This window comes from Physcomitrium patens, chromosome 14 (genome assembly GCF_059467195.1).
Source record: "Physcomitrium patens ecotype Gransden chromosome 14, ASM5946719v1, whole genome shotgun sequence".
NCBI classification, from domain to species: domain Eukaryota; kingdom Viridiplantae; phylum Streptophyta; class Bryopsida; order Funariales; family Funariaceae; genus Physcomitrium; species Physcomitrium patens.
This window is the reverse complement of record NC_143423.1, coordinates 1,133,582-1,202,573: the sequence shown is the minus strand read 5'-3', so window position 1 is coordinate 1,202,573 and position 68,992 is coordinate 1,133,582. Positions and strand designations below refer to the sequence as shown.

At 37.8% G+C, this 68,992-nt stretch overlaps 8 protein-coding genes across 14 annotated transcripts in view; 6 read left to right on the top strand and 2 right to left on the bottom strand.

The window, feature by feature from the left end:
* LOC112291601 (mitochondrial Rho GTPase 1) overlaps positions 1-6,562 on the top strand; it is a 7,169-nt gene extending 607 nt beyond the window's left edge. Inside the window, exons 2-15 of one of the 2 annotated variants that reach the window (XM_024539246.3) lie at positions 635-1,069; positions 1,331-1,463; positions 1,715-1,861; positions 1,958-2,134; positions 2,460-2,714; positions 3,046-3,114; positions 3,306-3,361; positions 3,629-3,710; positions 4,038-4,249; positions 4,450-4,519; positions 5,001-5,113; positions 5,282-5,432; positions 5,766-5,952; positions 6,273-6,562. In XM_024539246.3, coding sequence (XP_024395014.1) covers positions 864-1,069; positions 1,331-1,463; positions 1,715-1,861; positions 1,958-2,134; positions 2,460-2,714; positions 3,046-3,114; positions 3,306-3,361; positions 3,629-3,710; positions 4,038-4,249; positions 4,450-4,519; positions 5,001-5,113; positions 5,282-5,432; positions 5,766-5,952; positions 6,273-6,349 — 1,935 coding nt within the window. In that variant the 5' untranslated portion in view covers positions 635-863 and the 3' untranslated portion in view covers positions 6,350-6,562. Of the gene's footprint in view, positions 1-606; positions 1,070-1,330; positions 1,464-1,714; positions 1,862-1,957; positions 2,135-2,459; positions 2,715-3,045; positions 3,115-3,305; positions 3,362-3,628; positions 3,711-4,037; positions 4,250-4,449; positions 4,520-5,000; positions 5,114-5,281; positions 5,433-5,765; positions 5,953-6,272 lie in introns of both variants that reach the window. The other variant, XM_024539247.3, reaches the window with a different exon arrangement.
* Positions 6,563-26,744: 20,182 nt separating this feature from the next.
* Positions 26,745-33,108, top strand: LOC112291425 (receptor-like serine/threonine-protein kinase ALE2). 4 transcript variants are annotated; one of them, XM_024538785.3, is made up of 9 exons: positions 26,745-27,659; positions 28,328-28,990; positions 29,212-29,505; positions 29,781-29,849; positions 30,029-30,400; positions 30,554-30,874; positions 31,310-31,690; positions 31,806-32,049; positions 32,293-33,108. In XM_024538785.3, exons 2-9 carry the CDS (start codon positions 28,912-28,914, stop codon positions 33,011-33,013), a joined length of 2,481 nt encoding a protein of 826 aa, XP_024394553.1. In that variant the 5' UTR covers positions 26,745-27,659; positions 28,328-28,911; the 3' UTR covers positions 33,014-33,108. The 4 variants fall into 4 exon arrangements, with proteins under 4 accessions (XP_024394553.1, XP_090111674.1, XP_024394555.1 ...); XM_090255548.1 differs by lacking the exon at positions 26,745-27,659 and having other exon boundaries at positions 28,340-28,990; positions 29,407-29,505; positions 30,554-30,820; XM_024538787.3 differs by lacking the exon at positions 26,745-27,659 and having other exon boundaries at positions 28,737-28,990; positions 29,407-29,505.
* Positions 33,109-33,923: 815 nt separating this feature from the next.
* Positions 33,924-35,681, top strand: LOC112291426 (uncharacterized). Its single transcript, XM_024538788.3, has 3 exons — positions 33,924-34,253; positions 34,380-34,578; positions 34,715-35,681. Exons 1-3 carry the CDS (start codon positions 34,023-34,025, stop codon positions 34,852-34,854), a joined length of 570 nt encoding a protein of 189 aa, XP_024394556.1. The 5' UTR covers positions 33,924-34,022; the 3' UTR covers positions 34,855-35,681.
* A 743-nt stretch (positions 35,682-36,424) lies between these two features.
* Positions 36,425-38,631, top strand: LOC112291424 (uncharacterized). The gene is made up of 5 exons (XM_024538784.3): positions 36,425-36,862; positions 37,271-37,367; positions 37,596-37,648; positions 37,792-37,836; positions 38,034-38,631. Exons 1-5 carry the CDS (start codon positions 36,773-36,775, stop codon positions 38,121-38,123), a joined length of 375 nt encoding a protein of 124 aa, XP_024394552.1. The 5' UTR covers positions 36,425-36,772; the 3' UTR covers positions 38,124-38,631.
* A 2,824-nt stretch (positions 38,632-41,455) lies between these two features.
* Positions 41,456-48,196, top strand: LOC112291565 (kinesin-like protein NACK1). Its single transcript, XM_024539154.3, has 15 exons — positions 41,456-42,082; positions 42,582-42,671; positions 42,823-42,923; positions 43,284-43,397; positions 43,558-43,639; positions 43,790-43,857; positions 44,004-44,069; positions 44,266-44,390; positions 44,489-44,690; positions 44,894-45,034; positions 45,126-45,278; positions 45,438-46,046; positions 46,385-46,840; positions 47,032-47,396; positions 47,612-48,196. Exons 1-15 carry the CDS (start codon positions 41,869-41,871, stop codon positions 47,943-47,945), a joined length of 3,120 nt encoding a protein of 1,039 aa, XP_024394922.1. The 5' UTR covers positions 41,456-41,868; the 3' UTR covers positions 47,946-48,196.
* A 1,072-nt stretch (positions 48,197-49,268) lies between these two features.
* On the bottom strand, positions 49,269-53,266 carry LOC112291566 (uncharacterized). Its single transcript, XM_024539155.2, has 8 exons — positions 52,579-53,266; positions 51,860-51,958; positions 51,429-51,656; positions 50,989-51,062; positions 50,616-50,775; positions 50,136-50,255; positions 49,678-49,786; positions 49,269-49,560 (listed from the first exon to the last, which is right to left on the bottom strand). Exons 1-8 carry the CDS (start codon positions 52,690-52,692, stop codon positions 49,376-49,378), a joined length of 1,089 nt encoding a protein of 362 aa, XP_024394923.1. The 5' UTR covers positions 52,693-53,266; the 3' UTR covers positions 49,269-49,375.
* Positions 53,267-60,394: 7,128 nt separating this feature from the next.
* On the bottom strand, positions 60,395-63,427 carry LOC112291749 (calcium sensing receptor, chloroplastic). Of its 2 annotated transcripts, none has more exons than XM_024539609.3 (7): positions 63,243-63,427; positions 62,640-62,982; positions 62,171-62,416; positions 61,734-61,926; positions 61,438-61,579; positions 61,107-61,238; positions 60,395-60,949 (listed from the first exon to the last, which is right to left on the bottom strand). In XM_024539609.3, the coding sequence occupies exons 2-7, from the start codon at positions 62,910-62,912 to the stop codon at positions 60,739-60,741; spliced, it is 1,197 nt and encodes a 398-aa protein (XP_024395377.1). In that variant the 5' UTR covers positions 62,913-62,982; positions 63,243-63,427; the 3' UTR covers positions 60,395-60,738. The 2 variants fall into 2 exon arrangements, with proteins under 2 accessions (XP_024395377.1, XP_024395376.1); XM_024539608.3 differs by having other exon boundaries at positions 63,369-63,427.
* A 1,187-nt stretch (positions 63,428-64,614) lies between these two features.
* LOC112291769 (blue-light photoreceptor PHR2) overlaps positions 64,615-68,992 on the top strand; it is a 4,540-nt gene continuing 162 nt past the window's right edge. The window contains exons 1-7 of one of the 2 annotated variants that reach the window (XM_090255547.1): positions 64,615-64,755; positions 65,791-65,996; positions 66,114-66,581; positions 66,746-66,853; positions 67,377-67,655; positions 67,987-68,219; positions 68,550-68,654. In XM_090255547.1, the coding sequence (XP_090111673.1) occupies positions 65,973-65,996; positions 66,114-66,581; positions 66,746-66,853; positions 67,377-67,655; positions 67,987-68,219; positions 68,550-68,654 (1,217 nt within the window). In that variant the 5' untranslated portion in view covers positions 64,615-64,755; positions 65,791-65,972. The remainder of the gene's footprint in view (positions 64,756-65,790; positions 65,997-66,113; positions 66,582-66,745; positions 66,854-67,376; positions 67,656-67,986; positions 68,220-68,549; positions 68,655-68,992) is intronic. The other variant, XM_024539641.3, reaches the window with a different exon arrangement.

The window sequence follows — 68,992 nt, the reverse complement described above, 5'->3', positions numbered from 1 at the left end:
AAGAGTCTCTAGGAGAGCTGCAGAGGACAGAATACACGAGAGTAGCTTGTTTTTCCATCCTCACGATCAAGCTGAATGCGTGTTCACAGTAGGCCAAGATGACGAGTAGACCTGTTTTCAGTGCACTTTTGTGACACCTTGTTAGACATCGCCTCTCAGTAAGTTGCACTCGTGATGCTATTGCATTTCGTGCAGTTTTTATTTTATTTTATTTTATTTTAAATTGGAAGAAGCGTCTCACGTCTAGCCTAAATTGGTTTTGGGGAGTGAACCAAGGCATGTGTCCTGTCAAACTGAAGCATGTCACATGCTTAATTTTCCACCACATCAGTGAAGAATTCTTTTGCTTGTGTTTATGTACATGTTTGAAGAACAGTTGATCATAAGATGAGCATTTAGCTGGTCAAAAAGGTTAGGCAGTATGAACTTGGATCCAGAACTTTTCTCATTTGTCAGCTCCTCGGGGGCGGACATCTTGCATTTTAGGTCGTGTACGGTTATTCTTGCGATATTTTCTTGCTGGAATTTGGGTACTTGGTGTAGTGGCTTAAGGGTGGAGGATGTTTTTGGGGAATGATTACTATGTAGATATGTTCTTGTTTGCAGGTATTGACAATTTTGAAATTCATAACAGCCATTCATCAATATGAAGTTAGAGCGCGGTGGCTGAAACTCGAGGAACCATCGACTCGTCGGCGGTGAGCCTCTCAGGAAGCTAAACCTAGCTTTGGCTATGGTGCGTTAGGGTTTAAATACTTCGCAGCTTGTTTCTGCACTTCATTTCGTGTTTTTTTTGGCGGTCGTGAGGACTTCGATCTTCAAGAAGCTCTGTTGGAGTTTTTGCCACGAGAGATCTTCTAGCTATGACAGGGGACAGGAAGAAGGAGCCACGTACTCGCATTCAGGTAGTAGTAGTTGGGGATGCTGGAGTCGGAAAATCTAGCATGATTTTGGCAATTGCCACGGATTCGTTTGCGGAAGGCGTCCCGCATGTACTGCCGCCTACACGCCTGCCTACCGATTTCTATCCTGACTGCGTGCCCTTAAGTATCTATGATTCCTCTTCAAGGTGAGAGTTCTATGCTTGAATCAGTTCTCAGACATTACATAGTGGGGTGGATAGCGGGGTGGATAGGTGCGGCTTATTGTAAATATGGTCGGTAAGGTGCGATGCTAGCCATGCTTACAGTCCTTATTTGATGATAGTATTGAGTTAAAGCGCCTGCTCGAAAGGTAGTGGTGGACAAGGAAATGCGGAAGAAAAAGGTTTATTAAGGTTTAATTTGTGCTTACTCTTGCTATTTAAATGCACGTTAAAATTTGTGGATAGGCCGGAAGACAAGTCAAAGCTGGACATGGAGCTCAAAAAAGCTGACGTCGTAGTACTGACATATGCATGCGATCAACCAGAAACACTTACACGTTTGTCTAGCTATTGGCTTCCAGAACTTCGACGTCTAAAGGTGAGCACCACATTCTGGCCTCCTGCCAGTCTCTTTTGTTCATGATGAAATTTGTTGCAGACTTCTTAGGTTCAGCAGTTTTCAAGTCCTCCGCTTTGGCTGCGAGACTTTCCCACTATTTTTATGCGACGTTCGGATCAGCCTAGATGAATACTTTCGTGGTGATTCATGTTCTTATTAGGAATCATTTTTATTTTATTTGCTTCCATTGCCTCAATTGATCCTCATTGATAAGAGTATTGAACTTGCAGCTTAATTTGCCAGTTATAGTAGTTGGATGTAAGCTAGATCTCCGTGATGTTTGCCAACCAAGCTTAGAAGAAATGATGGCGCCTTTGATGCAAAAGTTCCGGGAGATTGAAACTTGTATAGAGTGCTCAGCCGCAAAACAAATACAGGTTAGTAACGAATTGTTTATACGCATCCCACTTATGATCTTCGTAACGGTATATCTTCAGTCCTTACGGCAAGTTGACTTTTGTGGTCCTGAGCAGGTAGCCGAAGTGTTTTATTACGCTCAGAAAGCTGTATTATATCCAACAGCTCCACTCCTCGACCAAGAAACCCAAACCTTGAAACCACGATGTGCGCGAGCTCTCAAGAGAATTTTCATCTTGTGTGATCGTGATCGGGATGGATCCTTGAGTGATGCGGAGTTGAATGATTTTCAGGTGAGTACTTCATCTCCACTGATAACCTTTTTTTTTTTTTTTTTTGTTTTTTGTGTGTGTGTGTGTGTGTAAGATCCTGAGTTTCTGCCCTTCAATTTGGGTCATTCCCACGCTCACATGTAAGCGTCTTTTTTACATGTCCCTTTTTTGGTGCTTTCCTTCCTCAGGTTATTTTTGTTCAGATTCTGTTTCATTTTTTTTTCCTTCTTACATCCACTTCGAATGTAAGGGACATCAAAGACCTGATAGACTGTGACGTTTTTATGAAAACACTTAATCGCAATGAGTTCTCATGTTTTACTTACACAAGTCAACCTTTTGTCAGGTCAAGTGCTTCAATGCGCCTCTACAGCCTCCCGAAATAGTAGGAGTGAAGAAAGTGGTCTCGGAGAAGTTAGCAGAGGGTGTGAATGAGAATGGGTTGACTTTGACTGGGTTTCTATATCTCCATGCTTTATTCATCGAAAGGGGTCGGCTAGAGACAACTTGGACAGTGCTCAAAAAGTTTGGCTACAATGAGGAAATTTGCTTACGAGACGATGTGCTTTCAAGTCCTTCATACAAGCGATCACCTGACCAGGTACACAACCTTAGCTTCTAGCGAGCATGTTTTCTGAACGATCTTGTGATTCTGATTTAAGTACCCACAAGGGCTCGAAACGTAATCTGAACTGCCTTAAGTGCACAATCGTAGAACCTAATAACTGAACTCGGGCTTATGAAGAACTCCAATGATAATTGACACCAATATTATTACATTCGGGTTTGAACTTTACCTGCAAATTTTGCACTATGTTGCGCGTTTTTATTGTGTTCTCAATATTATACCCTTATGAAACTTACGTTATCTTTGCGCTTCAGTGTATTGAATTTATCTTACCTTTTTTGTTGTCGGTTGTAAACTTGTGCAGAGTATCGAATTAACAGAAAAGGCATTAGACTACTTGAAAGGAGTATTCACGGCTTTTGACAAGGATGGGGTACGAGAATATTGCTTTCGATTGTTGAAAAATAAAATGGCAATACTGACAACGGTGGTTTTCACTATTAGAGTTGGTAGCCTAGTGCATACTTTTACGACATGAGCTCATTCTTTCAGTTAGTGCAAAGTTGCAGTCTAAATGTAACACATATATAATTTAGCTGAACACATGCCGCTCTTGTCTTTCAGGATGGAGCATTGCGACCAGCCGAATTAGAAGATATTTTTTCAACAGCTCCATCGAAGTAAGTTACGAGCACATTTGATCTCTCGATCCTGGTAATACTATCTGGTTTAGCCTCTAGTCATGCACTTCATTCTTTTTTACGCGCACATCCTCCTAATCTCGGATTTCATTTCAGATGAGTTGGCCTTGGAGATGGTGGCTTTTCACCATCAAGTCTTTACATTATTTTCCTCCATCAACTATTCCTTACAGTGTCTGACGTGTTGAATGAGAAGCGCTTTAGTACATTTCCTGGAATTGATAAATTGAATCATGGTGATTGCAGCCCCTGGGACAGCCCTATGTATAAGGATACTATGGAAACTAATTCAGTTGGAGGCATTACTTTGAATGGTTTTATTTCACAGGTTTGACAGTTGTTTTATTTATAGCATTGATACAATTGTGATGCTGCCATTGTTTATCTCTCTTGTGCGTCGCGTTCAGATTTAGTGTTGTATCCATTCTATAGGAGCAGTATTTTTTTAATTTAATTTTCAAATTTTATTATTAGGTCGATAATTAGGTCGAGAATCACAAATATAGAATGTTGCCAATTTCTAATGGTACTAATTTGATTATGAAGATTCTGCTGTCCTGATAATACAGCTTGGTAGTTTGAACTGGTGCTGATGAAGTGGGAGAACCTTTTTCAAGAAAGTCAATTTGTATTGATTCTTTTTTGATGTTTGCAGTGGGAATTGATGACCTTGCTGGAACCTCAGAAAAGCTCAGCTTCTCTTGTCTATTTGGGGTATCCCGGGGACACATTAACAGCATTTCAACTCACTCGACGCAGGAAATACGATCAGAAAAAGCAACGATTACAACGAGGGGTCATTCAGTGCTTTGTTTTTGGTCCTAGGAAATCTGGAAAATCTGCTATTTTGGATGCCTTGATTGGCAGGTGTGTCTTCTTGTGTTGTATTTTGCGATTGTCGTAGCTTCAGTTAATAGTTAACTTGAGTTTTCGCATTATTTTCTCGCATGAGAGAGAAATGGTCACCTTTGTCCAGGAGGTCATTATTTGTATTGTGTTCGTTCGATTTTTGGCCTGACATGCTGAATTGGGGACTGCGTCTTCCTGTATTTTCTACAATTCTCCAGACCATATATTGACTCGTATGAGCCGACCAAAGGTGATCGCTGTGCTGTCAACAAAATTGGAATAGCTGGGGTATGTTCTCTGTCGAAATTACGGCTCATCCGTTTTTATGTAGCATGATTCTGGAAACTTAATTGACTTGGATGTTATACTCAGTTATACTCTCACATGCTGATTTATAACCACGCGCCGCATATATCTTAATGTTTCAAATTTTAGCTTCTATGCTGTAAGTAGCCCGTGTGTTTCATTTCCGACCTCCGTTTCTTCGAGGTCTTTGTTGAATGTTGGCGAATATTTCGTAACAGAAATATGCGTAGGTAACGTTTCCCTTTAACTTGTCGAGGGACCCTTGGTTCGTCATATGAAAGACTAACAAATGGGATAATTTACTCGTGTTACTATATCTATGCTCCTCTAGAGCACAGCAGGTGTTTAGAATTGGCAGTTGATATTTGTGGATCGAGGGTGTCTGTCAAGCAGGTTTCTATTTTGGTACCTTGGGTATAGCTGTGACTTCTAATCTTGGTGTCGTCTAATGTTATTTTGACAGGGTACGACCAAGACTTTAGTAATGAGAGAGATAAGCGAAGACTCAGTTTCTGCATTCTTGGAGAATAAGGAAGCATTGGCCCCTTGTAATGTTGCAGCTTTTGTATACGACAGGTGTGTGTGTGTGTGTATGTGTGTTTGTAAGTGTGTTTGTGTTTGTATGTGTGTGCGTTTGTGTTTGTATGTGCGCGCGCGTTTCATGTTACTCGTACTTAGTCGTTTTAAATGTTTCTATAATTATATGTGATAGTTCTAATATTGATCTTGGTTGATATACTTCAGCTCTAGTGAGGAGTCATTGAAGCGAGCTGCTGAATTACTAGAGCAGGTAGCAGTTCATGGAGAATGCTTTGGTTACGAAGTTCCATGCGTACTCATTGCAGCTAAGGATGATGAGGAATCCAACCCTTCTTGCATAACGAACTCTGCTCGGGTATGGTTTCTGCCTACAACCCCTGAAACAGTGAAGGAAATCGATGCCTTAGGTGTGACTACACCAATTGAAGGAGGATATTTTAGCATAGTTTTCTCGGTGTCACTAACGCTTGGCTGCAATGTCGGTTGCACTGCAAGTAAAGATGTTATGCTCACGTTTTGCTGTAGACCGCATGTTTACCACATTGATGGTTTCTATTGTTTTTATAACGCGTTGGATACTCATGGTATATGTGGCCTTTTAAGCTATTTACTTTAGGAAACCATGTCCTGTTGCTAGTTGTTTAAGGTACTTAAGGTCTTTTAATCTCTCAAGTCTGCATTTATGCAGATCTGCACTACAATGGGGTTGGAAACACCTATTCCTGTAAGTTTAAAACTCGGAGACAATAACAACTTATTTCGAAGGATTGTTGAGGCCGCTCAGCGTCCCCATTTGAGCATTCCAGAAACAGAAGTAGGGAAGAGTACTAAACAACATCGACATCAGATCCAACGTTCAGTTGGTTTTGCTATTTGTAAGTTTCTCTTACGAGTTCTGAACTTGATATTGTGAATGCTTGTAACTCATGCTCTAATTTCTGACCAGTGGACATCAATCTCCTTGTGTATTTTGTTCAGTCCTTAGGTGCTTGTCATTTAGGTTGAGGCATTTTCAGTATTGTAGTCACGACACAACTATTTTCATAGTCGCTTTATTCTCTTATTTGGCATATGGTCGTAAGAACTAGCAACTGGTTGACGAGCGGTCAGTTTCCACTGCGACTGTTCCTTGTGTGTTGTAGCAACACATGTGAGAAAGGTTGAGTTGCTGACATTGGGCATCTGTTATTGACAGTGGGCGCAACATTAATTGTTGGGGGAATTACGTTGTATCGGTTTTACAACATGAGGAAGCTTCAGTCAAGCAGTTGAAGATCATTTTCTCCTCTTTTTTGCTCACTTTAGGTGATCGTATGAGCTTCAGCCAAGTAAAGAAATTGAATAATTTTTAGTTGGCCATATTTGTTCAAGGACTACACTCCCAAGCTGTTTATCACCTAATTGGTGTGTTCCAAAACTTGTTTGATGTATTCAGGAGCCTTATCATGGCGTATCTTTGTAACATGGTTTTGTGTTAAATTTGTATACCGGTGAGAGGTTGTAGTTGTTACATCGTATTATCACGTGAGGAACATGAGGCACTCTGTTCATTTAGTGTACCTCTTAAATATTGGCTGGTGATGCTTCCCTTAATGACCATGACTAATTCTTAAATTTAGATTCAAGGCTGAAAATGATACAAAAAAGTTTTTTTAAGCAATTCAAAATGCCACATTTTTAGTAACAAGTCACGCACATACGGAAATGAGGCTCAGGTACTAGTATAGTTGAATTATTGAACCAACATCGACATGTTGTTTGTTGCCTCTATTCTTCTTCAACGTGTTTTGTTCATTTGTGTATGTATGTATGCACATTTGTCATTTGCATTACATCTCCCATGTTTAAACATTGGGACCTTTGAATTAGCTATACTTTTATATTATTGAAAAACTGAGGTTGCAAACTAATCCACTAAACAATACCACCCTTAAAAATGTGCGTAGTAATGATTTTTTTTTTTTTTTTTTTTTTTTTTTCGATGCAAAATTGATTATAATCGTAATTGTTGAACATGTATAATTAGTGCCTCACTGAACTAACTACGTGTGCATGAAAGTTAAAAGATTTGGGAAGATACAAGCCTAGAAAAGTTTTGGGAACATATAACAATTTTACTTCTGGAAATACTGTATGACTTCAATTGGATGGATCCAAAATACAAAATTAGAATTTAGAGAATAGTTTAAACAACTTTTTATTGAATTTTTGCAAAATGATAGATATTTAAATCACTTGTATCTGATGGTTGCTTTGAGGTGATCTTCATGACAATCTGGAACTTCTTCAATTCTTTCTGTGAATCCAGCTTTTAGCAAAATAATGTGCTTCTTTACATATTTCATGTGATGCTATTTTGCTATGCCCCAAAAAGCATCTTTAGTAATTGTAAGTGCTTTGCAATGTTCTAATTGGTGACTTATTTTTTAAAAACATAGATTCATCCTTGTATAATTTTTTTTTTTTTAAAAAAAAGTTTTAATTTTTTCAAAATTTCCAATAACTAAATATTAAAATTTATCAACTTATAGTTTAAAATATCCAAGATCAACACCACATCAAGAATTAAGAACCAAACGAAAAGAATAGAATCATCCAATTTGCTGAAACTGTAAAAAGTACATTGTAATTTCAACATATTTTTTACTTCTGCCATTATCTTTCTATTCAAGGATTTAAGTGCTGTTAGAAATAGTTAAATTTAAAAATTAAGATAAATGGTTTTGATTTATGATATTAAAAAACACTTCAATCTCTATAGATGAAATAATCTGATTATTAATGTAAAGCTAGTCTTTATTAATTGAATTAAAAATTTAAAGTTTCTAACATATTTAATGCTAATATTTTACAATATTATTTCAATTAAGTAGGCATTATTATTCTAAAAAATCATTTATTTTCAATATAAAAGTAAAAGTAAAAATATAAATGTATTTAATTTTTTAATTATTATTAAATATTTAAATATATCATGAATTTGTTAAAAGAGCGTAGACATACATATGTAATTGTCAAGGACAAGAACATAATAAAGACAAATAAACAAGTGAGACTTCTTTCAAAGAAAGATGACAAAATAGAAATAACTTGATATGTATATTAAAAAAGAAACAGGAATGGCTATTGCCAAAAGCCAAGAAAACTAGAGACCCTTGAAACTAGACTGGAAGCAAGAGAAGAGTTGACAAGAGTGAAGACGGCTTCATTCTTGTCTCTATATATATTAACTAATTGAAGGCTACATGGTGACGTTCTATAGGACCTCCAATATGTGTTGACTTTGTAGGACACATGCCTTGACTTACAAGGTAAGTTTTTCTACGTGTGGGCCACAGAGTTAGTTTGATCTTCAAGCTAACAACATGTGTGGCACATGGCCAACTTGTTGACCACGTTTCTAATCCAAAAAGTAAATTAAAGACACCTATAAAGTCAAAGCAGCGTCTATGAAGCTTCTAGAAAGCTTCCATACCAAATACTACAGAATTAACTTACTTTTACCTACTTTTACTTGCTTCTACCTATTTATACATATAATTATTAGCTTACATGCGTATGTCTGTGATAATACCCCCCCTTCTAGGGACGAGTTCCACCAGGAGTGGTAATCATATGTTGAAGAAATCTATGATGCGACAAATTCTATTCACTACATACTCTGATCTTTGTTCTCTTCGAAGATGATTGATAGGGCCTCTCAACCATCGGTAGTGTCCCATCCCAAGATGGGAAGACCACCCAGTTATTTGATCATTGTTGAAGCCTTCATAACTTCTTTCGAATAAAACACTTAGAATACCATCAGGAGTTGTTCCTACCTCTAGTAAAATCACCAAACATCGAGAGTCCTTTCCAAGGTCGTGATACCAAACGCATTATATTTTGCCATCTATTCGAGGAAGAACATGTCGTTCTTGAAGATCTTCATCTTGATTGCTTCGTCTTCAAGGTTAAAAAAATCATAATATCTCATTAGGCAGGTCAACAAATAAAGACTCTTTGGTCAAATCCGCTAGTTGTTGGTTCTCCATCTCCTGTCACGGATATATTCATGTAAGCTGGTGATTATATATACAAATAAATGGAAGTAAGTAAAAGTAGGTAAAAATAAGTTAATTCTATAGTATTTGATATGGAAGCTTTCTAGAAGCTTCATAGACGCTGCTTTGACTTCATAGGTGTCTTTAATTGACTTTTTGGATTAAAAACGTGGTCAACAAGTTGGCCATGTGCCACACATGTTGTTAGCTTAAAGATCAAGCTAACTATGTGGCCCACACGTAGAAAAACTTGCCTTGTAAGTCAAGGCATGTGTCCTACAAAGTCAACACATATTGGAGGTCCTATAGAACGTCGCCACGTAGCCCCCAGTTAGATAGTATATATAGAGACAAGAGTGAAGCCTTCTTCACTCTTGTCAATTCCTTTCTTGCTTCCAGTCTAGTTTCAAGGGTCTCTAGTTTTCTTGTCTTTTGGCAATAGCCATTTTAGTTTCTCTTTCAATATACATACTTATTTATTTATATTTTGTTACCTTTCTTTGAGTGAAGGCTCACTTGTCTGAATTACTTTTTCATCGAGTTCTTGTCCTTGCCAGATTGACAAGAATACACCTACAATATCAGAGCTTTGTCTAAACTTGATTAAGAGTGGATTACTCCTTTTTCTTGATAAGCTATAAGCATATTAGAGGTTATGGATTACCTTCTTCTAAACTTATATTCTCCTTAGTATTTTCTTTGTTCTCAAGTCCTTTCTTTTATTTGACTTGAGCGATATTAGACATCTTATTTTTTCTAAGTATTATCACGGCAGAACTTGCTAAAATGGAGAATGCAATGGCACAAATGCAAGAGCAATTGAGGAAGTTAATGCTTGCAATGCATCAACTCAATTTACCACCACAAGGAGCAACAAGATTGGCAGGAAGTGAAGATATAGAAATGATTGGAGCTGCTTCAACATATGCACCAAATCATGTCTCTCATCCTATGGTGGAACGTCCTTCCAATGTTAGCGAACCAAGAATTGCCCTACTCAAGAAGTTTGATGGCACCAGATCAAAATTTAAAGGATTTATCAATCAAGTAGAACTTGTGATTGAACTTCAACCCCAAAGCTATCCAACTCCAAAATTGTAAGTTAGATTCATTGGTACGCTTCTATCAGGTTCAGCATTATCATGATTTTTATCTTTTCTTCAATGATGAGATCTAATATTGGATAATCTAGAGGCTTTTTTTGCAAAATTTTGATCCATGTATGGAGAACATGATGCAATTTGTGTTGCAACCAATAAGATCCATATTTTACGACAAGGCAATCGATCAATAATGTTGTACGCTTCACAATTTTGACAACTTGCAATTGATATCAAGTGGGTTGATGCTGCACTTATTAGCCAATTTCTTTATGGATTACAATATGAGATAAAAAAATTAATGCTCAACTTACCAGACCCTCAAACATTGAGTCAAATAATTGACTTTGTTGTGAAGTACGACAATCACCTTTTTGAATTCTGATCTGAGAACCGTACAAGTAGACCTCAATGTTACTATAATTCAATGGCAACACCAATATCTCTTCAACACATATAGTCGGAAGTAGAGGATATACAAATTGATGCAGTACATTTCAAACCTCTTATTAAGCAAGAAAAGACTCGTTGTCGTCAAGAAGGATTATGTTTATATTGTGGAGAACCAAAGCACACTATTCAACATTGTCCAAAGAAACAATGCAATCACAAAATGAGGAGTATGGCTATGAAAGAAGATAATATGTCAGAAAATGAGTTTGTCCAGCTACAACAGGGACCGTGCGGTTGGAACCTTGCACAACATCTAGTAAATGATCTATTCTCTCCTCAGAGCCCTCTCCTTGTTTTACATTAAATGTTATTTTGAACCTAAATATTACAAAGCCTCAGCCTTGTTAGATTCAGGAGCCTCAACGTATTTCTTAGATGAAGAATTTACTAAAAGACATAACATATCTTTAATAAAGAAAACTAAACCTATTCATGTAAAAGTCATAGATGGTCGTCTATTGTCTTCTGGAGATATAACTCACGAAACCCTTCCTATAGAAGTAATAATCAATGGTCATAATAGCTTTGTAGTATTTAATATCATTAGATCTCCCTCTAATCCAATCATTTTAGGTTTATCGTGGTTAAAAAAATACAACCCTCAAATAGATTGGATTTCCCAAACTCTTACTTTCTCTAAAAGTATAACTAACACTGTAGTTAATCAAGTAGAAAGTCATAAGTCCAATTCAATTAAACCCGTATTTATAGGTGCAAAAGCTTTCTTGCATGCTGCTATGAAAGAATCACCATATATTATTTATGCCACACCTGTTTCTACTGGTAGAAAGATTTCAAGTGGCATTTTAAGCCAATATCAAGAATTTTAAGATGTATTCGAAAAAAAGAATGCAGATATACTCTCGAAACATTGTCCCTATGATTGCTCAATTGACCTTCAAGAAGGAGCACAATTGCCATTCGGACCAATCTACAGTTTATCACAAAATGAGTTGATTGAACTCAAGAAGTATATTGAAGAAAATCTAGCCATGAATTTATCACGCCATTCTAGATCTCCGACAGGAGCTCCAATTCTATTTGTGAAGAAAAAAGATGGATCATTGCGGATGTGTGTTGATTATCGAGGACTCAACAAGATTACCATCAAGAACAGGTATCCACTACTTTTAAAATCTGGACTTCTTGATCAGCTGAATCAAGCTAAGATCTATATAAAAATAGATCTCCGGAGAGCATACAATCTAGTACGCATCAAAGAAGGAGATGAATGGAAGACTACGTTTCGAATTAGATATGGACATTTGAATACAACGTCATACCTTTTGGACTTATAAATGCACCATCAACTTTTCAACATCTAATGAATGATGTTTTTTGAGAGTTTTTGGACGATTCTATGGTCTGTTATCTAGATGACATCTTGATCTATTCTAAGAATCCAGAAGAACATGAACTTCATGTTCGTCATGTGTTACAAAAATTAAGAGATGCAAGACTCTATGCCAAGATAAAAAAGTGTGTATTCCACACTATTCAAGTCGATTTCTTAGATAACATCATTTCAAATGATAGAATTATGATGGATCCTAAGAAAGTTCAAACTATTATAGATTGAAAGATCCCAAAAATGGTAAGAGATGTTCAATGCTTTTTGGGATTTACCAACTACTATCAGATCTTTATTAAGGACTTTTCTCGTGTTGCAGCTCCACTTATACGTTTGACTTGTAAAGACAAACTCCAATAGAATCAAGAAGCAGAAGTTGCTTTTGAATCTTTGAAGACAACGTTTGTTTCTGCACCAATCTTGTATCATGTTGATTTTTCCAAAACATTATTTATGGAAACAGATGCATCAGACTTTGCTCTAGGTGAAGTTTTATCACAAATGGGAACAAATGACAAACTTCATGCAATAGCCTTTCATTCAAGAAAATTCTCAGCAACAGAAATCAATTATGAGATTCATGACAAAGAACTTCTTGTAATTGTGGATTCTTTTCAAGAATGGCATCATTATCTAGAAGGCGCTTCTAGTCCAGTCACCGTATATATGGATCACAAGAACCTCAAATATTTTATGTCAACACACATATTAAATCGTCGCCAAGCTCGTTGGAGCATGTCTTTATCAAGATTCGAATTCATCATCACTTATCGGCCAGAAAAACAACAAGATTCATCCAATGCCTTGTTTAGACATTCTTATCTTGTACCTAAAGAAAGAGATGCTACTTTTGAGCAACAATAGATAATTTTCTTGAAGCCGGAGCAATTTCATCTTTGAGCAATAAAATCAACATTGACTGTTGATTTAACTTTTCTTAAGCAAGTCCTGTTAAGTATGTCTTCAGATCCTCTTGTTCATGATATCAAGAATAATTCTTCTAAATCTCATGATCCCTCTAAATTTGAATTCAAAAACAACGTATTCTATTTTGATGGATGCTTATATATTCCAGAAGGAGAAGCACGTTTACGTATTCTTCAAGCTCGTCATGACTTCCTAGCAATAAGATATTTAAATATAATAAGACTTAGGAGCTGATATCTAGGGATTTTTGGTGGCCTCAAATGTGGAAGGCAGTCAAAGATTTTGTACAATCATGTGATGTTTGCTCAAGATCAAAAACTCCTCATCATCGACCTTTTGGACTTCTTCAGCCATTACCCATTCCAGAACAACCATGGTCTTCTGTTTCTATGGACTTCATCACGGATCTTCAAATCTCAAGTTCTTATGACTCTATATTCATGATAGTAGATCGTTTTACCAAGATGGTACATTTTGTACCATGTACAAAATATATCACAGGTGAAGAAATAGCTAAGCTCTTTCTTGACAATATCTATCACTATCATAGATTATCCAAGGATATTATATCAGATAGGAGAACTCAATTTATATCAAGATTTTGGCGGACTCTTTTCAAGATTCTAAAAGTGGATATAAAACTATCTTCGGCATTCCATCCTCAAACTGATGGACAAACGGAGCGTGTTTATCAAGTTTTGGAGCAATATTTAACATGTACCATTAACTACCAACAAGATGATTTGACAACTCTTTTGTCATTCACAGAGTTTGCTTACAATAATACGGTATATTCTTCTACAAAACAAACACCTTTCTTTGCTAATTATAATCTGTGAAAGATTTGGCAATTCATTTATCAGAGCTACATGCAACGATGAAGGCGCAGTTAAAAGAGGCTCAAGAACAACAAAAGGTCAATGCGGATGTCTGTCGAAAGAAACAACGACCATTCTTCTTTTGTGATAAGGTATGGCTACTTTGTCGTAATATCAAGACCACTCGTCCTTGTGATAAGTTGGACTATTGAAGGCTTGGACCATTTTCTATTTCTTTACAAATCAATCCAGTTGTATATTATTTACATCAACAAGAGTCAATGAAAATCCATCCAATATTCGATGTATCTCTTCTTGAACCATACAAGACAGTGGACATACTAAGAAGAAGACAAGCTCCACCTCCTCTTATAAAAGTCGACAATAATGAAGAGTTTGAAGTAGAAGAAGTCTTAGATTCAAGGCGACGCCAAAATAAATTGGAATATCTTGTCCATTGGCATGGATATGGTATTAGTGAACATACATGAGAGCTAATAAAATATCTTGTAAATGCAGCAAAGGTGGTAGAGGCTTTTCATCAACAATATCCATCAAAATCAATTGAAACCCTTCTTTATAAAAGAAACAACATCTAGGCAAGATAACATTCTACTTTCAATCCTTGTTTGTAGCTTCTTTGTATTTGTGACGCTCAGGAGATGGAGAACCAACAACCAACGGATTCGACTCAAGAGCCTTCATTTGCTCACCTGTTAGATAAGACATTACGATTGTCACAACCTTCAAGACGAAGCAATCGAGATGAAGATCTACAAGAATGACATGTTCTTCTTCGAATAGATGGCGAGATACAATGCGTTTGGTATCACGATTTGGAAAGGGATTCCCGATGTTTGTTGATTTTGCTAGAGGTAGGAACAACTCCTGATGGTGTTCCAAATATTCTATTCGAAGGAAGTTACGAAGGCCTCAACAATGATCAAATGACTGGGTGGTCTTCTTGCCCTGGTATGGGACACTACCGATGGTTGAGAGGCCCTATCAATCATCTTCGAAAAGAACAAAGATCAAAGTATGTGGCGAATACAATTCGCCGCATCATAGATTTCCTTAACATATGATGACCGCTCCTCGTGGAACTCCTTCCTAGAAGGGGGGATAATGTCATGGACATACTCATGTAAGCTACAAATTACATATACAAATAAATGGAAGTAAGTAAAAGTAGGTAAAAATAAATTAATTCTATAGTATTTGATATGGAAGCTTCCTAGAAGCTTCATAGATACTGCTTTGACTTCATAGGTATCTTTAATTGACTTTTTGGATTAGAAACGTGGTCAACAAGTTGGCCATGTGCCACACATGTTATTAGCTTGAAGATCAAGCTAATTATGTGGCCCACACGAAGAAAAACTTGCCTTGTAAGTTAAGGCATGTGTCTTACAAAGTCAATATATATTGGACGTCCTATAGAACGTCACCACGTAGCCCTAATTAGATAGTATATATAGAGACAAGAGTGAAGCTTTCTTCACTCTTGTCAATTCCTTTCTTGTTTCCAGTCTAGTTTCAAGGGTCTCTAGTTTTCTTGTCTTTTGGCAATAGCCATTTTAGTTTCTCTTTCAATATACATACTTATTTATTTATATTTTGTTATCTTTCTTTGAGTGAAGGCTCACTTGTCTGAATTACTTTTTCATCGAGTTCTTGTCCTTGACATCTCCTCAACGTCACAACTACAAAGAAGCTACAAACAAGGATTGAAAGTAGAATGTTTTCTTGCTAAGATCTTGTTTCATTTTTAGGAAAAATGTTATCTTGATTTTGATGGATGTCATTGATGAAAAGCCTCCACCACCTTTGCTGTATTTGCAAGATACTTTACTAGCTCTCATGTGCATTCACTAATATCATATGTGCACTAATAGACAAGATATTCCAATTTATTTTGGCGCCGCCTTGAATCTAAGACTTCTTCCACTTCAAAATCTTTATTATTGTCCACTTCTATAGGAGGAGGTGGAGCTTGTCTTCTTCTTGGTATGTCTAGTGTCTTGTATGGTTCAAGAAGAGACACGTGGAATACTAATTGATTTTTCATTGACTCCCGTAGATGTAAATGATATGCAACTAGATTGATTTTTGTAAAAATAAAAAATGGTCCAAGCCTTTGATAGTCCAACTTGTCACAATGACAAGTGGTCTTGATATTGTGACGAAGTAACCATATCTTATCACCTATGTTGAATGGTGGTTGTTCCTTTCGATAGACATCCGCATTGACCTTTTGTTATTCTTGAGCTTTTTTTAACTATGCCTACATCGTTGCATGTAGCTCTGAAAAGTAAATTGTCAAATCTTTTGCTGTAGGATTATCAACTTTTAAAAAGTCAAACGTATCAAGTCATGGATGGTAACCATAATTAGCAAAGAAAGATGTTTATTTTATAGAAGAATATACCATATTATTATAAGCCAACTCTGCCAATGATAAAAGAGTTGTTCAATCATCTTGTAGGTAGTTAATAATACATCTTAAATACTGTTCCAAAACTTAATTAACACACTCTGTTTATCCATCAGTTTGAAGATGGAATGCCGAAGATAGTTTTATATCTACTTTTAGAATCTTCAAAAGAGTCTACCAAAATCTTAATACAAATTGAGTTCCCCTATCTGATATAATATCCTTGGATAATCCATGATAGTGATAGATATTGTCAAGAAAAAGCTTAGTTGTTTCTTCACATGTGATAGATTTTGTACATAGTACAAAATATCCCATCTTGATAAAACAATCTACTATCATGAATACAGAGTCATAAGAACCTGAGATTGGAAGATTCGTGATGAAATCCATAGAAATAAAAGACCATGGTTGTTCTAGAATGGATAATGGTTGAAGAAGTCCATAAGGTCAATGACAAGGAGTTTTTAATCTCGAGCAAATATCATTAGATTGAACAAAATCTATAATTGCTTTCTACATTTGAGGCTAACTAAAGTCCCTAGATATTAATTCCAAAGTTTTATTGTACCCAAAATGTCTTACTACTAGAAAGTCATGAAGAGCTTGAAGAACATGTAATCGAGCTTCACCTTCTAGAACATATATGTATCTTTTAAAATATAGTAGATTCTTCTTGAATTCAAACTTGGAAGTATCATGAGACTTTGAAGGATTTCTCTTAATATCACGAATAAAAGGATCAGAAGATATACTTGACTGAACTTGCTTAATGAAAGTTGAATCAACAGTTAGTGTTGATTTCATTGCTCAAAGATGAAGATGCTTTGGCTTCAAGAGAATTGTCTATTGTTGATCAAAAGCAACATCTCTTTCTTTTGGTGCAAGGTAAGATCGTCTAAATAATGCATCTGAAAAACTTTCTTATTTTCTTTGTCGAGAAGTGATCTTGAATTTGAATCTTGACAAAGATATACTCCAACAAGCATGGGGATGATTCAAAACACGTATTGACATAAAATATTCAAGATTCTTGTGATCCGTATATACTATGATTGGACTAAAAGTACCTTCTAGATAATGGTGGCATTCTTAAATCGAATCCACAATTGCAAGAAGTACTTTGTCGTGGATCTCGTAGTTGATCTCGATTGCTGAAAATTTTCCGGAAATTAAAAGCTATTAGATGAAATTTATCATCTTTTTTCATTTGTCACAATACGGCACCAAAAGCAAAGTCTAATGCGTTTGTTTGCATAAAAAATGGCTTAGAAAAATCAACGCAATACAAGATTGATGCATAAATCAAGGCTATCTACAAAATTTTAAATGCTACTTCTATTTCTTGATTCTACTAAAGTTTGTTTTTGCAAGTCAAATGTGTAAGTGGAGCTCCAACTTGAGAGAAGTCTTTGATGAAGATGCAATAGTAGTTGGCAAATTCCAAAAAGCATTGGACATCTCTTACCATTTTTGGGATCTTCCAATCCATAATAGTTTGAACTTTCTTAGAATCCATCATAAGTCCATCATTTGAAATGATGTATTCTAAGAAGTCAACTTGAGTAGTATGAAATACACACTTTTCTATCTTAGTATAGAGTCTTGCATCTCTTAGTTTTTGTAATACATGGCGAATATGAAGTTCATATTCTTATAGGTTCTTAGAATAGATTAAGATGTCGTGTAGGTAACAGACAACAAAGTCATCTAAAAACTCCCAAAAGACATCATTCATTAGATGTTGGAATGTTGTTGGTATATTTGTAAGTCCAAAAGGCATGATGTTGTATTCGAAATGTCCATACTTTCTTCAAAATGTAGTCTTCTATTCATCTCCTTCTTTGATGCGTACCAAATTGTATGCTCTCCATAGATCTATTTTTGTATAGATCTTAGCTTGATTCACCTGATCATGAAGTCCAGATATCAAAAGTAGCAAGTACCTATTTTTTATAGTGATTTTGTTGAGTCCTCGATAATCAACACACATCCGCAATGATCCATCTTTTTTCTTCATAAATAAAATTGGAGCCCTTGCTGAAGATTTGAAATGGTGTATGATGTTCTTGGCAAAATTCTATTTAATATACTCCTTGAGTTCAGCCAACTCATTTTGAGAAAAATTATAGATTCGTCCAAATGGCAGTTGTATTCTTTCTTGAAGGTCAATTGAATAGTCATAAGAACAATGTTCTGTAAAAGTATCCACTTTCTTTTTTTCAAATACATCTTGACAATCTTGATATTGGCTTAGAATGCCACTTTAAGTCTTTCTACCCATAGAAAGAGGTATGGCATAAATGACACAAGGTGATCCTTCTTTTGCAGCATGCAAGAAAGTACTTGCACCTACAAATATAGGTTTAATTATACTAGACTTATGACTTTCTATTTAATTAACTACACTCTTAGATATACTTTCAGAAAAGTTAAGACTACGAGAAGTCTAATCTATTTTAGGGTTATATTTTTTTAGCTATGATAAATCTAAAATGATTAGATTAGAAGGAGATCTTATGATATTAAATATTATAAAGCTACTATGACCATTAGTTGTTATTTCTATAGGAAGGGTTTCATGAATAACATCTCCTAAAGACAACGGACGACCATCTATGACTTCTATATGAACAGATTTAGTTTTCTTTACTAAAAATATATTGTGTCTTTTAGCAAATTTTTCATCTAAGAAACATGTTGGGGGTCCTGAATCTAGCAAGATAGAGGCTTTGAGATATCTGGTCCTAGAATAATATTTATCGTAAAACATGGAGAGGATTCTGAGGAGAAGATATGACCTTTACTAGGCATTGTACAAAGATCCAGCCGCATGGTCCCTATTGTAATTGGACAAATTTGTTTTCCGACATGCTATCTCCTTTGATTGTCGTACTCCTCATTTTATGGTTGCATCGCTTTTTTGGGCAATGTTGAGGAGTGTGCTTAGGTTCTCCACAATATAAGTATAAACCTTTTTGATGACGAAGAGTCTTTTCTTACTTAGTAAGAGGTTTGAAATGTATTGCATTAATTTGCATATCTTCTACTTCCGAATGTATGTGTTGAAGAGATGTTGGTGTTGCTATTGAATTATAGTTATGTTGAGGTCCACTTGTATGGTTCTCAGATCAGAATTCAAAAAGGCAATTGTCGCACCTCACAGCAAAGTCAATTGCTTGACTCAATGTTTGAGGATCAAGTAAGTTGAGCAATAATTTTTTTACCTCATATTATAATCCATAGAGAAATTGACTAATGAGTGCATTATCATCCCACTTGATATCAATTACAAGTTATCGAATTTATGCAGCATACAACGTTATTGATTGATTGCCTTGTCGTAAAATATAGATCTTATTGGTTGCAACACGAATTGCATCATATTCTCCATACATGGATCAAAATTTTGCCAAAAAAGCCTCTAGATTATCCAATATTAGATCTCATCATTGAAGAAAAGATAAAAAAACATGATAATGCTGAACCTGATAGAAGCGTACCAATGAATCTAACTTACAATTTTGGAGTTGGATAGCTTTGGGGTTGAAGTTCAATCACAAGTTCTACTTGATTGATAAATCCTTTAAATTTTGATTTGATGCCATCAAACTTCTTGAGTAGGGCAATTCTTGGTTCGCTAACATTGGAAGGACGTTCCACCATAGGATGAGAGACATGATTTGGTGCATATGTTGAAGCAGCTCCAATCATTTCTATATCTTCACTTCCTGCCAATCTTGTTGCTCTTTATGGTGGTAAATTGTGTTGATGCATTGCAAGCATTAACTTCCTCAATTGCTCTTGCATTTGTGCCATTGCACTCTTCATTTTAGCAAGTTTTGCCATGATAACATTTAGAAAAGAGAAGATGTCTAATATCGCTCTAGTCAAATAGAAAAGAGGACTTAAGAATAAAGAAAATACTAAGGAAAAAATTGATAGAAATAATTGGCATCTTTGAAAGAAGATAATCAAGTTCATTCTTATTGACAAGAGTTTATAGAAGGTTGTTTGCAAAATCTATAAAATACCTACTGGGTCACTTATAGATCCAACAAAGTTAGAAAATGAGATGTTACAAACCAAAGAATATTATTTACAATATATCTATATTTGAAAGACATGCAATTTTTGACTACAAGCAAGGCATAAAGTGTAGAGGCTCCATAGAAGGATTTAAAAGAACCATATAAAGTGAAAAACACTTTGAGCCTATTATATTTGATTTATAGATTTTAGATCATGCAAATGAGTGAAGGTGAAAATATTTTTACTTATATTGGTAAATTATAAGAAATAGATGATGAACTTTCTTCTATTGGCAAAAGAAATTTTGACCCAAATCTTTTCATGACATTATTAAGAAGTCTTCTAAAATCATATTGTACATTAGTAAAAACATTGGAAATAAGACCTCCAACTAAATTGACATTGCAAATGGTCACAACTTAGCTATTGTAACAAGAGTCTTGCAACAAAGAAGACTTCACTTACTTGTGATACAAAATAAAGGTTGAATAAGACTAATCTATGGTATCATTGATTTGATAACCTTGGCATTTTTGACATAAAAAACCTCTGTAAGGATGATCTGATTATACATTTGAATTTCAGCAAGTACATAAAGTTAGAATTTTGTAAAAGACGTATTTATGGCAAAATATATTGTGATGATTTTTTAATGCGAGGTGGAACCTCTGCAACAAAAATTTTGGAATTAATAAATTTTAATGTAAATAGTCTTATGACAATTATATCACATAAAGGGACAAAATACTTTGTTACTTCAATTGAATTTTTTTCAAGAAAGAGTCGTATATACTTCATCAATCAAAGTCTAAAGTTTTGGATAAAGTCAAAATTTTCTAGGCTCTAATTAAAAAAGAAAATTAATATAGACATTTAAAAATTACACAATAATGATGGTGGTAAATATACATCTAAAGCTTTTTAAAAAAATCAATGAAAAAAATGGAATTTGATGGTAATTTTCTATACCTTTTACATCTTAGCAAAATGGAGTTGCAAAATGAAAAAAAATAAATATTATTTAAAAATGCAGGATACATGTTGCAACATTAGCAATTCTCTAATGCATTTTGGACAAAAGCCATCAATACAATGGATTATGTCCTTAAACAAGCTTCTACTATGGCTATAGAAAGAATAACACCCAAAAAATATAGTATGTTATGAAACCTTCAGTCCAACACCTTTGTGTATTTGGATGTGATATATAAGTACATGTTTTAGATGAAAAATGTACAAAAATTGACTTCAAAAGTATATAAAAAAAAAATGACTATGTTGAAATTACTAAGTGCTATAGTCTTTATGATGTTGAGAATTACTTAATTATTTAGATTTTTGATATTAATTTTATTGAATGTGAAAAAAGTAAGTAAATAGAAGAAACTTTAGAAGTTTCTAACAATAATTTTTTACAAGCACTAGTTAAAATTAAGTCTATAGATTCTACATTGAATTTTGAAAGAAAAAGTGAAGATAAGATGAGAGATTTAAATAATGGCAATAGTCAATAATTTCCTACTATTGAACCTTCATCTTCAATAAAAGAAATTCAATCATTGGCTTGCGTATTTAGTCATTAGCCAATTGGTAAAATTGCATGTCTATTTCTACTTCCAATTTTATCTTTACCTATGCTAATTTATTTTCATGAGCATGTAAATTGGTAAAAAAATAAGTTATTAATGAATCAATATTGGCTTAAATTCCTTCCAAGTCTTTTGTATCTTTAACTTATATGGCACATGCTTTTTGAACAAGTATTGAAAAACATGTTACTATCACTAAAGTTATGAAAAATGATGATATTTATAAGTAAAAAGAAATAATAAAGTTAGAATATAAAAGTCTTATAGATAAGAAGACTTAGACTTTAATAGCTTTACTAATAGATAAAAAATCTATTGAATGTAAGTAAATTTTTAAGTTTAAATACAATATTGATGGTTCAATAGATCTTTATAAGGTAAGACTTATTGCCAATGGTTATGTACAAAAAGAAGGTATTGATTACATTAAATTTTTTTCTTTGATTGCAAAAATGACCTCAATTTGTATACTTCTTAGATTTGTTGTAGTTGATAATTTGGAGGTTCATCAAAAGGATGTGAAGACGATATTTTTGAATAGAGATCTTAAAGAAGAGATATATATGGATTGACATAAAGGTTACATATTAGAAGATAAAGATTCTTTGATTTGTAAGCTTTGTAAAACTCCATATCGACTTAAATTTTTTTTAAAGGCATGGTACAAGAAAAAAGATGATTACTTTAATTCACAAAGTTTGAAGAAAAGCCATATAGTTCCTAAATTTATAAAAATTACTAATGGATTCATTATCATTATATTTTACGTAGATGATCTACAACAATAAGAAACTTCTTTTGAAGATAAGGGATTACTTAGTCAAAAGATTTGAGATGAAGGATTTGGAAGAAATCTATTATATTTTAGGCATGTAGGTTATAAGAAATATAAGGAATCACGTTATTTACTTCAGTCAATTGAAATATTTAGAGAGTATACTTGAAAGATTTGTTATGGAAGATTGTAAACCTTTGAGTACGTCTTTGGATTGTTATAAAAAATTTTCAAGAAATATGAGTCCACAAATTCCTAAGAAAATTAAAGCAATCAAAGATGTTCCATATTTAAGTATAATTAGTAACTTAGTCTATGCAATGATAGGTACTTTAGCCAATATTACATATGTAATACAAGTTATTAGCCAATATATAATAAATCCTTTTCTACAACATTAAATCATTAATAAGCAGATATTTTGATATTTAAAAGACAAGTAGGATCATATGCTACAATATTATGGAAGCTCTTAAAGTTTGTAAGAGGTTGGTTATTATGATGTACATTATGCTTGAGATATTGACATTCAATACTTTACTATTAGCTATGCAATTTTATTGGCTAGTAGTATTATTAATTGAAACAATATGAAGCAAACAACAATTGTCTTATCTATCATTGAAGAATAATACATGACAACTACGGATGCAATAAAAGAAGTAGTTTGATCTCATAAGTTATTTAAAGATATTGGATTTTTACAAGATGATTCTATATACTTTCAATGATAATCACAATTACATTTTTTTTCAAGAAATCCTATATTTTATGCTTGTACTAAAAATATTGAAATTCAACATCACTTCATTTATAAAAAGATTAAAAATAGCAAGATCAACTTACTTTTTTGTAATATTGAAGATATGGTTGTGGATATTTTAACTAAGAGACTAACTTATGAAAAGCATTGCAAATTCAAGGAGATGATAGAAATTATTATATTAAAATAGACTAGTATGATAGTCTAATAATCTAATAATCTAATATGATAGTCTAATAATCTAATAATCTAATATATCATTAAATAAAAGTATTAAAAAAATATAGATACACATGTGTGATTCTTATTAGACATTATATAATTAAATGTATAAATGGTTGAAATTGCATTATTGGTATCATGTGGTAACATGACTATATGATAAAAAATAAAAAATACGAATGTTATTATAGAAGAGTCTAATAAAAAGATATAATAGAAGGATAAGGATAAATAATAAAAAAGTAATAAAAAAATTAATCTTAATGTTTCTTATTTATAAAAGAGATTTCTATTTATTTTGTAGTAGCATAAATGAGCCAAATCAAAGTAAATGAGATAATTAATTAATTTAGGCATCTTTAAAAGAAAGTTAAATAATAGATTTAAGCAAAAATTACCTCAAATTACCAAGAATTGATACTCAAAGAGGACCGGTTGTCAACCAATGTCGAAATCAAATCCTAAGATAAAAAATATGCATATTCACAATAATTCTAAGTTTTTTTGGTTGATCAAAGAATGGGATTTAAGAGCAAATAGAAGAAAGGTTCTTTGGGCATTGATTTCAAGTGATTTGAGTGTATAAAAACTTTATAAAGATTTTTCAAAATTAAGATTATTTTTGAATGATTTTTGTAATTCAAATTTTTGTGATTCAAATTATCATTTTAAATGATAATTATACTTTGTAATTTGTATTGTAATTTTGAGCATGATATAATGATTTTTTCATAGTTTATTAAAGATCAAGCATATTGAAGTCTTGAGATTTGGAATTTAAAGGATTAATGAGGATTTTTAAGATATCTATTAATTCGCCAGTTGCATTCAAATAAAATTTTGCATACAAGTAGAAAATTTAGCTTCCAACAATTGTACAAAGTTTGAGACCTATTGAATGGTAAAATTAAGAGATTTTGACTCTAAAATATTAGCATTAAGGTTAAAGAAGAAAGTCAAGCAACACCCAAGCAAATTTTAGGAATTAACTTCTATTTGGCACGATCAATTTTCTTCAATTTTTTTGTGCTTATTTCCAACTTAGTTATTAAGAAGTGTATAAATATTTAATTAAATTTAATGATTAAATTATTAATTATTAAAATTTTAATTTATTATAGGATTTATTAAGTATTTTTTTAAGATTTAAATTTGATTAAGGCTTGATTAGGATTGATTTAGGATTTAGGATTTGATTAGGATTTGTTTAAAATTTGGCTTAGTATTTGATTAAAATTTAGTTATGATTTAGGATTTGATTAGAATTTGGTGTAGGATTTGGTTAGGATTTAATTAGGATTTGGTTAAGATTTGGTTAAGATTTGATTAGGATTTAATTAGGATTTGATCTAAGATTTGATTAAGATTCATTAAGATTTTATTAGGATTTTATTAAGATTTGATCTAAGATTTAGTTAGAATTTATTTAGAATTTATTAAGGACTTTTTGTTTTTAGTATTTATGATTCTTTATTATTTCTTTAAAATTCTCTATTTTTAATATTTCTTTAAGTCAATTTTTATTTTTATATATATTCTATTTTTATTATTTTTAGAATTTTAAAAAAATTCTTTAGAATTAATTATGACTTCTTTATGTTTCCTTTGTAACTTCTTTTAAATTTCTTTTGAATTGATTAAAGTTTGATTAGGATTATTAAAGATTGTTTAAGGTTTATTTAAAACTCTATTAGACTTGATAGGATTTTGTCATTGCATTTGTGCTTATCTTCCACAACTATGTGTCTAGTGCATTCTCAAGTAAGAATTCATATAATACAATATTAATTGACAACTTGTAGCTCCCATAATAGCCAAGAGTCAATATATTGTTATTACCACCTACCAAGTTGTCATGTGACTTAATAAGATAAGTGTCCATATGTCAATTTGACATTGGAAGCTAAGCTAATTATCAGTGTGTTCATACTAGAAAGTCCATATCAATAAATCACAAACTTGTGCTATAAGAATTAAAATTTGAGGCTCATTTTAAGGAGTTAGTTCTCTATAATCCTTGATAGTTGGATAGTGAGTTCATATGTATTTTACATCATCAAAGTCTTAATTTAGACCAAATTATTAAAATCGATTTAACAACACAATTTAGTTTTTTTGTTGTAGTAATCTATTAGATAAGATGAAAGACACTTTAATCATGTATCACACATGTTTTAAAATAATCCAAGTATTATTTCATTCTTATTCTTGTATATAGTTTTTGTTCCTATTCTATTTTTTTTAATCTCTTACTTTTTATATGTTTGTCCTTATGTCCCTTGCATAAAATGAAAATTTTCACCTATCGTATTTTGTATATATATATATATATATATATTCTGATTGATTGAGATAAAAATTCAACACTTTTCATACAAATAAATTTACAAGAGGAGACATGCAAGTAAACCAATACAACATGCAAGAGGCAAGAGGAGCAAACAATTTGCTACAAGTCATGCAACTTGACAACAAAGATTGAATTTGAAGTAACTAAAACATCAATAGAAGTGGGGAAAAAAAGGAAAAAAGAAAAATGAAATGAAGAAAAAAAGTCAGAACCTATTTTGAATATTTTGCCACTTCAATTCTAACCAAATCAGATTTTGAGCTTCGCAATGAATTGGCAGCACCTGCACAGAATTTGCTCACCGTTGAGAACGTCAATGGAACCGAAAGCGATCCCGACCACACCAGGCGTACCCAAGCGGGGAACAGAGGTTCGGGAACGAATCGGGAGCCTGGCTCCGACCGCAAGGGTCGCGACAGGACGGGTGGGGGGGGGTGAGTGTTGTTGCAATGGCGCCGATTCTACAGCAAAGAAGAAGAAGATAGGATCGTGACACACACACACACACACTGCTGCTATGCTAGACTAGGCTAGGCTATTACGACTACAACTACTCCCCCGGCCCCTCTCTCTCGGTCAATAATGTCCCTCCTCCTCCCGCCTTATTCTCCGCTGCTGCCAGTCCCTCAGACCCTTCAAATACCGTCTGCTTTTACTTTGTGGCCTTTTCTTCTCCCCCCCCCCCCCCTCTTACCACCATCCCGCGTCGTTACATGTGCTCGTTGCTACACGCGACTGTGTCTCCCGCCCCGTGCGAGAGGCTCATTGTGTTGGAGGGCTTGTGAGCGGGAGGATTTGAAAGAAGCAGGGGTTTCGGTTTAGATTTCAGAATGGTGATTTCATTACGGCGGTGGCATTTCTGAAAGCCATGCCAGTGGAGGATGATGCGTTGTTTTTGGTGTCGGTGTCGCCAGGCCGAGAGTGTTTCTGGCTAGTGCGTGGTGCAGTGGATTTGACGCCTACCTTTTTTTTTTTTTTTTTTTTTTTTTATATATATATCTTCTCTCAAGCACGCTTGTTGCATTTTCTCTAGGGTGCAAGATGAGAGTTGGAGAATGTCGCGTCTGAGTGCGGTAATTGAGAGCTGCGCGCCTATTTCTGGCACCATCAATGATCGCACCCTCGTAATGTGTGTGGGCTAGCACTGAGGGTAGTGTTGAACTTGTTTTGCTGCTTGCGAAGGTGTCAAATCGGAGGACCTTTTCGTGTTGGATTTCCTCTGCTATTGCTACTGGGCGACAGGGAACATACTGGTGTTAGGTTGCGTCCTTTTTCCTGATCCCTACCCAGCACTGTTTGTCGATTATGTACTACTACATGCAATGCTCGTTGGGGGCTAGAAGATCCCCTTTTGCATCACGCTCAACGAAGGTCGGGTGTGCGACCCCCATCTTTTCGTAGGCGGGTCTATGATCGCTGGCTCTTACCTCCCAACCCCCTACATTTGGTCACTTGGAGACAGGTACAGCAGCAGCGGGCATTTTCCGCGTGTTCTTTGGATTGCGCGGAGGCGAAGTTATGATTAAGTGGTCGTAGTGGCGGCATTAAAGTAATGCTACGCACCTCGAATATGTTCAAGTTTGAAGGGGATCAGTGCACTGTAACTCTAGTTACTCTCACAGCAAGATCAAGGTCAAGGAGGTCGCATGAGGCTTGCGGCACCTTGAGATAACTATCGTTGGATTTCGTCCGCTTTCTATTCTTGACTTGGATGCTCTTCACCAGGTAGCCATTCAGTGTTGTCTTGGGTTTTCTTTGTGATTTTGCTGAAGGTTATTCATGCTGTAAGATATTCCTGAAATTGCATTACTTAAGGCCCGAAGGATCCAGTATGCCACCTACCTTATGGTCGGCGTACATTAACGTCATGGGTGGGGAATCTAATGCATTATGACTGATGTTGCGGTATGAAGGGTTTCCGCTTCAGCTCAGTTCCCTAATGAAACTACAGTCGAAGAATGCCTACTATCATCCTTGTGACTTTCTGGTGCCCGCTTCTGAGCGTGCCCGCGTTTGCACACTTGATGATTTACATTCAGTTTAGGGATTTATTTTTGGTCAAGCTTTTGACTGCCCTCGAAGTTGGACTTAGATGTTATGACATTTTTGTATGCTCACCGAAATGTTGACTCTCATTTTTCAATGGCCTTATAAGTGTCTTTTAGATTTAGGTTTGAAACTGAATCTGAAGTGACTGTTGTCGGCATAAGGAACGTGAGCCTGGAAATTATGATTCATTTACTTGTCACCTTTGAGTTTCTAGATAAGTTTTTGTCGTAAACAGCCTTATTGAACGTCACCTTACCTCAAATTCACCGGCTTGAATTTGTCGTTTTGGATTTCATTGTACTTTTGGCGCCATATCTTTTTAATGGAACATATTGCCATTGCAGATGTCACAAAACGAGGAAATTCCTCATACAAGTCAGTTTATTCAGCACTTAAAAGGTCCGAACAATGGGAGTCTCCCAATACCAGTTTCTCATGCGGCAACGTGGACCTCTAGCTAATCGGAGTTGTGGGGCTTGGACTTGGCACCGCGATCAACTGTCCCATTTTACTGGACTTCAACGCCGAAGCAAAAAAACTGTAGGATTGTGGGGGATGCATTTCAGGACGCATGAACACAGGAGATAGTGGAATGGCATGCCCACACGCTAGAATTGTGAATGATGGAGGGAAGGTCATGGATGCATTGGATATGAACATTTGGAGGTCTGATTTTGACTGCACGCAGTGATTCCAAAAGCTTATCAAGCATTTTTTCTGCAATCGTGGTACTTATTATGGTTTTTTATTTCGAGGGTGGTTGGAGGACCTCGACAATCTTTCACAGTTCGTCTAGGTGGGGTTGTAACTTCGACCTCATTATACTTATTCAAACAATTCGAAGCTTCAGCTGAGACAAGCAGAGCGATTGTAGTAGCCTCTAGTGGGCTACATTCAACGGTATTCATGTGTTTAAGCGTTTGTCACAATGCGTGGCAATCACTGGTGGATTGCAGAGTTGCTGATCGTGTTACTACTGACGGCAACAACTGGGGGCTTCACTTACGGTTAGTACGATTTCACCCCGAAGTTCTGTATTTTATCTATCTTACTAACATTCCGAGTGGACATTTTCCGATCTGGCAACTGAAGCGTAATTTTGTAGGGGGGTGAATGGCTTGACGGATTTTATCCAGAGTGCCCAGATAAAGCTGGTTTATTTGTTTCTCCGTCTTCTTAATACTATTTTCCTCTAGCATCTTATTCCTTTTGTTGATACATGGTGTAGATAAGCCTGAGGACACTACAGCATGCCGCATTAATAAGAACCGAGACAGAATTGCAGTAGAAGTACCTTCTGGCAGAGGATCATTGTTCCCTGGAGACTCCTCTTTGTTTCATTTTGCAAAAAGACGACCATCTCTGTCTTCCCGTGAAGAAATGTATGGGAGAAATTCTACTGATGAATCCATATCTTTAACAGATTTACCTGGTCCATCTGCACCTCAGGCTGTGTCTGCAACATCTGTTCCACCTGAAGGAGACACCCCTTCAAGCACACCTTCAGAAGTCCCTGCAGCAGGTGATTTTGCTGCATACTGGGTTATTTCTTTGTTTGAATTGATCATGAAAGTCATCTTAAATCTCGAAACTGTTCTGCCTGATAATTGATTTTTCTTTGATTGGATAGTTCCTCTTTCAGGCTATCATAATATATTTCGTTGTTAGAGTGCTACTTGGGTGTTAACTTTCACGTTTTCGATGACCCCGCGGCCTTTGTATGGCATTAAACATATTGTTGTTATAGCATCCTTCTGATCCTGGCTATTCTACACTGCATCATGTGTCTATGTTCAGCTGAGTCTGCAGCGCCGTCTCCACTTGAACCTATTAGTCCTCCATCCTTTAATTTCACCTATCCAGAAGGTGAGACACCTGGGATGCAATTTTCTTTGGGTGCGACGTGCCTCTTATCTGCTGCTTCTCTTATTGTTGTACCATAATTTATATTCCAGCATTTCTTGGTAGTTACAGCTTCTGGATTCAGCGCTGTATTTATGACGAATCTCACCAAACGATTTTGAGAATTTATGTTGGTTCAACAGATTGCCACCAAGCTTGTCCAGATGGCTACACCTACACGCCGCCAGGCGCTCCATCATGTAGCTGTGTCATCCCCATGCGCGCTCAATTTCGGCTTGAAATCAAGCTGGAAAAGTTTTTTCCTCTAGTGGCTGAGCTGGCCAAGGAACTGGCCATTGGACTCTTCTTACAAACTAGTCAAGTCCGTATTGTAGGAGCCAATGCTGTTGAACCCAACCAGGACAAGACAAACGTGAGTGCAGATTTTGTGCCGCTAGATACCAAATTTGATCACACCACTGCCCATCTTCTTGCTACACGCTTGTGGAGTGGTGAAGTTCCATTGAACAAGACACTATTTGGAACCTACTATGTTATTTATATAATTTACCCAGGTAATCAGTCGCTGTGCCTCAATTTAATATAATGTTGAAAGCCCAGGTCCATCACGACTTACATATAAATGTCTAGTCATAATTTCTTGTTAGTGGCTTAACGAGCAATTATTTGCATGTCAGCCTAATTCATGGGGAGTTTTTGTTTTGCAGGTCTTCCTCCCTCTCCACCTCCCCAGTTCCCTGGGAATATTTCACCTTCAGGTCCTGTCAACCAGCTTCCATCTGGGGTGGATCCAAATAAAACAAATCATAAACTCAGTTCGGGAATGATTACCGTGATTGCTTTGGCTTCGGTTATGGGTGTATTGTTATTTATTGGGATTGTATGGCTCATTCTCCTACGCCGCAGCCTGGATGAGAAAACTTCGCCTTCGGTTGTCGGTCCTCTACATGCTTATTTCAACCCTAAACCTGAAGGTGTGCAACTGATCCAACTGAGAATGAATGCTTATTTCAACTCTAAACCTGAAGGTGTGCACCTGATCCATCGAGTTGTGTCGCATTTGATTTTCATAGGAAAATATCATGATGTTTCTTCTAGAAGATTGTGAAATGTCTTTCGTATTCGTTAGTTGGACTTTTGGCTAGTCTTGCTGGTTGCCAATATTTTTCTCTTTAGATTCGTACAGCTCCCAGTCCTTGTCCCGTACTTTCATCTCGACATGTTTTTAGACGCAATGATCTATGGTCATTGTTTATCATCTAGTTTGTATGGTTATTTTTTTGATCAATCCTCTGTCCTAATATGGCCTAGTGATAGCTGTTGGTTAAAAAGGTTATCAATAACGTCTACCCAGTGGCAGTACCTTCTACACAGAATACCATCTTCATGTATGATCCTGCTTATGTTCTTGATTTTCATCCTTGATAAACTGGACGTTCTAAGCTCTTTCTTTGCTATTGCAGGGTCATTATTATCAGGAAGTATGGCAAGCTCTACAACGATTTCTTATGGATCTAGCATGGCCAACTACACATGCACTGCTAAGACGTTCACTTTAGCAGAATTAGAAAGAGCAACAGATAATTTTAGACCTGATAATGTAGTCGGCGAAGGGGGCTTTGGTCGAGTTTACCAAGGGGTACTTGATAGTGGTATTGAAGTGGCTGTAAAGGTGCTGACAAGGGATGATCATGAGGGTGGTCGTGAGTTTGTTGCGGAGGTAGAAATGTTAAGCAGATTGCACCATCGCAACCTTGTGAAGCTAATTGGCATCTGTACTGAGGAAATACGATGTTTGGTTTATGAGCTCATCACGAACGGGAGCGTGGAATCTCACTTGCATGGTACGTACTCCTGGATACTGTAGACCACTTTGATGTTGTTGGTTTGCACGTCACTTACGGAGATATGACCACAAATTGTGTCTAATTTAGCTGAACTTTGTTGTGCAACCTCCAGGTCTAGATAAATACACTGCTCCTCTCAACTGGGATGCACGTGTTAAAATTGCATTAGGAGCTGCTCGTGGGCTGGCATACCTGCACGAAGATTCTCAGCCTAGGGTTATTCATAGAGATTTTAAAGGAAGCAACATTCTACTTGAGGACGATTACACTCCAAAAGTATCTGATTTTGGTCTAGCTAAATCGGCAACTGAGGGAGGCAAGGAGCATATTTCCACTCGAGTAATGGGCACGTTTGGGTAAGCTTGCCGTTCCGTCCATCTCCTTAAAGAACTGGGTTAGCGACATCTTCGTAAAAGAAGTTCCTCCTCATAAAATCCCATGCATGTAATTGGAAAGTATTTAGTATACTGGTTCCGAGTGAAACAAGTCCAGAATGAGTTGTTTCTTTGCACCGGATTACCTCCAAAATGGCCATATTTGTCACTATTAGGATCGTGCCTTGGTTTCTGCACTGACAAAATATTGGATCTAAACTGCAGATATGTGGCTCCTGAATACGCAATGACAGGACATTTGCTTGTGAAGAGTGACGTTTATAGTTATGGAGTGGTACTGCTCGAGCTCCTCTCGGGGCGTAAACCCGTGGATATGTCTCAACCACCTGGACAAGAGAATCTAGTTACTTGGGCACGCCCACTCCTTACAAGCAAGGATGGACTAGAGCAGCTTGTGGATCCTTACCTCAAAGACAACTTTCCATTTGACCACTTTGCGAAGGTAGCTGCAATAGCGTCCATGTGTGTACAACCTGAAGTCTCTCATCGACCATTCATGGGCGAGGTGGTGCAGGCCTTGAAACTTGTGTGCAATGAAACAGAAGCCAAAGACGTCGGACAGGCTAAAGGAACAGTTTCTCCCACTTCTGACTTGGCCGAAACACAGAACACAGGATTTCTGCGGGACGCCACCTTTATTAGTGTTGATTACGACTCGGGGCCCTTCGAAACCTTGGATCTTGAACAGCGAAAGCGGAAACCTCTTTCTGCTTCGGCTACTATGAGTGGCTCTGGAGGGTTCTTACGACAACTTTCGGATTCATTCAGACGCTACAGTGTTTCTGCCCCTCCAAAGGCTGCTTCACTGCCAAGAACTTCATGGTATGCACTGGGTAGTTCAAAACCTGTAGGAAGCATGAGTGAGGCTAGAGCAGCTAGATTCTTAGATCCTCAACGCAGGAGATTTTACGGGTTTTGGCCCTAATTCTTCCACGCCTGTTTTGACCTTTGCGGGCTTAGCTTGTATATTGAAGTTTCATTGTCCCATATATGAGATTTGACATGACTAGCGTTATTGTGTACCGTTTCCATTTTTTCAGTGTTTGCCGCACGCGTGAACAGGAGCACGTGTTCAATTGCAATTTGCTCCGACTCTTATATTCATTGACCTTAAATCGCAAGAATCTTGCACCTACTTGCGGATTGTGTGATTCTTTTAGTCTCAGAATGGCAGGACTCCAAAAATTTGAGCTGTTAGGAATGACAAAACCAACCGATTTGTCAACGTCTTACATGCGTCTTTGATGTAGAAAGACTTTCGCAAGAGCAGTGTGACCTACCCAAGAGCAATGGCGAAGCATGCAGAATACTATGTTCAGTGTTGATTTACCGTATTCAAGTATGTACCCACATCTGGTAGAATGGCTACTACATTCTGTAGCATGTGTCAGATGAGCCTTCCAGGTACTATTCACTACAGAGATTTTACAAATTATTTTCAAACCATTCATATTCACTCCTTTCACTATCAAAATTCTGCTTGTTATTCTTCAATTTCTTGATCACTAGTTTGAGGCGGTTTGCATGTTCTTCTATTGCCTTGAAATGTGCCACAAATATTCTCAACTTAAAATATCATTTATGTACACGAAAAAAAAAATAATAAAATTGTACACCAGTACTAAACTTCTGAAAGGAATGGTGCAACCCTGAGTGGCCAGATAAGATCACCTCCGAAAAACTTTGGCCAACTGGACGAGGAGCACTGTGCTCGAGTAACGTGTCCCGTAAGGAGCCTGCTTCCCCCAATCTGGGTTGCGAGGCAGCCTCAGCAACCAGCAGTGTTGTGAATCGGGTGTCTGTACAATGTCTGCAGTAGGATTACCATATTGTCGGAACAGACCACCAGAGTCCGTAAGTCGACGCGCGTGCGCGTCTTATCAGAAGTTGGGGCATCGGAATCAACGCGTACCTCCAAAAGGGGGTCGTGACGTATGCGTCACGCTGCGGGTTCGCAGTATTTAGCCACCAGAGTTGCTCTTTCTCCTCCATCGCTATATGGTTTCGTAGGGAGATTCGCATTGTCAGTTCCGTCAAGACGAATTGGTGCATCGTCTGTAAAACAGAATTCATCGTTCAAGCCTTCCAGCGCCATGGAGAACTTCCGTGACCCCCGACCGTATTATTTCATATCTGGGGACCAGAAACTCGTCTTCCTTGATGAAGTGAGCTCGATGATAAACTGATGGTTGCGAGTACTTGCAATTCAGGTTTTTCAACTTGTCAGGATGTTTTGTTTCCAAGCGGATGATTCGCGGTGCTGATGGTGTTGGTGTGCATATTGATTGCAGATGTTTATCCCAGGAGTCAAGAAGGACCCCAAGTTCATCGAGGGTGAAATTAAAGCCAAGCCATCCGGCTCAGCTCCGGCGAAGAAACCGGAGGAGCCTGGAGAAGTTAAATCGAAGATACAAACAATTGAGCTTAACGTAAAATTGTGCTGCGGCAACTGTGTGCGGAATGTGAAAAAGGCTCTCGACGATGTCGAAGGTCTGTCTTCTTCACTAATTTCCCTCCGGAACTTCACACGCTGGCCATTACGCTCGTCCTTCCTGCTTCGAGGACTAAGTTTTCTGCCAGGTCTGCACTTTTTGAGATATTGACAGTGTTGTGGTTGCTGATTCAGGGGTGGAGAAGGTGGATTGCGAACAGGATCTAAACAAGGTGTATGTGAAGTGCAGCACAAAGCCGGAGACCATTTTGAAGAAAGTGCAGAAGGTGGACAAGCGCGCTACTCTTGCGCAGAAGAAGACGCAGAAAAATTGAAACCACCACCATAGCCATCACCTTCCATAACACTCTACACGGTCCCACACAAGTTCTCAAAGGCTTTTGGTTACGTAGCCTTGGCAGCTATTTACCAACTTGTAACAGTTCCCAATTGCCGACCGAAAACGAGCTCCGCTCACCAAGCAGGGCTTCGTTTCGGGGGGGGGGGGGGGGGGGGGGGGGGGGGCAACAGAGAATCCGCCCGCTGTGAAATAGCCTCCCCACTTCGTAGCGATCTCCTGAACTCCAATGGCCGCATCTTCCTCCGAAAAATACACCGTGCGAAAACTAAAACAGCGTAGGCTCATGAGAAGCTCTCTGGTGACGGCAGTTAAAGTCTCACGAAGCCTCATTAATGCTATATCTGTAGATATGTTTTTATATATAAAAAAAATAAGGTGAGCGAGCGAGAGTTAGATATAGATTCGCCGACACGCATCAGCTGCGATGGATTCCTGTAGGGCGTGGAGACACTCGGGAGAATGTCGACTGCGGAGTATTGGGGCTGCTGCCGGGTGACAGAAGATCGTCCTCGATGACTCCACCGCCACATTCCGCGTCTAGAATTGCTATTTTCTGAAGGCATAAAACCCGCCATAACTCACCCTCACAACCGTTCCCCGCATGGTCGCCATACCCCCACAGTAGAAGAAGGGCCTGTGTGCTTCAGTTGGCTCCCCCCTGTCTGATCCCCACCTTACTTGTAGCTTTCCTCACTTGCCACCTACGCAACTCTTCTGCCTCTGTGTAGCCTAATCATCTGGATTTGTATAATCCACCTCTGTTGAAGAAATTTCAAGTAACTTTACATTAAATTTTCTCCACGTTGACCTCACCAAAAACCTCAAGTTCTATGCTCCCACAACCATGCAGCACCATTTTCATGTTAATCTGCCAAACTAACTACAAAGAAGTGTTCAAAAGCTCATACACCAACCTCTCAACTTCCAACCCTCCAACAATCGAGTATGTTATTCATTTATTTTATATTATTTCCTTCCACCTTGAATTGTATGCACAAGGAGCCTGAAATGTGAGCACTTCCCTGCTCTACCGTCTTCACACTGCCTGGCCACAGACGTCTCATACAATACTTTAAAGTTCTAACACGTCCCGTACAAATACTTTAAGTTCTAACAGACTACGTGGCTGAACATCTCCTCCTACAAGTGCAAACCTAGACCAGTGAGGAGAGTATATGTCATCACAAGTGTCTGTAAGCACATGTTGAATATAAGAAAAAGATTCAAGTTACATGCAAACCCCTAGTTGCTACATGCACATCCCAAATTGCTGTACATATACCTAAGAAAATAGAGACCTTCAAATTGGTTGATTTGCTAATTTGACTCGCAATTGACAAGGAACCAAGAAAGGAGGTCCAGTATTCACTTCAAGACTGGGACCAAGCTGAGACAAGTAAGAGAGGAAGGAAGTCATGTCCAAATCCATTTGTAGGAGAAAAGAAAAGCAGCCAATTAGAGACCTTGAATTTGTGCACAGACATAATGCATGAGCATATAGCAACATGAGCCTTAAAATAATTGGGTGCGTGGAAAACCCATTCACACAAAGCACTTTGAAGTTTATGAATGTATCTTGTTCAGAGCCCATCACAGTGGACGGTTGATCGAACGGACGAGGGAAGACAACGTCGTCTTAACCACCAAGTGAAATCGATGGCAGATGGAGTGAGGCGCGCATTATTCTCAATTATTTGATGCTGCGAGTTGGAGTCGGTGTGGGTGTGAAGTGGCTACACTGTTTGTTTGAATTGGTGTTCCCCGTTGCCGTCTTTGCCCATTGTCTTCATTGCTTGCCCTGAGTCTACATTGCTGTATTGTGTGTTGTTTCTGCTTTATGTTTGCTGACCTAACCGTGCTATGCACTGCGATTGTCGCTGTCGAGACCACTGATGTGTGAGAATTCCAGCAATTTCGAGTCAACCGATGCCTGGTTTGCTGCTGCGAAACTAGCCATGACTTCCCCGTATGACTCTCTTGGAGTAAGCATCCTAATTGTTCATGATTCTAATACCGTTAGATCATGCAGGTGTCGCATTTGGTACCACCTCTAGTGTTGCGGGGTCAAGAGTGCCTATGTTATAGAGTGTTTCGAGGGTGAGATGCAATTGCGATGCTGGATGTTGCTTTCGGGACATGGTTGAAGGGGATTTGTTTTTGCGTCTGACTTGACGCACATGAAGAGTGTCGTTGTTTTTGTGATATTGTCCATTGGCCGTATTGCATTTTATAAAGACGAGACGGTAAGCTTGAAGGGCGACATCAATGCCGTAGCCAGTTCGACCCACACATTTTGAGGGCATCAATTTGCTGAAACGACACATCTTTAAGCACCTCGAGCATCCCTGAGGCTTATTGATACGTTTCGAATTTCTGGGTTGTTTTTCCAGGGTGACGAGGATGCGGTCCGAGAGGAGCTTAGGGTTACAATACTCGAACTTCTAGGAAAGAGGGCACCAGCTGCCACCATATGCCCTTCGGAAGCTCGTGAGCTTGCTTCTCTCCGTTCTTATTTGCTAGGGCTTTGCGCTGGTCGTTCCTTGCTAACGCTCACATACGCGTTGAGATGTCATAGACCTATCTTCCTTGTGGTTACCTTTTTCTGTAGCGAAATTAGTGCCCTTTCCAGCAATGTCTGATTTGTAGGTTGGGTTGCTCCTCTCTCATGTAAAGAATTTGCTCATTTACAAATGCATCTGGAATGGGACTGTGCAGCCAGAGCGCTGCATCCTGAAAATTGGAGGGACCTTATGGACATCACCAGAGAGGTACCAGTGCAAGTCACTTTGGAATTATAATTCAGAATCTGGACAATTCAAACTCTAAAGCTGGTTTAATCTCATTGCTGGTACCAGCAAACTGTTGAATAACAGAAATGCAGTGCGCGGAATGTGGACTTTGTGTTTCGTAGGTAGCACGTCAACTAGCTTTGAGCGGTCGCATCGAGATCACACAGGTGAATCACATGACTTAACTAAGGAATGCTTAAAACATGTGACCTTGTTGAATTGTTGGTAACGACAGACAGCACTATTGAAATTGAGATGCTGTTCAAGAAAAAACCTCTCTAGTTCTGCATTCTAGGTCTGCATGTGTTGGAGTTGTCATGGGATTAAGCTTGTGGTGCAAATATGCTTGTGGTTATGACCTCAGAAAGGGAGAGTAATACATCCTGAAGACCCACTGCGAGGACCCATTAGATTGCGGTTGGCAAGCGGCAAGCCGCCGTCCGCATCCAAGTAGTTGTCTACAACAAAGTTGCATTTTGACGAAAAGAGACGAGGAATAAATTTTCACGCTGCCAATGTTAACCGTTACTGTCCAGCTTGGCCGTGTAAACTCGAAATGACCAGTGAACAAGTACATTGCAGTGAGGACATGGCTATCCTCATCTCCTTCACATTAGCAAAGCATGAATTGTTTTTTTTTTTTTTTTTTTTCTTCTAATGTAATATCAGCAAGAGCAGCATTAACTTGCATTCTTGCAGCCCTGCATATCAAACCAAATTCGGTAATGATATCTTACTTGCTAGCTTAACTTGGATATCTCCTCTGTAGGAATTCTCGAGGGTTCTTAGGTGGACAAATTGAAGAGTCACGTCTTCGTAGTCTTTGTGATGTGTAATCAAGCGTCCTGTGACTTTTCAGGTTTCAGTTTTTTCCCTTTCCTCAAATAGGTTAACAATCAATATGTTTTTTTGTCACCTCCTCAACTCACACGTGATTAACGAAATGATTTACTTGGACACTAGCCACGAGTTAGAATCGCACATTGTTACAGGAGTCGAAAATGGTGATTGAATTTTCTCAAAGGTGAGACCTGTTCATCTGACGCATCAATTTACGAAAGTTGCTGCCATAACTTGCCGAAACCAGGGTGCTTCGTCAAGTTGTTGGTTGTTGGTGCCCGGTGTCCTTTGCGGACTGAAATAGGGTGCAGACTGAGCACTGAAGAGGCCAATGCGATCTGCGTGTGTGCGTCTGTGTGTGTGTATATATATATATATATATATAGACATACACACACACTCATACTGAAGCTAACCAACTGTATCGTTCACTACACGAACCTCCTGTGTTTCAAGCAATCTGACAGCTCCCATTGTTGCTTTAACGACGCGTTTCGATGAGGGTGCATCAAAGAGTTTGTCATCTGCATGATTTAGATCGAAAATCGCCTTGGAATGCAGTGGCTTTGTTGGACTGCCGAGGTCCAACTGGAATCGTCTTAGCCCCTCCATTCGAAGCAAGCACAATCAGATGCATGCCGACGCTACGCAAGGATTTCATGCGTCAAAACGTAATCTGGTGATTGAACAGAGTAGCACCGCTTCAATCCGCAATCCTGAAGCCACCGTCTTCAAAACTTTAGCACCTTATAGTTGTTCAACGCTTGTATGCGGAGAGTAAATCATGTAACAAATAGGAGGAGAAACATTTGTAGCAACACATCGATTAGATCTTTTTAAAGGATAATAATATTAGGAGAATAGAAGTCTGAATATGGTGCAAAATTATTACGTCAAGCTCCCACAAAGTTCGTATTTGCATGTATCTTGAAGACTGCTGAGCATTGGTGATTTGATAATGACGTTGATGAGAGTTGATGAAGTTTTGGTTAAAATTAGAGGTTTCATTCACAGTTAGAGGTTTTGTTACTCTACACTGAGGCTTGTTCATTGGAGTAAACAATAATATTAGAATGACTTGCAAAGAGGCACTAAGCTTTATCAATCAAAAGCTGAATAAGATGTAAAACATTTGTTGATAATACTAAGAATAGATTTAAATTTTCTTTCTTTGCATCCTACAGTAGAAACCTATTTTTGTAGGTTTAAGGACTTATTTTTTCAAAGGTTCATAGAGTAAGTTTAATTTTTTGTAGAAGTCTTTTCTTTAATTAAAAAAATAAAAAATAATAAAAAACTAATTTAAAAATTTTAAATAGTATATATATATATATATATATAGAGAGAGAGAGAGAGAGAGAGAGAGAGAGAGAGGAAAGTGTTAAAATGACCCACCCATTTATTAAATTGACCCACTTTATTGTGGAGAACAAGGAGGAATAAGGGAGGTTGAGATAAAGAAGACTAGGAACAAAGGAAGTGGGGGTTGGGAACAAGGGCTATGGAGGTGAGGGCCATGATTGTAATGATGGTTTCTAGACATGATCCATTTTTCTAATGATGGATACACTAGGGTGGGTCAATTTAGAAAATGGGTGGGTCATTTTAACATTTTCCATATTCATATATGGTTTAGATATTATTTATAGAATTTAGATATTATAGAAATTTATAGAAAAAACTAATAGTGAATTTTTGTAATGTAAAAACATGCAAAGTAATATGTAAAAATCTTTTTTGAATTCTTTGTAGTCAAATGAAGATGTAAGTTTGAAAAAAAGTCAGATAGTATGAAGTGGTATTAATTATGATTTTATTATTTGGAATTTGAAATTAAAAATTTAGGAAAATATGGCCTCCTAGAGACTCTAAATAAACAAATGAAAATAAAAAATATCACACAATTCAAATTGTTAATTTAATATTAATAAAAATTTCAATTACGAATTCATTGCCTCAGATTTTATTTTATTTTATTTTATTTTTCATTTCTTATTGCACAATTAACACTTCTCTTTAATAATATACTATTAAAAAAACAGGATTTAAATTTTGTAAGGTTCAAATGCATGTGTACATGTGAAGTTAGTAATCTTGTTTTTATTTTAGAGAAAGCAGGTATTCTAGGTTTAAACACTTCTATTTAAATTAATATGACATATGTGCTTTATAGTCATTTTTTTCAAAATTAAAATTTTACACATGTCCAAAAAGTATAGTGTAATCTATTCATAATTAAAGTTTTGACCACTGTATACTTGCTCAAAGCCAATAATTTTGTCAAACAAAACGTTTTGAAGATTGTTATTTTAAAATTTTCTTTTCTAAATGTCTTTAAATGCCAGTAGATTGTCCTATTTTCAGTTGGTATTCTTTAAAATTAAAGCTACCATTCATCAAACACTAATTTTAAATTACAACCTCGAATACTTTACGTTTAAATAATTGACTCTCTGATCAAGTCCATCTTTCTTTATCCATCCGTTTTAACTAAACTTTTGGAAAACCCAGATCACAAAGACCTAAATACCACGTTCGAAAGTTCAAATAATTATAAGAAAAGTTTCAAAAAACAAAACATGTCAGTCACGGCACTGGTAGTAAGGGACGCTAAGAAGGCGACGGTTCTGCACAGAATGGGTGTGGAGAGGCGGCACATTCCGCGGTGTCATGACCGTTAGGGTCAGTCTCGTTGGCTCCGCTGCCCCCTCGCAACGCTCGCTCATCCCACGCACGCACGCACCGACAGACACAGCGAGACAGATCGAGGGAGCGAGCGAGGGGAGTGGGAGAGTGATCGAGAAGGCGTCGCCGTGTCGGACCTTGCAAATCCTTGTGACCGTTGTGTCAAATCGGTGCCTTCCTCCTCCAACGATCTCCCCTTCCAAGCCTCTTCCCGAAGCCTTCCCCCCCTCCTCCTCCTCCTCCACCCCCACTTTCTGTTCTGGGTGTCGTCTCTGATCCCGGCATTCTGTTTCGGGGACCCAATTCTGTGCTTGCTGGAGCGGTGCGGCCTCTGACTTCAATCTCCGTTTCAATTTTTCGCCCGGATCGTCTTGTGCCTGGAAATTGACGTTTGTGTCGTCGGACGATCGTATGGGTTTGATGTAGTGCGGCGTTGTTGAGTTTCTGCGTCGGGAATTTATGGTGCACGGCTGGTGACTTTGTTTCATCAACGTGACGTGGAGCTGCATTGCTCTCTGAGTTGGAGTGCGTGCTGGTGTGCGGCTTGTTGGATTGATGTGCTTGAAGAGGAAGAGGAAGCCGTTCTCCCCCCAGGCCTGGTTCGGAGGGAGAGGGGAAGTTTGAAGAGAAGGGCTGAAAGAGAGTCGTAGGCGGGTGGCTTAGCGTCCACAGCCATGACTGTGGCAATCGAAAGAGGTGGAGGAGCCCAATTGACACGGGTCAGAAGTGGGGAAGAGAAGATTTATGTCACCGTCCGAGTGAGGCCGCTTAGCGCCAAGGAGGTCGCGCGGTCTGACGCTTCTGATTGGGTGTGCACCAGTGAGCAGTCAATAGCGTTCAAGCACGCTCTTCAGGAGCGTTCCCCATTTCCTGCCGCATATACACTAGGTGAGTGCCAAGTCTCACTTTCCACACCGATAGAATTCGAGTAGTCTGCACAGAATCGCACGACCTCCCTTTTGAGAGGTGACAATAGTTTTGGAGGCAAAGAGGTTTTGTCGATTTTCTTATCTCCAATCTTAAGCCCGTCCGTCCTTAACGAGCACCCGTGGATTCATATTCTCTAGCCTCGATGGTTCTACGCCATGCAAATTCAGGGAAAATGTGTAATTCGATTGATAGTTCCCTTTGTATGCGGAAAAGATAATGTGTTCTTAGTAAAGATTGAAGATATCTATTGCCATGCCTCCTCCCAAGACCCAGTAGCTTCAGTGACCTAGCTTCATTTAATTGACGCTGTCGTGTAGATGGTTGTGAAATATAACAGATATGTACGTGACACTAGCGCGGGTCGATTAGAAGTGACTTCCCATCGTTGACAATGCCCCAAAACCCATCCGCACTTTCAGCTTGAGATTAAGAATCGACTTTTGACTGTAAAATGCAGATCGTGTCTTCGGACCCGACTGCCTCACTCGAAGGGTATATGAAGAAGGCGCTAAGGACGTGGCTCTCTCAGCACTCACGGGTCTAAATTGTGAGTCGAGCTCTCACCACTTGCTCAGAGTTGCGTGTCCACGAATACCACAAGCCGATCTGATCCTGTTGTTTCTCTTGGTTCCAATTCCCTCGTGTCTCCTCCGTATTCTTAATGGGTGATAATTCTGACCTGGTTTGGCTCTATTCAGCCACTATTTTTGCATATGGCCAAACCAGCAGTGGGAAAACGTATACAATGAGGGGAGTCACTGAAAGCGCCATTGCAGACATTTTTGAGTACATCGAACATGTAGGTCTTCCTTGTCCAGCATCTAATTTTTCATGCTTACATTTGTAGTCTAATTACAAGGTGTGAGGGAGGCACTGTCTTTGAAGTGTGATATGTATGTGCACATCACATTCGCTTCAAATTCCTTTCCGACGGGAGATTTACATGTATTTTTATGTGTTAACCAATCCAACTCCGCATACCTGAGAGTACTGTTCCTGTTGAATCTTAATTCGATGACCAGGTTGGTTGAACCTCGCAGTTGTTTTGCTGAACCATGCAAAAGAAAATTTTGATCTTAGCTTCATTTGATACTCCTCTAGTGGCGGATGACATCGAGTTCTTGGTGAAAATTAGCTAACTCCTTCTTTTTCTATTCAGAATACAGATAGAGAATTTTTATTGAAAGCTTCAGCACTCGAAATCTACAATGAGGTGGTCAAAGATTTATTGACCCCCGAAGGTGTTCCTCTGAGATTACTCGACGACAAAGAGGTACGGAATAGGTGCCCTGAAGAGAGACGGCTCGTGTTTCAGCACCTTCTCCAATTGCAATCTCTTGTAGTTTGTGCTCCGAAGCTCCGGGGTTGTTGTGTACGGTTTCATGCATCTGAAGCCTGGCGAAGTATCTTACAGTGAGTGGTGCTAATTGCAGAAGGGTACTGTTGTGGACAAGCTGAAAGAGGAAGTTATCCGTGACATCAGCCATCTGCGACAGCTAATCAAAATTTGCGAAGGTACAAAGACCTCAGCTTCTATGAGTATGCTTCCCGAGAGCGTAATATTTCTGTTCGGTTCCCTCCCTGGACAGCAAGGCAGCTTACTCAAATGTCACCTGTATCCTTACGCTAACTCCAATCAATCATGGATTGCTTTTATATTTGCAGCTCAACGACAAGTTGGCGAGACGAGCCTGAATGATACATCGTCTAGGTCGCATCAGATCATCCGATTGGTACATATCATCCCCACAAGTCATACTAGCCCCATGAATGATGCAGGGTTTAAGAAATTGGGTCTCCTTCGCAGGACAATATTTCTAAGTGAACTCCGACACTGTTAGTTGTACAGTTGGAGTAAACTGATGTCTGGCATGTGCAGACGGTGGAGAGCCACCCCTCTGGAGTTTCTCCAGGGATCCCATCTGCCTCATTAATAGCCAGCTTGGTAATTGACTTATCCATCATCTGTTCCAGAATCCTTCAAAATCAGTTGTCAAGTGCGCCAGTTCAGGACATTGTGAGAGACTGCTGTAATTGAAGGAAATGGCCACCTTTTTTATTTAAGGACATCATCACTTCTATTGATTTATATCCTACAGGTGAATCATCTAATTCGCCACTCGATCTTTTTTTTTATTCAGAATTTTGTGGATCTGGCTGGAAGTGAGAGAGCTTCTCAAACTCATGCTGATGGAACCAGGCTCAGGGAAGGCGCCCACATTAACCGCAGCCTGTTAACTCTTAGTACTTGTATTCGCAAACTCAGGTGAAGCCGGTCTCATATCTGTCAGCAGTTGAGGATTTGGTGGTTCTGTTTCTTATCTCCATATTATTGCTGTCTAACTTCGTATCTACTGGTTTCAGTGGAGGAAGTGCAAAGAAAGGACATATTCCATTCAGAGATTCCAAACTTACAAGGATTCTACAGCACTCGCTGGGAGGAAATGCCAGAACTGCTATCATCTGCACCATGAGTCCTGCCCACAGTCATGTTGAGCAATCACGGAACACTCTTGCCTTCGCTACCAGAGCGAAGGAAGTAACTAATACCACGCACATCAACATGGTGAGGTTCTGCTACAGTTATGGTCCGATTCGATATCGTAGAATTTACCTCGAATGCAAAATGATCCATTTGCAAAGAAATGCACCTCTAACTTCTGCATTCCCATGTTCAGGATATTTGTTGTTGTGTATTCGGAAGTGTCTGCAATTCACTTCTTCTTGTCCAATACATATCTGAAATGATTCTTTACTACTGCCGGTCAGGTCGTGTCGGACAAGGTTTTGGTAAAGCAACTACAGAAAGAAGTGGCCAGACTGGAGGCAGAGCTGAAAGTCCCAGATCCAACCACTGAAATCACATCATCTGAAGCACTGCTGCATGCCAAAGATCTACAAATTCAGAAGGTTTGTAGCGGTACCGGTACTGTCTGTGTTCGGTTTTTGTAGTCATGCAATCTGTTCTCCAAGCAGCGATACTGAGCCCGAAGTTTTTCAGATGGAGGAGGAACTTAGGGAGCTGGAATTAGAGCGTGATGCTGCGCAAGCTCGACTTGAAGAGGTAAGGAGGAAGCTGGAGGAAGAAGAGGTGGCGAAAAGACTAGCTGAAGAGGCAGCCATGAAACTTGCTGTGGAAGCGGCGAACAGACCTGTGAGACATCTTACCTACATTCCTTTGTCAGGATTGATTTCCAAGCAAGTGTTATAGTAATCATTATCAGTCACAAAGGATTATAATGTCCTGTTTCTATTCTTTTGGTACGGAAATCGTAGCTACTGACTAACTCTTTCCATTTGGCATACTTAACAGCCATCAACACCTGGTCCTCTATCCATCTCCCGTACTCCTCTGTCAATTAGTACGAACCGAAGAAGGTGGTCTGATTCGGGAGATTATCTCACACGAAAATACGAGGAAGGGAACCAGCACCCGCAAACTCCTCCTAGCCAGATGCGGCTGAAAGGCCCAGCCATGTCTGTTCGGCAATCTACTGCTGCTTCAGTTATGCTGGTTCAAGAGATTCGGAATCTAGAAACTCTACAGGATGAGTTGGGAGAGGATGCCAACCGAGCTCTTGAAGCTCTTCAAAAGGAAGTAGAGTGTCTGCGGTTAGCTCAAGCTGGTATGAACCATGACGCTGCTTCTACAGTTCAGAAACTTCAGGATGAGCTTCAAACTATGCACAGTCTTCGATCGTCAACTTCAAAATTCAGGAGCTTGGAGAGCAAGGAGGGCGTAGACACTCTACGCCAGTCTCTCAGTCTCAACCAAGTGACCTTGCGACAAGAGCTCTCTAGACTGGGAGGAAAGGACAAGTCTGACGCTGATGCTGCCATAGCGACTCTGGAGGAGCAGTTGGAGAGTGTGCAAAGGTCCTTGGACAAAATGGTTCGTGCTAATGAAGCACGCTCGCCCAAGGCAAGACTTACTCTCCAATGCAGTCGTTTCAGGTGTCCCAAGTAATAGCTTATGAAGCTTGGCAGTAGAGAACCTGACCAAAGAAGTGGATTGGAAGTTGGAATTTTCATACACTTGACACGCATTAGCCCTGTGTTTGATGCTACTCCAGACGAGCTGAGTCGTTGCATTCCGGCATCTAGTAATATCATCCGTTTTTAACGTAAGCAATGAAGTTGTCGCAGATAAACCTGCTAATGGACGCAGTAATGAAGGTAACGCATATCCATGTAGCAGGACAATCTGTATTCCGCCATAGGTGCTTGTCAATTGACCGTTATTATCTTTCCCACACGCAGGAGGCTGGAGGGGTATCTAAAACCCGTGGACGACGAAGGAATGCTCCCCCAACTCCCTCGGCCAGCATGACTAGGCAGCGCCTCACATCAGATACTCCTTCCTCCCCAGCTGCTCGGAGGACATTACGATACAGTAATAGCGAGAACAATGAAAATGCACCCCCAAGAGTATTACGTGACAACAACCCTCATAACGCTGAAGAGCCTGCAACACCTCGAGGTAAAGGACACCTAACGCAAGGCGTGTCGCCATCAAAGAGAAATCTGAACACAAGCCAATCCAAGGAGAGTCCTGGCGGTGCACACGAGAGGTCCAACTTAGTGGACCTCCGGAAAATGCAGAATTTGTTTAAAACTGCAGCTGAAGACAATATCAAAAGCATACGCACTTATGTTACAGATTTGAAGGAGCGTGTAGCAAAGCTTCAATATCAGAAGCAGCTTCTTGTGTGCCAGGTAAATGCTCCTTTGCTCTCTGTTTTGTTGTAAATGGTTCATTCCATCTCTGACTGAATAAACCATTTCATCTGTTTCTGTGCACAGTGCAATCAAAGAGGTATTAGAATCCTCAGGGACGGGTTCTTTTTTATTTTCAGCAATGCGACCCCGCATTCTTAACCACTCATGGTCATTGATAAATTCCACAGGTTCTTGAACTAGAAGCTGGAGGGCTCGATGACGAGGAAGTAGAGGGAGATGACCACCTCAATGATGATGAGCTTGATTTGCAGCCTGTGCAATCACTTGATAGCTGGAAGCTACAATTTGATCAGCAACGAGCTCTCATCTTGGAAATGTGGGACACCTGCAATGTGTCCATCGTCCACAGAACTCAATTCTATCTATTATTCAATGGAGATCCTGCTGATTCCATTTACATGGAAGTTGAGCTACGCCGTTTAACATGGCTGCAAGAGAACTTCAATGCCGAGTCCCAAGGGAATCAGTGCAATGCTAACACCCTAGAGGAGCAATTAATCCATCGCGCTCATAGCCCAAGCAGCTCGAACAGGTTAGTTTCTTGTTTAACATGCGAAAATCTGGTTTTTGCGGTCACATTTTGAATTCTTCCAAGAGATACTAAAACCGTGCCAAATCAGGAACTACAGGATTCGGAATGAGTGACGCCGTCTGCTATTGAACACCTTCTGACTCAGTGTACTATCCTCCCAAAATTTCGGATGTCGCTTCTGTTATTGTGCTAAGCATCAAGTTTGTACTGTGCAGCACTAAAAGCTTGAAAAGAGAAAGGGATCTTCTAGCAAAGCAGATGTCGCGAAGATTGCCCAATGAGGAAAGGGAAGACTTGTACATAAGGTGGGGTGTCCCTCTTGACACAAAGCAGCGAAAGCTGCAGCTGGTGTATAAGTTGTGGGCAGACCCTCATAACCTGCGTCATGTAGAAGCCAGTGCCGAAGTCGTATCAAGGATTGTGGGGATTATTAATCCAGGTTGTGCGCCCAAAGAGATGTTTGCTCTGAACTTCACTCTTCCCAACCATGCAGAAACCCCAGGAATGTTCGGGTGGAACGGTCTTTCAGCTCTACTGCAGCATTTTTAGACATGTAGAGGTTTTTCAGATGTCCTAAATTCTGGACAATTAGTGAAGGTGTTAGTTTAGTCACTGGCCACTTAGTTGTGAATAATTTTCCTCGTGAAGTTTAGGAATGCCTCTATTCATATTGACATGAATTGTATAGAAGTTATGTACCACAAGTCACTGTACATATATTCTAGCTTTGGAAAAGCCATGTTAATTAATTGGATGAGCTCAAATTCAGAGCTCTTTTTATAATTCCCAACTTAAAAGCACAGCAGCTACTGTAGAGTGCCCTGACTGACTTTTATTAGGGAGTGCTGGGCCTCTGCACTCACTGTGACAGGCAATGTATGGCATGTTCCACATCAGTTGGTGATGCAGCTCTTTTTCTGATGCCTATGTGGGCTAATTAGCCATCCTGTGTTATAGGGGAATAGTAAATTGACCCACTTGAAATCTAAATTGACTCATTTTTTCCATTTTTCTTTATTTCCGTTCTGCTTAGAGTGTTGTATTCCTTCACCAATCCCTCAAATTTGCAATTGGTGATGTCCTAATTCTGCAATGGGTACGAGGGGTAGAGAATGAAACTCTTGGGAAGGATTGGTAAGGGCTATGATAAAAAATGTTGGTCCTCTTTGCAAATACATTTCACCTTTGATTGTGCACTAAGGAAGTTGTCTCCCTTTGTGTAATCAAGTGTTGCAAATAAATTCCATTCAAGTGAAAGCTCATTTTGTTTTAAAGAAAATAAAAACTGAATGGATTTATCTTTAAAAAAAGCATTTATTCACTTATTTCTTTCGTCTCATTCGATTTTTTTTTTTTTTTTTTTTTTTTTTTTTAAAAAACTGGGATGATTATCACGTATAGGTAAAGTTCAATTAAAAAAATATTACAAACAATATATTGAGTTGTATTCTACTCCAAATAATTTGAATTTTATTTGAATGGATGCTACAAAATAAATATAAATATATAAGTGAAAGACATTCAGCCTACTACAGGATTGTCATTTTGTAAATGCAGCGTCTTCTTTTAGCGAAGAAGTTTTTGAATACATCATTAGATTGATGCATTGGTTTGTGTGAGGTTGGACTTTGGTTCTTTGAGTTGTTAAAAAGATAAAGCATGCTAAATTCACCAGAGAACCTCATTTTCGCACTGCTCGGGATGGATGAAAAAAGTAAAAAAAGATGCAATTTGTACATAAATGCAAGTCTCACCAACGGTCTGTCTACACCTGCCACATCTCAGATTATATATGACCACCTACGAAAGGTCGTGGGCTTTCCCCAGATCCTGAGTCTCAATAATACCATTTAAATCAAGAGAAGGCACTCATTAAAGTGATGGTTCCATTCTATTGCAGAATCACATATTGAAGGTTAACAAACTACATAGTCCTATAGATATGATGTCTGTATAGTACTTCAATACTGCACGTTCACCTAAACATCAACTTTTAGAACAACTTTACCACCAGCATTCTTGCTATCCCTTGCTCGATGCGCTTCTGCTGCCATCTCCAATGGAAAAGTCAGACCCACAGGAATTTTAAGTCGCCCATCTGATGCCAGTCTACATATCTCCTCCAGGCCCTCGGCATCTGTTCGCATAATGGGCCACCAGTAGTCTGTGCATGGTAAACCCATCCCCCATGATAAGTCTTAGAGTCGAAGCATTAATCACCGTTAGCAATACTTGCCCAATCAATTCTCTGATGCTCTTGAAAAGGGTGTAGCGAACTAACCAATTCCATGTGATTGTTTGTACTGCATCTGCTTCTGAAGCAATGCAACTGCTGCAGCAGCACCCCCTACTATGAGGCCATATTTATCTGTGAAGGTTACTGTTTGCCCCTGCAATGAATGGATGCCAAATTTCATTGTACTATTTTTCCAATGTCCAAATTAGACACAGACCTTGTCTTTTTGCTAGAACTACAAAGGACCAGTCAATATGGTCAAAGACCGAATCATAAATTCGGTCAATACCTGTCTGTTTTTGCGAGGCATTTTTCAGAATATCCTCGCAGTTAGTCTTTTAATGCAAACACATTAGCAGCAACATCACTTCTTGTAAGGTGTGAACTTCACAATTTGATTCAGCAGCTGATTCGAAAATTCTATTGTTGCAAAAAGAACAAAGGGTTGACTTTATGCTTAGCGTAAAGTTCTTCATTCCAAATACAGAATATCCAGGTTATACCTGCAGAGTCATGTACTGTCCACCCCGTAGCAGAAGGCTGATGCCAGTGGTCTCAGTCTCGGGCACACCAATTGTGTCCAGCACAACATCAAACCTGTCTTGAAATTCACCTTTCACATTCTAGAATCAGAAAAAACAGAACCCACGATTAGAAAATGATCGATGACATACAAGAGACACAAGAAGAAGAAGAAGAAGAAGAAGAAGAAGAAGAAGAAAAAAAACACCTTTTCTGAGCGCACCGTACACTCTGCATAATATGATACATTGAAAATCAAAATGCGACGCCGCAAGGTTGCACAAAAACTGTTTTTACAAGAAAGATGATGCAATTACAACGACTTCGGTCCAGAAGGATGATTCCGCAACTATTTACGCTATTCTCGCCTCTTACTCATCTCTCAAAACTATCGACCTCTATATTATCAACTGCATGAGAAAACTACGAAACTGTTAATCTATAAAATCATGATAACTTACAGGAGAAGTGTAATCAACAGCTTCCTCAGCCCCTGCCTCCTTTACTTTCTCCATACTCCTCTTGCCACATGTGCAGGCAACATAGCACCCTGCAGCTTTGGCCAAAGCAATCGCAGCAAGGCCAACAGCACCTCCACCTCCCATGATCAGGACTTTCTGCCTGTAGTAACATCGTCGAGAGATCAGTAACGTATGCTCTTGAGACATCAGTAACACAAGTAGACATTTTGCGATTCTAATCTGCCGAGTCGGAATAAAATACAAAACAATAAGTCCTAGAATGTTCCAAATTCTCCCAATTCTTTATCCTTAAGAAAATTCCATACATGGAGTTTCATGTCCATATTGATCGTTATAGGAAGAGAATTTATACCCCTTCTGAATCTTTGCAGTGCTTCTTAAAGCTCTCCAGGCGGTGAGTGAGGCGAATGGAATAGCAGCAGCGTCCTGTGTTAGCCAGAAATGAAAGATGTGACAAAACTTGAAATAACAATATTATCATCATCATCACCACCACCACCACCATACGATGTGATCTGTTTAAAAACCTCAATAACCCAGTGCAATATATGGCAATAATCAAAGCTTAAGTTCGTTATTTCAAATTCATCAAAGTTACAAGGTTAGTGGAATATTAGCAGAAAAAATTATAGTACTCTATCTGAAAATGGACTGCCACAGTAGAACCAGCAACATTATCGAACGGCAGTTGCAATGATTGACCAAAGTTACCAACAGTCACACTCCACACTATATAGTAACAATATCTTAGTAGAATACCACAAAGCGAAAAGACAGGATTGTTCGACGTACAGTGTGAGAAAGTGACTCAGGCTTCGGGGCCAGTTGTTCTTCCCCGAGAATTGCGTAATCACTGTAGGTTCCACGTGTTGCAGTTGGATGTAATGCTCCAAACACCTGATCCCCTACAAGAAGCTGTCTCACATTGCTCCCAACCGCCGTAACCTCTCCACTAACATCCCGGCCGAGAACTAGTGGCAAAAGTGGCTCAAACAATGACCGCCCGTACCCTTCCCTCATCTGGATGACGAAGGTAATTACGAATGATACAGCAACAGGTTACCCATACTGATGCTATCGAGAAAGTTAACAAATTCATACACAACAATTGTCATTGCTGATCATATAACGGGAGTTTATAAACTATCTTTGAACATGTAAAACACTGAAAGATCTAAAATCTGAAAAACTGGGATCAAGAAACAAAAGTGAACGAAAGATACCCGCATATCCAATGGATTGACGCCCACTGCATGTGTACGCACCAGCACATCAGATGCGCCCAGGTCTGGAAGTATGGAATCATCCCGCACTTGAAGAACCTGCCAAGTTCATCAGTGGGGTGTGAGTTCCTAACAACTCCCCTTGACAATTTAAATAAGTATGATGAATTTATAATTTCAACCAGTCATTGACACCACACACCGACGCATAAGACAAAACAAGGGCCACAGTCTGTTAGTGTGCTCCATGTTTTGAAACCTAGGTTCCCTAGAGTTCGCCTTTGAGCTTGTAGTGAGTAGGCCGCCACCCATGTCGCAACTCGGCACGCACAGAATTCTCCACCAGAAAGCATCACAATTAAATCATTTCGTCTCAATCACGATTCAGAAATTGCACTCAAATTTACTCGTATGAGTTTCCTCGGCACAACAAGATCGAGCTCCGAGTTTAGGAACATCGCCCATGTTCTGGGTTTTGTAGTTTCAGCAATAACAATATTCTCAAGTCATGTTCAGCCATTAAAGGAGGGAACAAGGCCAAGACTGCAGGCTACTTGACCTCAATCTCGCGCACCTAGTTATGATGTTTACACCTAAAATTCCAAACAAATATTACAAAGCGTCACAACGACGTTATAGCATTTCGAAATTGAACCATGGAGGGGGAGGGTGTCGGAAGTCCGATCCTTCAAATCAACTGATCAGGAGCAGAAAGCTACCTCGGGGCCTCCAAATCGAGGCAAGACTACCGCTCTGCATGTCGTCAGAGTACGAATGTCAGATTTCGCTGAAGCTCCCCAACGCCTAAGCGCGAGAAACAAGACCTCCGACATTCTGCTCCACTCCGCTTTCCAAACCAACCCCCCTCTGCATTCCCCTCTGTCTACCTCCTGCTCATCTTTCCCTACTCTCGAATTCACTCTCCAGCCTTCTTCACTGAATCTGTCACTCGTAGCTCTCCAGTACAATGTCTTTGAACGGTGGTACTGCTGTAATCAGGCGCAATCTCCACACAAATTCTAATAAATTTCCTCCGCATAGCACTGAAACCACGACAGCCGCTGTTGAACTCCACAACCCTAATACCCTTCGCTTCAAAAGAGACGAATCCCAGCAATCCAACAAAACCCCAACTCCAGAAATTAGACAAAACAACTACTGCTCCGGATCTTAGAAAGAAAAACTATCGACTCTTTCCAGCTGCCAGTGTCTTGCGATTTCGGTCCCTCTGGAATCAACTGATGAGTGCGAGCAGGGATAAGTACAGGGGTGGGGGAATTCACATGGTCCGAATGCATGCGACGAATGGGTGAGAGAGCAATGGCATGGGAGCGAGCAAGCAAGCAAAGGGGAGGGAGGCGAAGAAGCCAGTGTCGAAGAATGGAGCATCCATGTATCGACAAATGTGCGACGGTCGTGGAGGCCACCCCGACATGGGACGGAAAGCAATGACGACGAGGACGGGCCGGGCTTCCAGGGATGGGTCGGGAGTTGACATGCCCCCCCCTGGATTTACGTTTCCATCTAATAATTTCATCCATCCGTACACCAGTTGAGGCCACGTTGCTGCCCAACCCCCACTTCCTCCTCTCCCTCCTTGCAATACATGTAATGCATGCAATACAAAAACATTTATGTATTTTACTCTTAATTTATTCTTGATTTATGTAGACACTTAAAATACAGCATCTTTTTTCACATCAATCAAAATACACAAAAAAAAAAAAAGAAGGGAAGAGCAATTGTAAATACATCTCTACTTAGATAGGGATGATAAGGCCAACCTCCATCAATTGCCATTAGATGATTAATTTTGGTTATAATAATTTAAGAGAATTGTTAATGCTACATCCCCAATTGGTATTGCTACACCCTACATGACCTCTACACATATTAAATTAACTAAAATACATGCTTCTATGTTTAAGGTGTATTTGGCAACCCAATGCTAATGAAAAAATATAATAATTTTTAAAAATATATATATTTATTTTTGCATCCAAATAATAAAAATAAAAATAAAAATTTGAATAAATTTTTTTAGGGCAGATATTTCATATTCAAAAAATAAATAAAGATGCATATTATTAGCTTGTTGTATACAAGGAGGTCACGTGGGGTCTATTGATATCAACTAGAAATGGAGCGTTAACAATTCTGTAATTTTACCTATTAGCAAACTATTCTAATTTAGGTAATTCATATACATGAAACAACATCTACATAATGATTATTAGTTTCTTCTCTTTAATCTAATTGATATAATTTTTTTGATGTATTTTTTAGATTTAATTTTTTTTTTCACTTTATTATAATGCCTTATAATCTTAAAATCAAGGAGGCATAATAGACGAGAATTATTGATAGTGTTGTTGATTTTTTTATGTTCTAAACATCTAATATAATTCATTTATGTCAAATAAGATAGGTGCTCATTGTTTTGTTTTGTTTTGTTTTTTTTTTTTTTCTAGTTTTATTTCATTAAGTTTTCTAATTCAGGTCAAAGTTTGAAAGAAGCACTTCTTATCATTTAGATATTTGAATTTGTGGAACTTGTATTCTATCTCATGGTAGTTTTTTACCTTTTATGCAATGCATTTTCTTAGATTGTATTAGTGATTCTATAAAAAAAATCATTGAGATTATGATTATTAATAGATATGAATTGATACAAAAGTATAAGTATCACAATTTTTTTTGTAATGCACTGTAAAGCTTGTTGTTTCTTTCTGTCTTATAGTTCCTTGTGGCATGGCTATAATCTATCCAATGTCAACTTTTAGGTTTGACCCAGAGGTTGTCAAGAAGTAGGCATTGTTTTCTGATTGATTGCATCATGTTGCAGATTTAGAGAGAACTTTTTGATGGTGATAGAGGGTGTAGATGAAGGCTGTACATATTTTATTTTAAAATAAATTTGATTTCTTTGTATTGAGATAAGTATACCACTACTTCTACTAAGTGTTATTAGTTTATATTCTTTAATTGTAATATATAGATTAATATACATGTAAACAAACATGGCTTACTTTCTAACATTTAGGATTCTTTAAACATAGATTTAGGACATTGTTTTTGGGAAGAACGGGACCTTGAAGTAGAAACTAAGCAATTCTAAATCCTATCAATTTTAAATCTTAAACCCTATCAATCCAAAATTTTAACATCTAGTAACTTTAAAAAATCTAAAAAAAATTATATAGAAACTTTGATAAATTCTAAAAAAATATTAAAAATATTCTAAAACAGTTTTATTAAATAATATCAAATCTATAAAATAAATAAAATAAATAAAAATAAAAAAAATCTATAAAATCCTAAATAAATCTTATTAAATATTAAAGTACCCTTATAAAATCTATCAAACCTTAAAGAAGTTTTATAAGATCAGAAAGAATCTAATAAGAGCAAAAACAAATGCTAAACAAATTTATAAAAAAATCATAAAAAAATCCCAATCAAATTCTAAATTTCAAACAAGAAATTTCAATAAGGTACAATTTTTTTACTTTATTTTTGAATCAACTCTAAATTTTTCACAATTTTTGGACATGCTAATTCCAAATAAGCTTGTAATATTTAAAAAAGATCCAACTTACAGAGTAAAAGAAACATTCAAATAACCAAAAAGATGTTGCATTGCCTCCTTTTCCAATTTTGGTGTCGAATTTCTAGAATTTTTTTTTTTTTTTTTAATTCTAATGAAATTCCAAGAAATAATTAAAAATTTAGACCATGATATTATTACTTAAAAATATGTTACATAAAAAATTAAAAAAATCTAAATTTGATTAGTTCTCACAAAGTTATTCTACACTTGATCTAAAGAAGTCTTAAACCTATAGAATCTACTTGAAGTCTTTTCTTAAATTCTAAATTTTAGTCTCTAAAAAAAACAATTTTTATTTTTTTAGATGCCTATTTTTACACCACATAGTCCAATTTCAATCTTGTCTCACAAATGATTCTTCTTAGATACCAAACTAATTCGTTTTGTAAAAATGTTCAAAAAACTCAATTCTTAATTATAATCTAATGGTAATTTAATAGACTTTTTAATATATTTTAATTATCTTATTCTATTTATGATTCTAGATAATAGAAAAAATATATATTTTAAAAATAGAGTAGTATGAAATATGAAATCTTTTATTATATTCAATACTTTATCTATAATATTTTAGAAAAAAATATTTTAATCTTTTAGTTAAATTTTTGTTTGCATATTTTGGTTTTTATCTACTCTTTCATCCAATAGTTGTATTACAATATGATATTGTATACTTCTATTCATTGGAAATTTCTCAAAAAAGATCTTGTTAATTATAACTTGAGCTTTTGTACTTGTGAATAATAGTCTAATCATATTGATGAATTAAGAACCAAAGCCAAAGACTTCAAGAACTTGTAATAAGAAATTCTAATTTATCAAGTCAAATGCATTAAAAAAAAATAAGAAAAAAAAATATTTAGAAAAAATAAGTTTAATATAATTTTTTATTCACGAGGAATATATTATCTAAGATGTGATTTAAAGGTAGAAATATTTATTAAAATTTATTAATAATTTTACTGAACATGAGTTGTATACCCAATTAGAAAACTTTGAAACAAATCTTGTAAGTAGAATTAAGTAGAATAACGGCTCAATAATCACTTAATAATTTTTTTTATCTCATTTCTTAAATATAAGAGTAATAAAGCCTTTGAAAATGGCTGAAAAGAAGGCTTTTCTATCCATAAATTAATAATAAGTTGTAAATTATCTTTTTTGATTGTATTCCAAAATTTATGAGTGTATTCTAAAAAAATAAGAATATTTCGTTTTTTAATATTAATGAGCAAAAAAATTATAACCAATTTTAGACATGTTAAATAAATTTTAAATATCATTGCTTTATAGATCTTTAGACTAAAAATTCTAATTTTAGATCTTCTTTCTCTTAAAAATTAAAAACTTAGAATATGAGTTACTTGATGCAATCTATTTGATTATTGTCCTTGCTCTATGCCCATTTTCTTTTCTTTGTTCCATATTAGCTAAGATATTATATTGGTATTTGAGTTTTTGTATTTTAAGATTGATTGGATTAGTGTAAAGACTTGCATGAGTGTGCTCCATAATAAATTTCTAAGCTAAGTCATCTTCTCTTTTATATCTAATTTTAATCTTTCAATGATTTCTATAGTATCTAAAAGCTTTTCTAAATTTGATAGTAAAGAAAATATTTAAGTATTTTTTTCTAATTTCTTAGATAGCTTGTTGAACCTTCATTTTACTTAAGTATTGTGGATTTAATTTATAATGTAGAGATAGTTTAGCTACCTTTAGATAATTATATATTAAAGAATATTAGAAGATGGTCAAATAAAGATGTATCATTTTTTATTCTACAATCTTTAGTAGTAGATAGATGAAAGGCTTATGAGATGTTATATACCTATTTAGTTTGGCTACTATTTTAACTCTATTATTTTTATCATTTCAATAAAATCTTATATATTTAGCTAAGAAAAGAAAAAGAAAAAAAAAATATATATATATATATATATATATATATATATATATCTCGAAGGCCCTAATTCTCTTTAAAACCTTAAAATTATTAAAATAATTCAGCAAAATAAGCTTGTTATAAAATATAAAAAAAGACATATCTTTTGGTCTATCTTTTATGTTCTAATCTCCCTCTAATATCTTTTCTAAATTGTTTAGAAGAGAGGATTGCAAATCCTTTCATAATTAGCTTCAAGTATGAAGCTCATTTGGAGTATAAATATTTGATATCTCAAATAAAAAAATATATGTGTTTTCCAAAGACATCCATAATATTCCATTATCTAAGAGAGAATCACTTAAAGAAATAAAATACTTAACATAAAATTTAATTAAGATACATACCCTTCATTTGCTTAATCCATCTTTTATGTGGTTTTATATAGAAGTTGCTTCTAAAATGTGTGAATTTTTATTTCTATAAAATTACTATTTTAATACTTTTGTATTTTCTCTAATTATTTTATATTCTTATAATAATACAATATTCCATTGTGGTTGAAAATTATAAATATTATATCAAATTTTGTTGAATTTTGAATGGTTTTTAAATCCTCTTATATTAGAAGATATTATGTTTAATCTTATAATAAAGTAAGAAAAATAAAGGAAGTTGGGTGATACTTAGGAGATAGTAGTTGTAGTTATTAGAACTAATTCTAAACTTGATTTTGTTTAATCAAGTACACTAGAGAGAGGCTAAGAATCAAGTACTGAAGAGACTTCTTATAGTTGAAAAAGACACTAGCTTGTTACCTATTTGTACTTACAATGGAATATTAATCTTAGCTTTCTAAATCTACAGAAGACTATTGTAAGTCCATTGTAAGTAATTTCTATAGATTCTTGGTTGTTTTTAAAAGTAAGATCTTTAGTATTAGGTGGCCTTTAATTTTTTAGATTTTTTAGTCTTTAGAATTACTTAATCCCATGGCTTGCACAAAGGCAAAAATTACATGTGGTTGGCAAGAAGTTTCAATCAATTAGTATGATTTTATTTTATTTTTTGTAATATGCTTCAATACTCTAAAAGACACATCTTAACCATGTCTAGACTCTAAAATAATGAAAATCTAAGATTTGATTTTGTTGCATTATTATGGCTTTTTTTAGCAAGGTCTCTAATTATCAAACTAAAAAAGAGCCATTATCCTTGAATTCATCCGTAAGCTTTTAAAAGGCAATTTAGATTAAAAAATATACTAATATTATGCAAAGCTTTAATATCAAAGTGGTTAAATTTTGCAAACCATTTTTATATAGTGCAAATACCTAAGGATGTATTTATTGGAATTAGTAGTTGTATTTTTTTGGTTGGTTTAAAAATACTAGTTTTAATAAAGAAGCATCTTTTGGCTAGAAAATAAAATATTTTTAACAAATATTTTACTTTCTTAGAAAGAACCATTGCTCAAAAGAAGAGATACAAACTTATCTTTCACAAATCTTACTATTATTATAAACTACTCCAAATACTTAATTTCTCACAATGTCAAAGTCTACTTCAAAAAAATTGTTAGAATTATAAATAAATAACCTACAAAAATTGCAAGAATGGCCATTAAGAAGTACTCCTCTTAGTGTTTTTTTATAAATGAGTAGATGATGGCATCCAACATGGATAGGTTGTTTTAATTAGTTATTGAAAGGCCACTACAAATGACTATTAGATAAATTGTCATTAGTTTGCTACAATGTTCTCACTTTTGCAGTTACATGGCAGAAACACTTTTTGTGGCTTGCAATGATAACAATTTCTACCATATTGTCCTACAAATCTTGTGTTTGTGATGTTTACTAAGAAATCCTAATCTTCTCTTAGAAAGATATTGTTATTCCTACTTTTGTATGTAAGAGAGGCCAATGGAGAGCCAAAGAGCTTGCAAAGAGCTTGATTACTGTTAATCTAGGAGTTAAGGATTGTTAAAAGACATGATTATTTAAAATCCTAAGTGGAAAAGTTGTGGGTTGAAGAGCACCATTAGTGATCCCTACAAGAGGCTCACGTCTATCTTACATGTAGTTTAGTATTGTGAAGTTTGTAACATCGGTTTTAAAACAATCCACCATATTTTAATTAGATACATGTCTTTTTAAAACTTATCTTCAAATCTATCTTCTTTTCACAAATATATATGCTCAGTTGATAATGAGATTATAGAATATGTGATATTTTCTTGCATAATTATTAAATCAAAAGAATACAATAGTTGAAACAAATTTATTACATATAAAGAAAAAAATTAATATATTAAAATAATAATAATAAATTCTTATATAAAAGTGTATTCAAATGAAAATATATTTAAAACAATGTTAAGCATTAAATTCTAAAGCATCATAATCATATGTCATAAATATGACATTTAAGTAGGATTAGATATTGAAACTTATGTTATTGTTATGTTAATATATGTATTTATTGGAATTAGTTTAATTGCAAAGGTTAGCACTTTAATATTTCACATTACTAGATGAGTGTTTATTAATTTACTAATTTATAACTTAAATATTTTTTGATATGACATATTAAGAGAATAGAGCACTCTTCCTTTACTTTTTGCTAAATAACATTTTTCTTTCCAGCATCTCAAAATTGCTGTATGTCAAATCTCTCCAGTTTGCCAAAACTGGAAGATTTAAGTGATATCAGTTTCCAAAGGCTATGGTAGAATTCTGCTAAATATGCCCAACGCGGCACAATATTTCCAAGGTAATGAAAATTGACAATTCAAATGTGCTGAAGTGTATCATTTGAAAAACAAGTTGCAGATAAACTGCATTTATTGTTTCCTCGAATGAGTGAAATCAGATTCACAATACCAAGATGTATCGTGTACACAGAAATAACGACTCTAGAAGAAAAAACTTAGCTACTCAGGATGTACTTGCGAAATATCACTGCCTCATCTGAGTTTACGACTGCTGGAAATAGAATGATTCTTGAGTCACACAAACACTGTCATTAAGCATACAAGGCGTTTAAGTGCAAGAGAGAACAGTCCCATGCCTTCATTGATACATTCTCTGCAACAGGTTAAAACGGTGGTCACCACTCAGAAATCTGACGTTTCTGCTCAAGCCATGCTGAAACTGTGCTCCCCACAGCGTCCTCGCACCCCTATGTAGATCTACATAGGTACCCTAAAATACGTAGAATCTGGCACGACATGTCGTGTGCCATAAGAAAAATTTGCAGAAATAAAATCATGCCAGACGAAGTTTACCGCTGTCAACTGAAAATGAATGTGAGAAAGCCTACAAATTTGGGCCTAAAAATATTACTAATTCTCTGAGCATATAATATGATCAACGGTATAGATCAATCTCTTCCAGCTTGCAAAAATGTGGTGCCTGCAGGGATGATGCGAGATGGGGAGAGAATTTCAGAGAATGAGGAACCCGATGACTCTGTGCCAAGCCTGCTCTGTACCCAACCCCTTCCTCCATCGAATCCATCAGTGATGACCCATGTGTTGCTGAACCCTAGCCCTGACAGGCATCTCGCAATGGTCTTGGAGATGTCTCCATTCCTGAATAGGCAAATGGACAGTTAGGGCTCTAATATATTGATTTTGTAGTGCTGGTCGAGAGTAACACTGTCAGAGACCATGTTCAACCAAAAAACAATAAATATTAGTTCTAAATTATCCACGATAGTGTAAAGACCACCGCGTTAGGAGGCCTTACGAGTCAATTATGATGAGCCTGGAGCCTTTGTTAAGTCTCTTCAGAGAGGAAATTTTAAGGGCTGCAATCTCAGCTTCAACGTTACGAGCGTTGCGTAGTTGACCCCTCACTTTTCCTGGCAACTCCTCAACTCTGTTTCCAGCCAAGTCTCACCGGTTAGAAAACACTTATCGCGAAACACTTCAGCTACCAACATTCACAGGCACTTAGTGGTGAAATCCACTCACAGCCGGAAACCTCCAACCAAATACTCTATTGGTGCTATTTTAAGAATTTCAATAACTGCATTGAGACCCCTCCATCATCTAAAATGGTGTGCAATTGGACTCACGGGACAGGGAGGAACTTGTTCTTGGCATTTCTTGGCAAGCTCGGGACACCAGACTTGGCTTTCTCCTTCTCACTTCGCACGTCAATGAGGTAGTAATCTTCCTTAGACAGAAGGTCAAGAGCTTGGAATGCGGTGAATTCACCTTCAAATTGAGCTCAGATGTTAGATTTGGTCCAACGAGGACACTACTCTTAACCTCGACAACGTAGGTGCACGTAGGATCTTGAGAACTCATCTCAAGAATGGTCAAACCTCCATTATAGTGGCCAACCACAACTGAGCTCTGAAGTACTTACCCTTGAAACCCCGGGCAGCGTAGGACAGGCTCGACAATAAAGGTGGTGTCAAGAGATACACCAGAAGCAAGGCTCCGGCTCCGGCGGCTAGGACGATGGGATCCGAGGACAAAACGTTCTGAAGAGTACTCGATATCGATGGTTGAGCCCCTTCAATGTACTTCTCCACTTCGCCTGCTGCGGAGGCAGCTGTCTGTAGACAACAACTCGATTAGACTGTTCCAAGTCACTTTACAAAGAGATTGGTTCATGCCGGACTATGTCATGCAGAGTTTTGTTCTTTTTCTTTTTTTTCTTTCCCCCTGGCAAATGAGCATTTCGTTTGCACAGAAAACAATTTGAATATGAAGTGGCATTGCTCGACTACCATGGCATTGGCGTTAAACGCGGTTTAAGTATCATTAAAGAGAGAAAGTGGATGAATTTATCTGCTTTACCTTCGCGGCATCTACCACAGGCTTGGTGTCGACACCAGTGCTCTGGAGGGCCTTCTCAGCTTGCTTCTCGAGATCGGATGCAATGGGAGACACAGTCTTGTAAACATAGTCTGCGGACTGTTTAGCGTATGGAGTCACGGCACTAACTGCAGGCTTCAAGGCGTAAACAATTTGTTCATAAACGTTCTTCATTACGTCAAAGGTATCCCCAGCTGTTCGAGATGCTTGAGAGGCGGCTTCTTGTGCCTGAGAAGAATTCAATTGCCATCAGGTACATTCTCCACGAGAGGATGAACTAGAAAAGCAAAACATATGCAACGATTTTCTCGATCCGGACACTATAAATGAGTCTACAGGATCCTGAAGCTGAATTTTCATCGTCAAAGTTACTGAACTCCAGTGCACAGAACCGAACTTTAATAAAATCTTATGGAAAACATGACTGCATAATCAACGAAGAGCGTCTTACCTTTACGTATGCTTGAGTAACATCCTCAGCTGTGAGGGCGCTCGCTGCACCAACGTCAGCCAGCACGACAATGGATGCGATGGTGGAGGGCGCGACGGCAGAAAGCATGTCACCCTCATCCTTCGCGGAAGCTCTCAAAGACAGAGCTGGTCGCCTGGAATTAGGAACCCTCTTCGAGATTCTGAGTGAGGCAGATTTGTCAACACTCTGAGAGGAACCGGCCAATGCACCGTTCAAGGCAGTGACCTGCATGGTCCTCATTGCTTGCGCCATTTCTATGTATTCCTGTCTCACAAGGGAGATAGATAATAGTAATCTCGGAGATCCTTCAAATGCAGGAATCCTGAAAACATACCCTGAACATCAGTAAACATCGGAGAATCCGAAACTACAAGAGCAAGAAGTCATGAAGATGATCGAAAATTTCGCAATGCAATACTGGTACAATCGAGATAGAGAACAATGCAATTGACAGCACTAAAGAACTCTGCGTCACTCAATCAAGCACCCGCCATACATTATAATGCCATTCAGCAAGATACACCCGCATTGCAAGACGAACGAGCTCAACATGCGCATACACACACGCAAACAAACACACACCGTGAGGGAGAGGGAGAGGGAGAAAGCCCCCGAGCGCCTAGCTCCGTCAACGAACATACACGAAGAGGAGTTCCAAGTGAAGGAGATCAAGTATTACAACAGGCGAGGAGGCGGGTGTGAGCTTACGGTGCAGGGCTGCCGCAGCGATGGTGGAAGCAGGAAATTGTGGTGAGAGATCAGGCGGGCGAAGCAGTGGTGCACGATCCATCGCGATCTTCGCTTCTATTCCCCTCTCCCCTCCTCTCCTCTCACCGGCGCTGTTTCGCTGTGTTCACCACTGCTTCCAGCTTATGCTTCATCTCAGTCACGAGATTCCGCGAGCCTATGCCTCCTCGCCACATCAGCAACAGCATCCTCATCCCTCGTCCCCTTCATGCTTAGCTGGACCCCTCCGGGTCGATGTGAACGGGGATGTGTTCGTCCCTGATCTCTTCGCCTGGAATTTGCCGTGCCTGGTAAACACTGCGGCAAAACTCAGCCAGGTGTTATAGCAACACCCGCCCCCACCAATATATTGTTATTATTGTTTATTATAGTGCATCCCCAGCCATGGGCCTGTATGTTCAAACAAAGCACAAGAGCCATCCAAGTTGTCCAAACATCTGACCACTGCACACGTTCTTCTCGGAAAAAGGTAACTTGTAGTTATGTGATGAACTCGTCCTTGTCATTTTTAATTAGGTCAGTCTCCTTTAAATGTGCTTTGAAAAGTGACCAAGATGCCCTACTCATGTTTACTTTCTTGAATACAGTAAACTTTTATTCCAATTTCATTACTTAACTTTTAAAGAACATTTCTTGAAGTGTTTTTTGTTCTTGCTTTTTCTTTTTCTTTTCTTTTTTACTTTCAAATATATATTTTATGAAACAGGAAGCATCGTGTGTCTAAAAGACCAACATTTTTTATACTTTTTACATCAAGCCTTTTTTTTTTTTTGGAGGATCTCATATTCTTTTACAACAAGTATATATTTTTTAAAACTGAAAATGGTAATATTTAATCTTCAATGCTCAACACATGTGAACAATGATTCATCTTCTTTACCTGGATAAGATTGGCCTTTCACTGAACAATTGGAATGTCATGTATAATAATATTGCAGTAGTGATCAAGTTCAAAATAATTAATAATTCTCTTTCGTATTGCAGCATGCCCGAAGTGTCACACTGGTCTGTGTTCCTTCATGGTGAGAGTCTTTGAGGAGGTTTTGTGGCACATCCTTCTTGCTGCTATTTGTATTGCTTCTTCTGCTTGTTGGTTTTTTCCTGCATTCCTAAGACCACTCCTCCTCTTCCTCCGCGTTGCTTTGTTCTGTTCCGAGTCTGGTAGTCATGGCGGGGCATGCTGGGCTTGACGACTTGGAGGTCCTTATGGATTGCAATCTCCAACGAGCGATGGCGTCATCCCGAGCGCGTGCGCCTGTACTATCTCAGGTGATCCTTGCTGCCGGTAAGGAGGTTAGCGATGCGGTTATTGACGGTGAAGAGGCCTTCGGCAACGACGACGCTGCAGGTGTGCGAACAACGTGGATTGGCATCTTAAGTCAATTATTCCCGCTCCTCCTCTCTCTTCTTTTTGAGGAAATGGTTGGCGGAAATAGTCATGTAGCGTAATTGGTTTCTTCTTGGAAAGATGTGGAGCATTGAAAGTACCGATATTTCGGTTGCTGAGATGTGATGCTGTGAAGGTTTGGTAATTTTGAGCGTTTGAGGAAGTCATGATTGCTGTTTGTGCGCATTGAATTGCTTCGGGTGTGGTATTGCTAGATCGTCCTGGCTCCATATTTACGATATCATCTGAATTCTGGCGTTATTTGCCTTCGGTAGCGGAAGTGGTCTCTTGTTGCAGTGGATTTTCATTTTCATCGATTGCAGACACGAAAGTGGAGAATTCTGTGATCCAAATACGTCCTTGATTCATTCTAGACCTGGGAAATAAATAATTTTGTTGTGCATCAAGTAGCTTTTATCTAATAACAGACGTGAAGAATCCTTGTCTTCGATACACTGATCGACTTTCCAGCTCTGAGTCCAAGAAGATCAGCTCCTATTTCTTAAGGTTATTCTTTTCTCAAGTTTTAGGTGAGAGACCAATCTGGTTGTTGTGTAGGGGTCGCTATTCTTGAGGACTACGTTCCGGTATTTAGAGGATAAGTATACTACCTTTTACGAGCGGAAACTTCAAATCGGATGAGGTGTTGACGATTACATACTCATTTTGTATTTGGGCTGAAGTAATTTGCATCAAGTTGTTATATCAATATCTATGGTTAGGGGATAGAAAGAAATCTCACTTTTCATTCTTCGGTCTACACAGCAGTCTTGCATCGTGGAGGTTATTGTTCTCGCATACTTTTTCAGTGAAAAGGATTCAATCTAATTGTTATGAAAGAGATGCTACTATCTCACATTGCATTTATCCATGGGCCTCGTGTTCATGTTCCACTCTATGCTTTTTTCCGAAAGCAATCGCTGGCATTTTAGAAGCTGATGACTATAGCCCTTCTAACCTTTCCTAGGATTGTGGTATGGCTATCTTTTTATGCAGCGTCTTTTGGAAATCCTCTCCCTTCAGCTGCTTCCATCTCGCTTGCTCTTAAATCCGTACTTACTTCCAGCCTAGTTCTGACCAAGAACACAAGGATGTCACAGGCCTTACATCGAAGTGGAGCTAGTCTAGCTGTCTCTTAGACAGCTTTCTCTCAGAAGAAAGGTCATAGCCCCGTGCCTATGACGGCTTCTTTCGAAGTGCAGGTTAGTGAATTGGAAACTTGAAGCAGGACGAAAGACAATAGCCAGGTAGTTGGTTATTGACCTGTTTGCTTGCAATCAACAACGATTGTACTGAGGCCAGTGGGTTGCTTGTTACAGGAAGTTCTTGACATTCCCGTAGAAACTCCAGCCACTGTTTCAAAGAAGTCAGAAAATTATGTTTCAGCTTTTCCAGAGTATCAAAGCCTTCGTGGTCCTGAATTCAAAAATCCATCGAGTGCCGCTGGTTTACGTAGAGCTTCGATTGTATGGTTCAGGAATGATTTGCGTCTGCATGATAACGAAGCTTTGGTTTCAGCTAGTAGAGATTCCCTCTCCATCTTACCAGTATACTGCTTCGATCCAAGGGACTATGGGAATTCATCATTGGGTATTGATAAGAACGGTCCCTATCGAGTGAAATTCCTCTTCGAATGTGTCGCGAATCTGCGGTCAAGTTTGAGAGAAAGAGGCTCAGACTTAATTGTTAGGATTGGGAAACCAGAGGAAGTGCTTCTCGACTTGGCAAAAAGCGTGGGAGCAGAATCTCTCTATGCCCATCAGGAAGTCGCGTATGGAGAGCTCCAGGTACAGTGGGCTCATTCTCAGGAAACATGGAAGCGTTTGAAAGTTAAATTGTGAAAGGTTTATGAGCAAGTGAACGAGTGTTGTTTCGAGAAGATAGTTTTTAACTGATTTTCTCAGCTACAACTGATGGAACTGGTGTGAAACGTTGATTGCTTTCATTGCAGGAAGGAGATTTTGTTGCAATTTCTAGCAACTCTTACACTCCTTGGTTGTCACATAAAGGTGTCGCCGTCAAAAGATCATGGAATGCCTTGAACAGAGGACCTTTCCAGGTTTGAGAATTTATCATACTCTATCACTAGGTGCATGTGGGACAAAATGTACGAGTGCCTCACTACTTCGAAGGTTCCAGGTGTATGCTACATCTCTGTTAAGTTTCAATCTTTTGAAGTAGTAGTAGTTGTTCAATGCTTTCTTTACAATTTTAAGTCACAAAATAGAGAATATTTCGAGATGCATCTTTGGCTTACAAGAATTAGACTCGTATGGGAGCGTTGTATCGAAATATGCATTGTACTCGAGGTTTTCAGAGTGAGTCAGCGTGGAATCACTTCGAGTGTGTAGTTACAACATGGATGCTTGTTGTGAATGTTACTCAAAAGAACTAGTATTTAAAAATTATGGCCAGCAATATCTTGCGCAAGGGGTGGCATTGGACAACCTGGCAGCTGGATTCAGGCCATGGCCAGAAGATATTCAGTGCGAAGAGATGCGGAACATAATAGCTTTTTTCTCTATTATGTTCGGAGCATGATTAAAATTCATTCTGATGTTTCACTTGTCCTGTATGTTCAGGCTCAGGAGAAGGTGGCTGCGGCTTTTCAAGACAACGGAGTTGAAACGAAATTCTTTTGGGGCGGTACTCTTGTTCATCTTGAGGACTTACCTTTTGAACTAGATGATATGCCCTCCAATTACGGCGGATTCAGAGAAATGGTTCAGAACTTAGCTGTCAGGAGTACAATTGAAGCACTTCAAGAGCTCAAGGGTCTACCAGCTTGTGGAAATATCGAACCTGGACGCATTCCATTCCTACAGGAACTTGGCTTGAATCCTGCGGCTGATATGCGACAGGTTCTTTTTCATTATTTGAGCAATTAATATGGGTGGATGGGTGAAGGCAACAATGATTCTCAATGCTCTTCGTTCCAATCCTGTTGTTGTGTGGATACCGTAGCTTTTTTCTTTCGACAAGAAGGAAAGCTAGGGCGGGACCAGGTTTAGGATCATATCAAACGTTAAACCGGATTAACAACTCTACCACATCTGTGGTGGCAACTCGTATCCTGAATTTTACTGGATTGATGATGCAATACACGATATTAGGCGCATTATAGAGCCATATTTCTGCTATGTTTTGCCCCTGTGCTTAGTACCAATTGTGCGTCTCTTGCTTATCTAGCAGGAGATCCAAACATCAGGTGGAGCTGTATTGATGGGAGGTGAAGACGAAGCCCTGAAGAAGCTGGACAGATATGTTTTGGAAACAAGCTCATCCATAGCGAAGAACAAGCAATCGGAGACTAGTGCTGACAGCTTGTATGGTGCAAATTTCTCTTGCAAAATCTCTCCCTGGTTGGCCTTGGGTTGTCTCTCACCACGACGAATGTTCGAGGATCTGAAAAAGAGTCGATCAAGGTTTGCTTCGATCTGAGTGTTGCCCCCAATTGATATAATTCTCTAGCTATAAGTTAGGTTTTTCTTACTTTTGATGACATAATACCAGATTGTACGTCATCTAACGTTTGACATGCTGTAGAAAGTGTTGCTTTTTGATTCTAAGTGCCTCTTCTCTGGGTTATCGTTAACATTCTAAATCATCCATTTGATATTCTGTATGACGTATCCACTTGTGCTCATTGACGTTTGAGTTGTGTTCTTTGAACCAATCAATGACCTAGGGTTTCTTGGATTGCTGAGTTATATTGGAGCTGCCAAATCTAATTCAGGTTTTTGATGGGTCCACAGTGCTGGAGTAATGCCCACCTTGCCTGTGAACACTTTAGGAACTGGAAATGAAGACCATAGACTCAACTGGGTTCTATTTGAGTTGTTATGGCGAGATTTCTTTAGGTTAGTTTCCTATGTTCTTGATACTCTGTTATTGTCTGTTCCAGTCTCTCAATTAGATTTTAAAACTTAGTGATTCTTTCATTTCTTTTTATTTACTTCTTTATTTAATTTATGATTCAGTTAGTGCTGCTTATAGTGGAATATGAGTTTTACTTGGGAAGTTATACAATCAAACAAACTCTTATGCTGAAGTATTGTCATTTTAAGATCAAACTAGGGTCCGGATACACCTTCTAAATGACGGAATTTCTGTATTTTTCTCAAAATACTGTTGTCCCGGTAATATTCTAAGCATGTTGCTTTTAACCATATTCTAACATCCAAGTAATTCGTTATTT

Coding starts and splice junctions, on each gene's coding strand:
- LOC112291425 (XM_024538785.3), top strand. CDS start 28,912: ATGCGTGGCAATCACTGGTGGATTGCAGAGTTGCTGATCGTGTTACTA. Junction 29,850..30,028: donor TAATTTCACCTATCCAGAAG/GTGAGACACCTG, acceptor TTGGTTCAACAG/ATTGCCACCAAGCTTGTCCA. Junction 30,401..30,553: donor TATTTATATAATTTACCCAG/GTAATCAGTCGC, acceptor TTTGTTTTGCAG/GTCTTCCTCCCTCTCCACCT.
- LOC112291426 (XM_024538788.3), top strand. CDS start 34,023: ATGCGTCACGCTGCGGGTTCGCAGTATTTAGCCACCAGAGTTGCTCTT. Junction 34,254..34,379: donor AACTCGTCTTCCTTGATGAA/GTGAGCTCGATG, acceptor TATTGATTGCAG/ATGTTTATCCCAGGAGTCAA. Junction 34,579..34,714: donor GGCTCTCGACGATGTCGAAG/GTCTGTCTTCTT, acceptor TTGCTGATTCAG/GGGTGGAGAAGGTGGATTGC.
- LOC112291424 (XM_024538784.3), top strand. CDS start 36,773: ATGTGTGAGAATTCCAGCAATTTCGAGTCAACCGATGCCTGGTTTGCT. Junction 36,863..37,270: donor CCCCGTATGACTCTCTTGGA/GTAAGCATCCTA, acceptor TTGTTTTTCCAG/GGTGACGAGGATGCGGTCCG. Junction 37,368..37,595: donor CATATGCCCTTCGGAAGCTC/GTGAGCTTGCTT, acceptor GGGACTGTGCAG/CCAGAGCGCTGCATCCTGAA.
- LOC112291565 (XM_024539154.3), top strand. CDS start 41,869: ATGACTGTGGCAATCGAAAGAGGTGGAGGAGCCCAATTGACACGGGTC. Junction 42,924..43,283: donor TTTTTGAGTACATCGAACAT/GTAGGTCTTCCT, acceptor TTTTCTATTCAG/AATACAGATAGAGAATTTTT. Junction 46,047..46,384: donor ATGAAGCACGCTCGCCCAAG/GCAAGACTTACT, acceptor TCCCACACGCAG/GAGGCTGGAGGGGTATCTAA.
- LOC112291566 (XM_024539155.2), bottom strand. CDS start 52,692: ATGTCGGAGGTCTTGTTTCTCGCGCTTAGGCGTTGGGGAGCTTCAGCG. Junction 51,657..51,859: donor TCAATCCATTGGATATGCGG/GTATCTTTCGTT, acceptor TTCGTCATCCAG/ATGAGGGAAGGGTACGGGCG. Junction 49,787..50,135: donor GACAGTACATGACTCTGCAG/GTATAACCTGGA, acceptor CATTCATTGCAG/GGGCAAACAGTAACCTTCAC.
- LOC112291749 (XM_024539609.3), bottom strand. CDS start 62,912: ATGGCGCAAGCAATGAGGACCATGCAGGTCACTGCCTTGAACGGTGCA. Junction 62,417..62,639: donor TTACTCAAGCATACGTAAAG/GTAAGACGCTCT, acceptor AATTCTTCTCAG/GCACAAGAAGCCGCCTCTCA. Junction 61,580..61,733: donor CGCTGCCCGGGGTTTCAAGG/GTAAGTACTTCA, acceptor CTCAATTTGAAG/GTGAATTCACCGCATTCCAA.